Source organism: Carya illinoinensis, chromosome 15 (genome assembly GCF_018687715.1).
Source record: "Carya illinoinensis cultivar Pawnee chromosome 15, C.illinoinensisPawnee_v1, whole genome shotgun sequence".
NCBI lineage: Eukaryota > Viridiplantae > Streptophyta > Magnoliopsida > Fagales > Juglandaceae > Carya > Carya illinoinensis.
The window spans coordinates 12,266,929-12,339,017 of NC_056766.1; the positions used below are offsets into that span (position 1 = coordinate 12,266,929).

At 36.6% G+C, this 72,089-nt stretch overlaps 2 protein-coding genes, 1 long non-coding RNA gene and 1 pseudogene across 3 annotated transcripts in view; 3 read left to right on the forward strand and 1 right to left on the reverse strand.

Moving 5' to 3' along the window:
* Positions 1 to 563, forward strand: part of LOC122296201 (glutamate receptor 2.8-like) — a 7,111-nt gene extending 6,548 nt beyond the window's left edge. Inside the window, exon 5 of the mRNA XM_043105691.1 lies at positions 1 to 563. This exon is cut by the window's left edge and continues 196 nt beyond it. Coding sequence (XP_042961625.1) covers positions 1 to 464 — 464 coding nt within the window. The 3' untranslated portion in view covers positions 465 to 563.
* Positions 564 to 21,011: 20,448 nt separating this feature from the next.
* Positions 21,012 to 32,765, forward strand: LOC122296674 (annotated as a pseudogene).
* A 25,657-nt stretch (positions 32,766 to 58,422) lies between these two features.
* On the forward strand, positions 58,423 to 59,328 carry LOC122296675. The gene has a single exon (XM_043106479.1). It carries the CDS (start codon positions 58,423 to 58,425, stop codon positions 59,326 to 59,328), a length of 906 nt encoding a protein of 301 aa, XP_042962413.1.
* Positions 59,329 to 61,791: 2,463 nt separating this feature from the next.
* Positions 61,792 to 63,727, reverse strand: LOC122296202. The gene is made up of 2 exons (XR_006238425.1): positions 62,641 to 63,727; positions 61,792 to 62,179 (listed from the first exon to the last, which is right to left on the reverse strand). It is a non-coding gene; the product is annotated as an uncharacterized LOC122296202 (long non-coding RNA).
* Between the last annotated feature and the right edge of the window lie 8,362 nt (positions 63,728 to 72,089).

A 72,089-nucleotide genomic window follows, 5' to 3' on the forward strand; every position in this document is an offset into this window, starting at 1 on the left:
CTTCCTTGTTAGCTCTCATTTTCTCCATATCTATGTTCCTTTATAAGGAAAAGCAGCACATCTTCATGCCCTCTAATCCAAATCAAGCTGACTCGATTTGGAGAAGAATTCTTCATATGTTTAGAAGGTTTGATAAAAAGGACCTCAGCTCGCATACGTTTAGAAAGAAAACAATGTCTTTTAGAGACATTGAAAGTAGTACTCATGGTATTCATGCAAATGATGTCTCGACAAGGATCCAATGTTCGCCAAGTCCATCAAACATCATAGAACTGACAGAAACCCATTCTAGATCCTTGGAATTTCATGATTCAGGTATGTCTTTTAGAGAATATTCTGATTCCAAAACAAACGTCGGTCAGACATCTCAACTAGTAGTACCACCAATACCTAGTGAGCTCATCAGGTATCAAAATCAAGATCAAGGACTAAGAACCTCAGAAATAGAGCATGAAAACACCTAAACATTATGCATTTTGCAATCTTATTTGATTTTGTCCTTAGGTTTTTCAAGGATCTTGTGATAGCTTCCTCATGTGATTTATCATACATATTGGAGACATATATGGTCGATGTAATTAAATAAGTAAAGTAAATGTCTACTGCTAGAAGGGCCCATTGCAGTTTTTAAATACTTATCTAAGCAAACCACTATCATTGCATGACGTTGGATAATAGAATCAAAGTCCTAAACTAAAAAGTTTATTCTCTTCCATTTTTATTTGATTTTGGCTAGCTAGCATAGTTATGGATCCACTTCCTACTAATTATTTTATTCTCAAACCAGTATGCAAATCGAGCATACCATTCACATAACTTAAATGGTTAAATTTAATTTGTAAGATTCCAATTTTAAAATTTATCATCTAAACCAAATTATGACACACGAGCGCGCACTTTATTAGGTATATAGTACTCTACACATGACAGCCTTGAGAATAGAATATTTCAAGATCCAAATTTTAAAATTTCTCTTCCAATCAAATTATGACATGTATTTTATTATATAGATGTATTATTCTATGTCAGAATCCTTGCATTCAAGACAAGTGAAGAACACATTGCCAAAACCCCATGTAATACCCTATTCATCATATAATTGTGAACGATATATATTTCATGAAGTAGTTTTTTATGCATTAGTGGAAGACCAATATAAAAATTTTAGCCCCATTTCCATATAGTACCCAAGATTGCATTGCTAATCCCCAACAGATCAAGTACTTTAACATGAACTTCAAGGATCAGAAATTAACCACCTTTCCGTCTATTTAAAAGAGAAATAATTTGTACAACTTCTAAATAGACAAGCCCCATACAAGCCCTTGTAAAAAAGTGGACCACTACAACATAAATGTTTTTTAGTGACGTTTAGGAAATTGTGACAGTCCTCAAATCGTCACAAAAAGGCTTTTTCTGTGACAATTTCTGAAAACCCTCACTCAAGACATATGAGAATTTTTTGACGTTCAAACAAAAAAAAAATTACGTTCGAACATCACATATATAGAAAGTAGAAGAGTGACAAAATTAGTGCATGGTGAGCCGTATGAACAATTAACCGAGGTTTTGTTCTGTCATGGTATCGATATTTGACACATGGATGAGGATACTAAGCAGGATGAAATAGATGAGATGTTGGGTGACATTGGAGTTGAAATGTTTATGGATGAAGTTGACAAGGATGCTTCAAGCCAAGGGACTGAATTGGAGAATTTCTCTACAATGTGGGAAGATGCGAAGCGTGAGCTTTATCCAGGCTGTACAAAACACAGCAAAATGTCATTCATTGTGTGGTTGTTTTACATTAAGTCTATATGTGAGATGTCAACGAAAACAATAAACATGGTATTGAACTTATTTAATGAGATACTTCCCGAAGGTTCTGCATTGTTGAATAATTTTTATGAAGTGAAACAATTGAGAAAAGGTCTAGAGTTTGAATACAAGTCTATACATGCATGCAAGAATGATTTTGTTTTGTTTTGGAATGAGAACGAGGAAAAACAAGTTTTTCCCATAGGCGGAGAGTCGAGGTGGAAGGCTAAGAAAAATATACGAGTTAAGATATTGTTTTTTTTTTTTTCCCTTGAAACCTCAGTTGCAAAGGGGCTATGTGAAAAAAATAACTCAAGATATGAGGTCGCACAAGGAGAAAAGAGTTAAGGATAACACATATATGAGGTACATAGCTAACTCACTTGCGTGATAATCTTTTGATGATCAATACCCAGAGTTTGGCAACGACACTCGTAATGTGCATTTAGGACTCACAACCAATGGATTCAATCATTTTGGCAATATGAGTACAAGTTACAGCATTTGGACCATAGTGTTGATTCCGTATAATCTTCCACCTTGGAAGTGCATGAAGGCCCCAAATGTTTTGTTAACTTTACTTATCCTTGGCCCAAGATAACCTGGGAATGATATTGATATATTGATGCAGCCATTAATTGAAGAGATGAAAAATTTATATAGGAAATTGGAGTCAGAACTTTTGATGCATCTATGTCAACATCTTTTCAAATGCATGCTACGGTCATGTGGACGATAAATGATTTTCCTACATATAGAAATCTTTTTGGTTGGAGTACTAAAGGGAAGTTAGCGTGTTTCATGCTTAATAAAGAAATTGTTAGTGAATGGCTAAAATATTCTTAGAAGATGTGTTTCATGGGCCATCGACAATATCTATCAACAAATCATGCAAAGCGAAGGGAAGGCGCTAAACTTGATGGGAGAGTTGAGGACAGAACTGTATCGAAAGAGTTTTCTAGGGACAAGATAGTGGAACAACTAATGGAAGTTAGAGCAAAAAATTTTGGCAAGGGTCGGGGAAAGAACAAGAGGAAATGAGGCTTAACAGAATTGAATTGGACAAAGCGCAGTATTTTTCTTTTACTTATTGTATTGGTCGTCCTGCATCTTGTGACATAGTTCGGATGTACTACACATTGAAAAAAATATTTGTGCTAAAATATTGGGAACATTGATGAGCATTAACAAAATGAAGAAAAACACAATCAAGACGAGGTGAGATCTTAAGAGAATGGAAATTAAACATAATCTTTATTCGCAGATGGAAAGCAACAGGGTAGTTATGTTGCATGCATATTTTACGATGACAAAAGATGAGAGGATAGACTTTTGCAAATGGTTGCAATGTGTGAAATTGTCAAATGGTTATGCTTCAAATATCGGTAGATATGTGAGCTCTGATGACTGAAAATTACTAGATTGAAAAGTCATGACATCACATATTCTTGTAGAAATTGCTAACTTCTAATGTACATATCGCCATAACCAAACTCTATATGTTTTTGAAGGATTTGTGCTCTCAGGTTGTAAATCGAGAAATGTTGCCAAAGATAGAAGATGACATTACTACTATACTTTATAATTTCGAACAGATATTTCCGCCATTATTTTTTGATGTAATTGTTCATTTAGTAATTCATTTATCTCATGAGGTACTATTAGGTGGACCGGTGCAATTTCGTTGGATGTATCCAGGTAAAAGATATCTAGGTAGATTGAAGAGCACTATTGGGAATAAAGCCCGACCTGAGGGTTCAATAGCAGAAGCTTATATACATGATGAATAGTTGTCATTTTGCTCTCTATATCTTCGTGGTATTGAGACACGATTTAATTATGAAAAGTGAAATGTTGATCTTGCTGGTCCTCCCCCTCATGAGCTATTTGTGTTTTCCCATAATGTAAGATCTTTGGGTGCACAAACGAGGTATGACTTAATTGGTGGCGAGTTAGGAAAAGCTCGGTGGTATGTGTTAAATAATTGTTGGAAGATTAATGACTACCTAAGATATGTCGCCACATACTTAGAATAATTTTAAATTAAAAAATTTAATTACAATGAATGTTTTCAAATATTGTATTCTTTTGCACTTATATAAAGCAAGCACATGGACAAACTTAGGACAAAAGGCATAGATAATATAAGGTGAAACACGAAGAAGAATTTTCCAGATGGTTTGAATAACGCGTATGCATTTAAATGTCAAATGACGTAAATGTTTTATAAAGCATTTGAATTCTAAAGAACTAAATAATATTTTGTTGATACTTCAACTGTTAAATTCTGGAACAATGTGCTCATGATCTTGCATTAGTTTCTTTTGAATTTTTTGCATTGGCACGTGGTCCATCACACATAACACTTTGATATACTACATGTACATTTCAAGATTACAGTTTCCATACTATGGGCCGTGAAAGTAATTGAAAGACGCAAAACTGTGGAGTGTTGGTCGAGGGAAGTAATGGAACATATGATATTGACTACTATGATGTTATACGTGACATTATCGGATTGAAATACTTGGGTGAAAATGTGACATGTGTATTTAAATGTGATTGGTGTGATTTAGGCAGTTGTCGGGTTTCGATACATAGGAATAGTCACTATACGAGTGTCAATACTGCATCTAAATGGTACAAAAATAATCCACTCGTATTGGCTTGTCAAGCTGGTCAAGTCTATTACTTGATTGATCCAATGAAAGGGGCCGATGAAGATAGTGGAGAGATATCTTGGCGAGTCGTACAAAAATTTGTTTCTTGAAATATCTATAATGCAGGATTGGTAGCAAATCACAAGAATAGTGAAGATAAAGTTGACACTTCGATTGTAGATGCCTACTATGAAGATGGAGAGGGTATTAATTTATTTGTTAACTTCAGTGCGCTCGAGCTAATTCCCTTATGTAGAGATGACGTCTCACTCGTGCATCTAAAACCATCCATATTAAATGATCATTCAATTGAAGTAAGTGAAGCAAAGGAAGAAGCAGAGTTTGATGATGAAGAAGAAGAAGAATCCAAAGAGGAAGTCATTGAAGAAGACGAAGAAGAGGTTGATAATGAAGATGTTATTGAATGCGATTCTGAAACAAGTATGATCTAAAAAAATCTAAAGATCAAGAATAAAAGTGTTAACTATTTTATTTACATAGGTTACGGTACAATATCACTTTTTATAATTTATTCTAATCTAATTCTTTTATCATGTAGTCTCAAACAACGAAGAAATGTTCTAATTTATTCTAATAATTATTCTAATTTATTCTTTTATCCAAAAAGAACAACGAAGAAATGTGCCTCTCCCAAAGTCTCGAACCCGTTGACGATTCCCCAAATGAGGAATCCACTCCTCAACAAGTTGATACACAAGGGACAGACAACCAATCAACACCTACCAGTAAGAAAATGTTTTGATAATTAATTATATTTTAATACTCTAAAGACTACATTTAATAATTTTAAATATATTTACCGATGCCTTGTCACATCGTGGTTGTGACTTAACACGTGGCCTTGTGCTTGAGCAAAATAGAAGGTACAGAAAATCAAGATCACCATTCCTGTTAACTCCACTAGGGAAGTGGATGATGGTGCAACTTCGCTTTCCTCCTATGTTGGCACACTTGTCCGAGCTTATGCCTCATTTTATGTGCGCTCATGGAGAGATGTTCCGAATGAGATTAAAGATCACATTTAGAGTCGTGTACTGGTGAGTTTATGTGCCATAGTAAATTTTTTAAGAGATGTTGATTAAATATAGTTTTGACGGAATTGACCTCTTAGGATGAATTCAACCCCAATTTTGGCCATAGTGAAGATGTGTGAATTGTGAATGAGTTGATGACTACATTCTTTCGGCGTCACAATGGACGATGTCATGACCACTTCAACAAATTTGAGACGTTGGAAGAGACCACTCAGTCCCCTTTTAGAAAATGAAATTAGACGATTAAAAAAAGTGTTGTAATTTTTCACAAGTCTAGATTATTAGATATTCTAGATTTATACCCTATAACTTATTTACATTTATATTAGTTAATTAACATAGTATATAATTTTGTAGCACTTAAGTTCTATAAATGCAAAAAATAGAATGGTTTTGACTATCCACCATCGCCCTAGTTCAAGGTCATTCTAGTGTCTTGCTGATAACTAATAACTTATAGAAATTCACTAATTTTTATCATATTCTTTTATTTAAGTACTAACATTATTTTTTAAAATAACCTATGTGGCTTTGTTAAAAATTTGATGATCCTAAAAATTTCTCCCCCATTCATGTCTATCTTGCTACTCACACCGATGAACATAGTGAGTGGCTTGATTCTGTGGCTAAAAATAATTATGTAAATGATGTTATTTTCTGTGAATAAATATTATGTTTCATTTGTATTTCTTTTAATAAGTTAGTTATTGTGTGTTTTCTTTATAATTACTGGAAAAAATGATTGAGATGTAGTTAGCTTATGAGAAATCATCTCCTAGTGACATGGACATATTCATACAAGTGCTCAGGACCAAATCTGATTTTGTAAGAGATTTGGGATGTTCTTTCAAGCGTGTCAGTTTATCATCCACGACCTTGACTTCAGAAGTTAATAATCTTACTAACGATTTAGATGCAGAACATTTAGAAATTGAGTAGATGAAGTTGAGACAGCAAAAGTTGGAGTCTCTATTATCGCGATAGTATGATTTAGAGTCACGTTTGTAGAAGCAACAAAGAGACCATAAGAAAAGAATACACATTGAAATCCAAGAACAAATACAGACGGAGATGATAGTCTAGATAGAGCATGTTATGTTACTGCAGCAGAACGTAGTAGGCGAGGAAAGAAGAAATCAATTTTATCAATGTTTATAACTTTTAATCTCTAATTTTGCAACTCTATAAAACATTATTAGTTGTTAAATTTATGGTATAATATGATACAATTTGTATGTTTTTTAATTGTATAAAATTAATATTTCTAATTTTCATATTCGAATGTAAATAAAAAAACATTCAAACATTGCTTCACATTCAAACCAAAGTTCGAATATAACACCACCAAATTATAACAAATTATTTGAACGTAACGCACTTTGTTCGAACGTACCCATCCTCATACAATCTAACCATTCGAATGTTAAATCACAAAACATTCAAACGTTGACTAAAAATCCAAACGTTATGCGATTCATGTTCGAATGGTTCTCCGTTGACATTCGAATGCGACATTCAAACATCAATGGCGCAGCAAGCGTTCAAACGTAGGAGCATTCGAACATAAATATTAAATATTCTAAATGAAAACAACGCACGTCAATTTCTACCGTTCGAATGTCAATCGATCAGGTTTACATTTGAACATTTATATATACATTCAAATGTTAGTTTCTATGACAGATTTTAACTATTACAAAAAATATTACGTTCGAACGCTACATCTTACGAAAGACTTATAGCTGTCACATAAAAAAAAAATCGTGATTATTTAACAGTAAACCGTCACAAATTAGTTTCTGTGATGCTTTTTACATGATGATTGTGGTGACAATTTCAAATTGTTACAAAATAGTTTGTGACAATTGTCTTTTTCAGTGATGCTTTCTTCTGTCACAAAATCTAAATTTTGTTGTAGTGGACCCCACTTAAAAAAGTGTAAACAAAACTATTTTTTTAATAATGAGACCCACTTTTTTACAAAAAAAAAAAAAAAAGAATGATTCTTACCTATTTGAGAGTTATATATATCTAATATTATTCTTTTTTAAAAAGCACTAGAAAGCTGAGGGGCTAATGAACTCTCAAAAAGTAGAGAAATAAATAAGATCAAATGCAGTAGGAAATGTTCATTTCCTCTCCTAGGTTTCCTTCGTAGAGGTTTCCTTACTGCCCTAGTGCAGTTCAAAAAGTAGAGAAATAAATAAGATCAAATGCAGTAGGAAATGTTCATTTCCTCCCCTAGGTTTCCTTCGTAGAGGTTTCCTTACTGCCCTAGTGCAGTTTGTCCTATTTTCGTAGAGAATGATTATAGAAGATGATCTTCCAATTCTTTATACCAAGCTTTCTTTAACTGAGAAGGAAAGCAAAGATGTGGTAATAGAACCAGAAAAATTGCAGGATGTGTTGCCTCAGGGGGGAAAGTGCTTGTTTATGAAGTTGTTCACGGAAAAATATTTTAATCGGGATGCTTTTAAGGGTACGATGCGGAAAGTATGGCGGCCAGTCATGGAGATAACTTCATTCCGTCTTTTAGCTTGCTGCATTTTTTTTTTTTAATTTTCTTTTTTCTTTTTTTTTTAGTATTGAGCTTTTCTCTACCTTACATGCACATGTATAGAGATGCCTTGGGTCGGTTTGCTTGTAGACTTGTGCGAGAGTCAGAGTCAGAGTCTAATTTTTCTAATCATTTATTTGCTAATTGTTCTAATACTGGGAAAATGAGTGAACATATATATCAACCTACTAGGACACTTCAGGATTACCTCCACCCTACACGCATAGCCACACCATCATGTATCATGTTTCCAGCTAATACTTGCCAAATGGATTTTAAAATAGGGATGATATAGTTACTCCCTATTTTTCATGGTTTGAAAAATGAAAATCCATATGTGCAGATTAGGGTGTTTGAGGATGTAGTTGTAGCTTTTCATATTCAAAATGCAACTGATGACGTTGTGAGACTTAAGTTTTTTCTTTTTTTTTTGAAAGATAGAGCTAAGAGTTGGCTATACTCGCTGAGACCATGACTCATGTCTTCTTTAATAAATACTTTCCCCAACATAAGACCAACATTAAGTAAGTTGCTATAAAAACAACATCACCCCAAAATTTGAGGGGCAAATGAGATTGGAACAATAAAACCTGAGCACCAATGAGGATGTGTTGATGTTTCCTCTCTACAACAGAGTTTTGTTGTGGAGTTTTAATACAACTATGTTGATGAATGACTTCTTTAGAGATAAGATATGATGATAAAAAAAAAAAAAATTCAGTACCATGACTAGTACTTTTGTTTTTTAATCTTAATTCCAAATTGAGTTTTGATCATCTTGAATAATTGTTGAATTAGAAGTGAAACTTCAAACTTATTCTTGAAAAGGTAAACCCAAGTAGCCCGAGTGCAATCATCAACAATTGTTCAAAGAAATTTGTAACCTTCAACAGTAGGGACTGAAAAAGGACCCCAAACATCATAATGAAGAAGGTCAAAATGTAATTTAGAAAGGTTATTATTATTTGGGAAATGCAACTTTCCTTGTTTGGCTAGTGGGAAAACAATACATGGATCATTAGACACAACCAAATTAGGCACAAATTTGTTCAAGAAAGACATTCTTGAAATAGATGGATCTCATAATTGATTATGTTAAAGGTGAAACAATGAGCATTTAGAGGAAGTAAAACATGCATTTGGTAACACAATATTATTGTCATTACAATGTTTATTGGGAAAAAGTAATGGCAATTTAGGGGAAAGAAAAGTCCTTGGTTGTTGCAAGATATAAAGTCCTCCTTGTTGTCTACCCACTCCAATCAGCCTCGAGGTGGTTAGGTCCTGAATGAGACAAAGGTTAGAGGAAAAAAGGCAACAAGTGAGAGATTTGGTGAGTTTACTAACTGAAATCAATTGAAAGGTACAAGTAGGTATGCAAAGAACATCTCTAAGAATAAGATGTTCAGAAAGATTAATAGTGCCAATATGTGTAACAGGAACACATTTGCCATTTGGTAATCTGACAAAGTATTTTGAATAGGGGTGACAAATGTAAAGGAACAAATAGAGGAGATCATATGGTCTGTGGCCCCCATATCAATTATCCAACTAGAACTATAAGAACTAAATGAAATATGGCTTAGAATTAAAAAGAGAATGTTTAGAAGAAACAATACCAAATAAGGAATGATAGGAAGAAGTTACAGCATTGACCACATGGTTGGAATCATCAGACTTAGCTAAGGATTAAGAGTGAGCATAGACAACAATTGTTGATATTGAGCCTCAATCAAGGAGAATGGAGATGTTGCTGAAGAGTTATTATTGAGGATAGCTTGGTTGGCCATGGACTGCTGCTACGGCTTTTGCTTATACCTCGGAGGAAAACCATGGAGTTTGTAGCATTTCTCAACAACATGACTAGTTATTCTACAATACTTACAAGCTGGTCGATCTTTTTTAGAAAAATATTTTACATATCTCTAAGAATTAGAGTTAGCAATAAAAGGATGAGCATCAGCAAGAGTAGGAGTAACAGAGATTTCTCTTCCTGAAGAACAAGAGAAAAGACCTTGTTAAGTGGTGGTAAGGGCTCCATCAACAAAATCTGAGCCCTAGCTGAAAAAAACGATTCATTAAGTCCATAAGGAACTGTAAAATACCTTCCTGTTGAACATAAGAATTCAACATATTCATAGCACCACAAGAACACACAAGAATTTGCTTGTAATTAACCAATTCATCCCAAAGAGCCTTCAATCGAGTGATATAAGCACTAACAGAAAGTTGTCCTTGAGATAAGAACAAAATTGATTTCTGGATTTGAAAAATCCTAGGGCCATTCTTTTAAGAGAAATGTTATTTTAAATCGGTCCAAATCTCAAAAGCAGTGGTAACATACAACACACTATCAGCAATTTCAGGAGAAAGAAAGTTAAGTATCCAAGAAATCACCATGTTATTACATCATAACCATGAAGAGAAAAGTGAATCGGTGGAGTGTGTTTTAAGAGTTGTACCATCCACGAACCCTAACTTATTTTTCACAGAGAGAGCCATGGCCATCGAATGAGACCAAGTGTGATAGTTGTCTCCAAGCAAGAGTTGCATGACCAAAACAATACCAGGGTTATCACTGGGATGAAGGAAGAAGGGGCTTGCTGCATCTGGAGAGGAAGAAGAGGGATTCTAAACAGTCGGTGCCATGAGAAGAGAAGAGGAATTTCAAGAGACTTCTGATACCATATCAAGAATGAAAACCCTAGAAGGTTCTTGGATTCAAGAATACTGAAACTACCCAAAAGTATTAAAGTATGTAAAATAAAACTATTACAAGTATTTATACTGAGGGCTAAAATAAAATAGCCTAAAGAAAACAAACAAATATAAAATACAAAATAAAACACATGTACACGTGTAAAAGGACTATTTTACAACTTAATACAACTTAGCTAGTTACACACCATAGAAGCCTACAAACTCCAAAGCCTTAAACCCAAGTAGTGTTTCTTGAACCAAACAGGCAATCGAAGCAGGCAAAATAAATTGGTGTTCGTTCTGGAAAATGGTTTGTTCAATAAATCAACATATTTTTTTTTCACTTGCATGTATGCTACTTATTATTATATTAAAAATCCTAAACAGTTTCATACCACGATCAAAACAAAAACATTGAGATGGTACATGTTTTGGGGGCCAAGTTCACTTAGACAAAATAAAGAAAAGCAGTTGCATAATAATCCAGAATTTGGTAGCTTAGAAAACTTAGTAAAGGAAACAACCAATGAGTGGATCCTACATATGGTTTGCAGAAAATGAAATGGTGACCTAATCTTCCCTCGATTTTTCTAAGGGGAGTAGAGTTCTTCAATTTCTCAATTCTTAAACAACGAGATATCGATGAATAAAGAATAATAATTTATTTCCTTTTTCTACAAATTCTCAGCAGAAAAAACAAGGAATTTATCTTCTCAGAAAGTAAAAACTTTAGATAGAACATACATCACTGACTAGCATATATATGTATGTGTGTATATATATATATATATATATATAGAGAGAGAGAGAGAGAGAGAGAGAGAGAGAGAGAGAGAGAGAGAGAGAGAGAGAGAGAGAACAAAAATGAAGCTAACCTCATAAACACACATTGATGTTACGCGTGTAAAAGGAAAAAACCATTTCTTAGAATCTGATTATGGCAATCAAGAAGCCATTAAAATCGCTAGAAACAACTGGGTTTGTTCCGATGAACGGTTTCAGAGTGAAGTAATTGATGCCAAAAAGCGGTGGAAGCTATTGTCTACACCAAAATTGCAGAAGACCCATATCAGCAAAAGATGTGATTTTGGAAAAATGTTCACGCAAAAGATTGAGGCTTGAAGAGGATCCTCATATCCATATAGGATGGAGAGAATCATAGAGATGAAGACCGATCTGGTGTAGAGGAAAGAGAATGAGAGAGGGGAAGGCCACCCGTAAAGGGAAGAGTGATAGGGAGAGGGAAGAGAAAAACAGAGAGAGAAAAAGGAAAGGGATTCGGTGAAGGGAGAAAGGGATAGAAGGTGGGTGTCAAGTAGAATGGAGGGAAGAAAATAGACAAGGAATTGTTTCTAATAAAATAATACTTCGGCCTATGAACAATAACTTGCCAAAGATGACTTTATCTTTGGCTTTACTGTAGTTCAAAGCTTCAACTCTTTTATTTTAACTATTTAAATGCCAGATGATTTAAGTGATAGCTAGTCTAATATTGCATTGGCCAGCTGATGCCACTGCTCTTAGTTTTTGCTATATGAGGTCGATCAAACTAATAGATTCCTAAGCAATAATTAAAAAAGGTTTAAATTACAAATAGAAACGTTAGAGCATTGGCAATGGACTAGCCATTGCCAAGTGTAAAATTTAACTAGAATGTTCTCTTTTGGCCATAACATGAACTTCTAGCTAGAATAGTCTACATTGGACTAGCTATCTTAAAGTCTAAATAATAATAAAATATTATATATTTTAATAATATTTGATAATATTTTTTAATATTTTACAAATACACTTCATATATTAATTAATAACTTTATTAAAAAATAAAATTCTTATTTTTCAACTATAATAAACCAAAACCTCTCTGCATCAAATGGGAATGGACATTCAATTTCTCAAGATGGTGTGCCTGGAAGTATATCATGAAGTTCATTAATACTAAAATACAGGGGCATAAATCCACAGACGAAAATTAATACTAGTGGAGTTTTACACATCTAGCACCCTTTTCAATTTTCCCACGACCCAAACAATAGAAAAGATCACAAAATTAGATTAGATGGTGTCCATAGAGAATGCTGAAAATTTCAGCTAAATATGAGTAAAAATGTCAACTTTTAGCAAGCATAACACCTAAAACCCCACCAATAAATTAAGTTTAGTTTCCCTGGAATTTAAATAATTCAAGCACAAAGATGCATGTAGACTCGACCATATGATGTAGAAGATGTATCATTGGAAGATTGATAGTCAGCCATCTAACTCAATCTATCATTTTCCTTCACCCAAGTAAAGGTAAATTGACCAAGACGAATTAGAAAATTTAAGGGAAAAAATAAGAAGTAAGAATAGATACAAAAGACTCGAGGACCACCAAAAAGAAGTAAAGAATCAGTCAACGAGCAACCAATTAGATATCCAATTTCTGAAAACATTTTATGCAAAAACTCAAATAGATAAACCTATTGCAGTCAACTACAAGAGCATGATGAAACTCCTATTACACCAAAACCCGGATCTCCCTCACAAAGCGATAGACATAAAGGAAAACCCAGCACATATCCATAGCCACAGAACGACCCAGGAGCAAAATCAAGTTTAGAAGATATAGTAATGGAATTCCGTCAATAAGAATGCAGTGAGGCTAAAAGGGTAGGAGAGAGAAGGCCCGAAAAAAAGGAGTACCTGATTGCAAGGCTCACACACTTCAGTGGCTTTGTTGTGGCAGTAAAAACAAAAGAGAAGAGCACTGTCCAAAAGGGGAAAGGGAGTTGTCCTGAGAGCTTAAAGCTAGTGTAGACTAGAAAGAGAAGCTGAAGAGACCAGAGAGAGAAGCTGAAGATTAGACAAAAACCACAAAAAAATGGAACTTGAAAAACCTAAGCAAAGAAAGCCAAGAGGCAGAGCTGAGAGAAAGAGAGAGGAACTTCAAACGAAGCACAGAGAAGAGGGAGAGAAAAAGGATCCCTAACGACGACACATGAAGAGGGAGAGAAGAGCGAGGAAGAGAGACTTACGTTAATGGGAACGAAGATGACGGCAACCGTTGGAGAAGGCTACTGCTGTAGAGAAATATCCTGTTTGTGGGCTGGGGAAGAATGGGGTGGAAGAAGAATACAGCTTGTTGAAGAAGAAAAGGGTGACGGAGAGAAGGGGATGAAAGAAGGGAGTTTCGGGAGAAAGAAAGAAAAAAAAATGAAATAGATGGTTTTGGGTATGAAGACAGAGAAAAACGAGGTAAAGAGTGAAGCGGTTGAAGAAAAAGAATAAAATAAGATTTTGGTCTTTGAACAGCACCTCGCCAGACATGGAGAGGAGCTAAGATTTACTATAGCGTAAATCTTAAACTTCATAGGTTTAGCTAAGCCAATGTGGATAGTTTTTCTCATTTTTAGTTTTATCTTGGACTTGCATTGGCAAATGGCTAGCCCATTGCCAATGCTCTTAGCTTTGACAAACTACCATCCAAATCTTCGCATGAGATTGAACCTGATCACACTACAAGAAAAAGGGTCTTTTGCAGCGATTTTAATATTGTTAGAAATAAAATCGCTGCAATAGGTTATCAATTGCGGTGATTTTAATGTTGCCGCCACGTTTTAGCATCAAGTTTTGAAATTGGTTTTTTGCAGTGACTTTTTTTATTTTTTGTGATGAAAAAATTCACCACATTACCTAGAATGGACTTTTGCATCCATTTTTCACTTTTTACAACAGAAAAAATGGCTGCAAATGGTATATATTGTATTACAGCAAAACTTAAATTGTTGGGAATGTCTTTTAAAAGTGACAGGCACCAATTTTAATTTCTCTCCCCCTCTCCCCTTCGATTTTCCCTCGTACACTCAGATATCCCGATTCCCCTTTCTTCCAAATTCGTCTTCTCCATTTTCATTCTTACTGCAACTGACCATTTCGATTTTTCCTCCAATTTTCATTCTTACATTTTTTTCTTATTCCTCATTTCCGTGCGACAAACCCTCAGGTGGACGTGGACTCTCGCCGTCGACCACCTCCTCTCGGTGAGCCATTCTCTCTTTCACTCTCTCTTCCTCTCTCTACCGTTTTTGTGATCAAATTGAACCCTATTTCTAATTTTGTGATTGTGCGATTTGAACCCTAGAACCATCTTGTTCATCTTCATTGATTGAATCCCTGTAGTGTCGTCTCCAGTAGTTCTCTTCATGCTGGTAAGCTTTTTCTCAACCTTCCCACACTCTGATCTCACCCTCCTTGTTCTAGTTTACTCAAGTGCACATAGACTCTACCCTCTTTGTTTTTACCTTTACGCACACATCTTTTAATCACCTTTGAATTTGTTGTTGGTGTTGAATGCTAAATAATTCTATTTTATTTTCAACAAGATATGTTTGAGCTTGTAGGGGGTCTTGTTGAAAATCGTTTGGTTGGATTCAATAGTTTTGTATTTGTGTATGGACAGGTATTTTTCAGTTTTAGTTGTTTCTTTTCTGATTTTATTACTATTTTTCAAATATAATGATCCTATTAATGTTCTCCATGTATCTAAAAATTTGCTTATTTCTACATGTTCTGAATGAACATGTTCTGCATTGTATCATGTTTGGATACATTTTATCTTATGGCCTCCTTCTAGTAGCCCCATGTTATACCCCAAAGCCAATAATAGCTAAGTATCTTGGTATTTGATTCCATTTGAATGGTATTTACCTATGCTTTATGTTTTTTTTTTTTTTTGGCTTGCATGTGCATGCAAAAATCTGTTCTCAAAGTTAACATCCATTGTGATGGATGTAAGCATAAAGTCATGAAGAAAATCTACCAAAAAATTGATGGTACGAAATTCTGAATATAGTGGTACCAAAATTGGCAGGAATTTAATAGAACTTATTGCCTTTTTCTGATTTTTATTTATTTAATAGCCCCAAGATTAATGAATCTGTGTTGATAATAATAGAAGGAAAACAGAGTCAGTTTTGAGAGAAACTTCAATCTACAACATGAAGATTGATTCAAAGTGTTCTGGCTCTTCATTTCTCAATAATCTGATATATATACTTACATCGAGACTCACAACATCTTTAAATTAGAAAGACAATATCCAGGATTAGCTAAAAATAGTAAAGACTAAACATAGTAAACTTAGACATAATATTAATTGATTTCTGAAAAATAACATCACATTAAACTAACTTCAATAATATGCAAATACTTCTTGTTTGTCTCGCTTCTCTGTGTTGGGTGGGTGCAATGACCATGAAAGTAGCAAACCTGGGATGTCACTTTTGTGCAAATGACAAAACTGTTTGGGGCAAATATGTTGTTGGGATACCAGATATAGAAGTCAATTCAACAATTTATATATATATATATATATATATATATATATATAAAATTGATATAATGGCTAAGGAAGATGATGTTATCTTTGGATTTAAATTGTTGTGATTTCAAATGTCTCCTTTTCTACTACCCTAATTTTCAAAGAGCAATTAACTCATTAATTCATGTAATCATAGGTTTAAAACATTCTATTTATATGTCTTTTCTATTGATGTCTGTTAGGAGGGAGCAATTTTTAATGTTTTTAGTCAAACCTTGTGCTACATGCATGATCTAGCTAGCAAGCATTCGATCCTATAAATAATTTTGTCGTAGAAATATTTATATGTTCCTTGGAGTACTTGGATTATAAAATTAATGTTAAAACCAATGATCTTCTTTTTGCTTATATATGTTGAGCACATGATAAAGATGAAGACAGGAAACCTTTTCATCAAATCTTCCCATACAAGGTACCGAACAAACAAGAAATGAATTATAATTAAAAAAGATGTCACATCCCAATTACTTATTAAAAAAAAAAGATGTCACATCCCAATTAGTTGTTTATTGCTTAAGATGGATCATCTTATTATAGTATCTTTTTAAAACATAAGATTGATGCCTTACAAGTTGTATATATACAAAGTACCTTCAATTACTTCCGGATTACCAGGAATTTGTTTATTCATGCCAGTTGAAATGCTCATTTGTTAATTCATGCCCATTGAAATGCTTAACCAAATGACACAAACATTTATTTCAAGAGTGTAGTGTTGAAATCTCATAAATATCTGTTATTAATCCAAGTTTTGCTGTTTCCTCTTACGGCATGCCACGTTTTCAAGTATTAAAGTAATTAATTACATCTATTTCAGCTGCTCTATGTGTAAGTGATGGGTGGTGACTTTATTTTCTGACTTGAGGTAAAATGTGAATGAATTTCAAAAGTTTGAGATGGAGAGCAAGGTATTTTTGAGATGCTTGTGTTGGGTTAGTATGTTTGGTTTAAGTGGGGTCATTGTATTGGCAAGTGGAGTATAAATAAGACTAAACCAACTTCTATAATATATTTGCTCAAATATGTTCATGTACATATTTAGTTCCTGATGTGTGTTCCAGATTTTTATTATTTTTTGGGTGTACTTGTAATGCCTGACTAAATTTATTATTTATTTATTGATCATATATGGTTCTATAAATCCCAACAAAATCTCCTCATAGCTTCCAACGTTCCAATTTTGACCCGTTTTATTCTCCAAATACAAACAAGCAAATTAGCGCAAGAAATACCAACAGCCCTTGTTGTCTATAGTTAACAAACTATGAAAAGAGCAAAAGATTCACACCCAGAAAGACAAATTATGATAAAAAAAAGTATTAATAAGATAAATAATATATTTCAGATCAAGTGTGAAAATGACACACTTATATATATGTATATATATATATAACCAACGTCTCTGGCGAGAGCTGGGAAAAAAAATGCACCAAAAAGGCAAATGCAGCGATTTTTATAGTAATCACAGCGATATTAAATGCTGCAATTAAATTTTAGCAATGATTTTTCCTTCAATGGATGACTCCATTTGCAGTAGTTTGTGATTATTTGCAGGGCTTTTGGTTCTAGTTGCAGCGTCACAATTACGCTGCAAAAGATTGTTTGCAACAATTTTTTTACTTTATGCTGGAAATACATCAGATCTATTGCAATGATTTTTATAGTAATTGCAGCGATATGAAATGCTGCAATTAAATTTTAATAACGATTTTTCCTTCAATGCATGACCCCATTTGCAGCAGTTTGTGATTATTTGCAACGCTTTTGGTTCTAGCTGCAGCGTCACAATTATGCTGCAAAAGATTGTTTGCAACAATTTTTTCATTTTTCGTTGGAAATACCTCAGATCTATTGCAACGATTTAGAGAGAATTTGCAACGATTTGAAATTCTATAATTAAGATTTCTTAGCGATTTATCTTTAAAGGCATGAGGACAGTTACAGCGATGTTGAGAGTATTAGCAAGGAAAAAAAATCGCTGCTAAAAGTAGTTTTAGCAACGATTTTTTTTTTATTGCTGTTTTGAGCAAAAAAGACGCGATAATTGCGACGAACATGCAAGGAAGTTAAAAGTGCTGAAAATAACCATATGCAGCGGTTTAAATACTTTTTTGCAACGATTGTAAGTGCTGGAAAAGATTGATCTGGGAAATCATTATTTATATAGTTTTAGAGTGTACAAATCTTGCACGTAAATTTCATTTGGAAAAAGTGGACAAATTTGATACCTACATGAAAAAACTCATTTTTAATGGGGGGTTTTTTCTTTCCAAAGAGAGTGCACAAGGGGTTTACATAATCTATGACTCTATCTAATATTAACTCTGAATTTAAGGAAAATAAAGATCATCTAGAGTTGACTAAACCAAATTATTACCTTCAATGTATATACTGTCTAAATTTCTATACACACACATACACACACACACACATATATATATATATAGATATGTATGTATGTATGTATGTATGTATGTATATGTAGTAGCTGATTGAGCTTGACAGGTGAATACACACACACACACACACACACATGTACATATATATAAATATATATGTATGTATGTATGTATATGTAGTAGCTGATTGAGCTTGACTGGTGAATATATACACACACACACACACATATATATATATATGTATGTATGTATGTATGTATGTATGTATGTATATGTAGTAGCTGATTGAGCTTGACTGGTGAATATATATACACACACACATATATATATATATAAATATATATGTATGTATGTATGTATATGTAGTAGCTGATTGAGCTTGACTGGGGAATATATAACCTTCAAGGTTGCCAACCTTTGGTTTTTTAAACTCTCAACTGCCACGCCGTATGTGCTTAATTTCGGAGCAAGTTCAGCTAGCTATAGGCATCCAATATGCATGCAGCATTAATATGAAAGTCTTTTCTGAGGTACTCACCCACATGACGTCCGTACCATTCACTTTTATTTTAATTTGATCAAGTCAATATTCTTTTAGATGACACGACTCAAGTAATTATTATAAGGGGTTGCTTCTCGGTTGAGTTTGCATATCAATTGTCGTGACTGAACAAGACCCAAGTATTTAATTACGAGAAATGACCAAGACTTTCCTCAGCCTTTCTGGTAACTAAAATTAAAATAGAAACATGCACATGAAATCATCCTGTAATTATATATTTATTCACAAAATTATATATCTAAGTTGTCACTTAATTTGTCAATCGGCCACCACATTTTGCTTTTATTTTGCAATAATTTACTACATGTTTTAAAAGCAAAATGTTATGATTATTTCATGTCGCATATTTTTAGTTATAACCACATATCAACAAAAGGATAATTAACCATATATAAAAGGCCTAGTGATTGATCATATTGCAAAAGGAGTACTACTAATTGAAAATTCAAGGATACTAGCACTACAAGAAAATTGTTTATTTGTAATCACTTATTTATTATGAAATTGATTATTTTCTGTCAAAATGAGTCTATCTTCATTATAAATAATTATTCACTTCACAAATAACTCGTCACGAATGCTCTATTATTTTCTTTTAAGAGAACAAATTAAATTTACGAAAGAGAGCTCGAGAACCACGAGAAACAGATATATAATTAAGTAGTACTAAAACTTGAGGGGCTCTGAGGCATGCTGTGCCTTATGTCTCTAATGCTTTTTATTAGCTTCGTGGACGGCTTGCCCTTCTTTCTTTACTTTCTTTATATTTTTAAAAAAGAAGAAAGAAAGAAAGAAAGAAAGAAAGTATCTAACCTTTTTATTGTCTCCCACATGCTTAGAATGATCGTAGGTGGTGATCTATTATGTTGTTTCTAATGATTCATGTGTTTGTGAAATTATCATTTTTCCTCAAAGTTCAAGATTTTGGAATGAGTGGTGATTTTACAAGGTATGTATCGGAGGTTCTGAATTCAAACCCTAACTCTATACTTCATTCATTTAATTAAATATTTTATATGTTGGACCTACTTATTAAGAAAGAGTTTGGCCCACAAGTAAGAGTAAGTGTTAAAACATAAATATAAATAATAACATTCACATCTTCCCATCAGCTTATGTGTGCCATAAAATTATCTCCAGATTATGCTTTGTTTGGGTAACAACTACAAGGTAGTCTCAAATATTCTCAAAACTTCTCATAATTTTCTTCCCAAACATCACTCTAATACACAATACTTTTTATTTTTAAATCTTCAACTTTTTCATCTAGTCATCATCCAAACACAAAACCCATTTCAACTTTCCTAAACTTAAAAACAAAACATACAAAACAATACAACATTTTTAAAATTAAAAAAAAATAATAATTTTAAGAATTATATTCAAATAATTTTTTAAACATAATATTTTTATTAAACTTTTTCTCTCTCATTTCAGAAAATCTAATAAAATATCTTATAACTCAAACTATTTCACTATTATTCACAAAGAATTTAACAATTATTCACAGAATTATGAGATATTCTAAATTGTCCAAATTTAATCGGCTTAGTGTCCAAACGAGTCCTATACTTACCATACATTGAAATATGCATATGCAGCAAAACACATATATTATGGAAATAATATTTAAGTATCAATGATAATATCAATCCAGCCCCAAGATGACCCCTAATTTGAGCCACCACAATTAATTAATTAATTAGTTAATTTGTTGCTTTCATCTTTTAGTAATCTTACGTGTTCGATCATCTTTCTTGTCAATTGAATAAAAAATCCCTATAAATAAGATTCTTCTGCTTGACAAATGAATCGTAAAAGCTAGCTTCTCCCCCATATGATTCCAAACCTAATCAATCATGAGGGAGGCTACCAGAATTGCTTTGTCTCTTTTCTTTTTCATTGTTACTTCTGGAAGGATTTTCATGGGAAAGGCACAAAACAAGACATTCATCCCAGTTAATGTGGGTGTCATTCTGGACTTGCATACATGGAAGGGGAGGATGGGATGGAGTTGCATCAACATGGCTCATTTCTATGCCTCCAACAGTCACTACAAAACCAGGCTGGTTCTTAACACCACGGACTCTAAAAATGATGTTGTTCAAGCACCTGTCGCAGGTTCCTCTCTTTCTCTCTCTCTGTAGAAAAGATGGTTTCACACTACGCACATAAAACCTAAAAGGCAAAAAAGGAAAGTTTCCTCTGCTTTTGATTAAAAGAATTCCGTGTATTACAAAGCTGACCTATGTCCTATTTATACAGAAAACTAATTACAGCACGTGTTATAATTAAAATGAAAACTTGCTAACTAACTCTAACTAACTCATATGTACATATCTCAACACTCCCCCTCAAGATGGAGTATGTATATTTATTACTCCCATCTTGGAAAGGAAAAATGTAAACTGAGGGAAGGCCAAAGCCTTTGTAAAAAAATCTGCCAGCTGATGCTTTGAATTCACATGAAGAGTATGCAGTATTCCAGCTTGAATTTTTTCTCTAACCAAATGGCAATCAATTTCAATGTGTTTCGTTCTCTCATGAAACACTGGGTTGGCTGCTATATGTAGAGCAGCTTTGCTGTCACAGTAAAGTAATGCTGGTGAGTTGTGATTAATCCCAAAGTCTTTAAGCAAGGCAATTAACCAAATTAATTCACATGTTGTGGAACCGAGAGCCCTGTATTCAGCCTCTGCTGATGATCTTGACACAATGTTTTGTTTCTTGGATTTCCAAGAAATAAGAGATTCACCCAAGAAAACACAAAAGCCTGTAATTGACTTTCTTGTTTCAGGACATGTTGCCCAGTCTGAATCCGTGAATGCCTTCAATTGTAAAGATGAAGATGCATGCAAAAATATACCCTGCCCTGGAGTTCCTTTTATATATCTCAAAACCTGATATGCAGCATCAAGATGAACTTGTGCTGGTTTATTCATAAACTGAGCCAAAATGTGAACAGAGAATACCAAGTCTGGTCTTGTAATAGTCAAGTAGAGTAACCTTCCTATTAACCTTCGATAGACAGTGGGATCTTCTAATGAACCACTATCTGTATTGATGAGGCGCAGGTTAGGATCCATAGGTATTTTGGCTGGTTTGCAGCCAATAAAACCTGAATCTGTTAACACTTCAAGAGCATAGTGTCTTTGGCAAACAGAAATGCCTTTAGATGTTCGAGCTACTTCCAATCCTAGGAAGTATTTTAATTCTCCAAGATCTTTAATCTTGAACTCAGCATGAAGAATATTTTTGATGTCTTGCACAGCTTGAATATCATTGCTTGCTACTATGACATCATCCACATAGACAAGCAAGGCAATGAATGAACTTGTAGTGACTTTAGTAAACAGAGAATAGTCACACTTAGATTGTGAAAAACCATGGTTTAAAAGACAGTTTGATAACTTGTGAAACCATTGGCGAGAAGCCTGTTTGAGTCCATACAAGGATTTAGTCAACTTGCATACTCGTGTCTCCCCCTCACTTCCATAACCTTGAGGAAGTGTCATGTAAACCTCTTCATTTAAATCACCATGAAGAAAAGCATTATTTACATCTAACTGATGTAAATACCATCCTTTAGCAGCAGCAATGGCAAGCAAACACCTAACACTGGCGAGCTTGGCAACAGGAGAAAATGTATCAAGAAAGTCCAATCCTTCTTGTTGAGTGTACCCCTTAGCTACAAGCCTAGCTTTGTATCTCTCAATGGTACCATCTGACTTATATTTAATCTTATACACCCATTTGCAACCAATTGGATGTTTATCAGGAGGTAAACTAGTAAGAACCCAAGTATGATTTTCTTCAAGAGCAGTTAACTCAACTGACATGGCATCACGCCAATGTGAAAATTTGACAGCTTGATAATATGATTTGGGTTCAAAATTGGAAGACAAAGAAACTGTGTAGGCTTTGTATGCAGGAGACAATTTAGAATAAGAAAGATAAGTAGACAAAGGGTAGTGAGAACTAACCTTTGAGGATGCTGCAGCAAGTGAACTATGATCTGAGGGAGAACAAGTAAGATGACAATGATATTGCTGTAGATAGTTTGGTGGATGTCTCTGTCTAGTGGATCTTCTAAGAGAAGAAACATTTGTAGAATCAATATTTTGAGTAGGATTTTGAGGTGGCTGTATAGTGGTTGAAAAGAATGTGGAATCTATTGTAGGATCAAAAACTGGAACTGGAAGAACAAAAGACTCCATAGGTATAATAGTTTGTTGTGAGGAAGAATGAACAAGATTTTTCTTGTAGGGAAATATGTGTTCATGGAAAATAACATCCCTAGATAGAAAAACTGTATGAGATTGTAAATCATAGAGTTTATATCCTTTTACACCATAGGGATAACCAAGAAACAAACACTTTCTTGCTCTAGAGTCAAATTTATTTCTATGGGCAGAAAGAGTACTAGCAAAACAAAGGCATCCAAATACCTTGAAATGAGAATATGAAGGCTTTGTAGAGAAAAGCAATTCATAAGGAGACTTATTTGAGAGAAGTGGAGTAGGTAATCTATTGATGATATAAGCAGCTGTTAAGACACAATCACCCCAAAAACATAAAGGAAGATGTGCTTGAAATCTGAGAGCTCTAGCCACTTCTAACAAATGTCTATGCTTACGTTCCACAATTCCATTTTGTTGAGGAGTGGCATTACAACTCCTTTGATGAATGATTCCCTTAGAAGCATAATAATTGGTCATATTGAATTCTAGACCATTATCACTTCTAATGGTTTTAACTTTATGATTGAATTGTGTTTCAGCAAGAGCAAAGAATGAAAGTAACTTAGGTCTAGTTTCAGATTTAGTTTTCATCATATAGACCCAAGTTGCTCGTGAGAAATCATCCACAATTGTAAGAAAGTACTGAAAACCTTCTAAAGTGGAAGTAGAAAAAGGACCCCATATATCAGTATGGATGAGATCAAATGGTTCTGTAGTGACAGAATTGCTCAGAGGAAAAGATAAACGAGCCTGTTTGGAATAATGGCATATATCACAGATGTTTGTACAAGGAGAATTGATAAGAGAATCTTGTTTATGTAACAAACATTGTCTAGCATTGGATGGATGTCCTAAACGATAATGCCATATGTCTAAAGTTTGAGGACTTGAAACAAGAGGTGCAGGAATACTGGAAGCAGAAAATGCATTATTGGAATTAGAAAATACACTAGAAACAGAATCATCAATTACATCAGGGGTTGATGTCTTATATGGCAGCAAGTAATAAAGTCCATCTCGTTGTTCACCCAGACCAATCATCCTCCATGCACACAGGTCCTGAATGATACATGATTTGTTCAAGAAAAACACAGCACAGTTAGTAGAATGAACAAGTTTACTAACTGACAAAAGATTGAAGGAGAAAGATGGAACACATAGAACATTAGTCAATATTAAGGTATCAGAAATTTTGACTATGCCTATGTGTGTGACACTGACTTTGTGACCATTTGGAAGAGTCACAAAGGTAGATTGAACAGAGGAGTATGAATTTAAGAAAGAAACAGAACTGACCATGTGGTCAGTTGCACCAGTATCAATGATCCAAGGTGCATTAGAAGGATGATTTTCAACTTTATGGATGAAGGATGAAAAATGCTGAAAACTAAGAGCAGTAAAAACACTATGTGAGGGAAATGGTAATATACCTGACTGATGAAGGAATGTCTAAGGATTGTGATGAGTACCTACGGGTGAAACCACTGGAGGTTTGGTTGAAGATTTGTGTAAATCAAGCATAGAAAGCAGTTGTTGACACTGCTCTTGAGTAAAAGGTAATGAAGATCCTTCAAAAGTGTGTGCCTCCTGTGAAACATTATTAGAAGGGTTACCATTGACAGAATTAATCCGAGATTTGGTGAATTTGTATCCAGGAGGATACCCGTGGAGTTTATAGCATTTCTCCTTGGTATGGCCCACTATTTCACAGTGGCTGCACATTGGTTTAGGTTTCGAAGAAAATTTATTCCTTGGAGTGAATTTCTGGGGATGTTGTTGCTGAGTAGTGGAAACCAAAGCAGCAGAATCATTATTCACAAATTTAACAATGGAATGAATACCACGCTGTCTTTCTTCTTGCAAGATCAGAGAGAACACTCTGTTGATATCAGGAAATGGATCTATCAACAAAATTTGTGATCTAACACTTGCAAAAGTGTCATTAAGTCCCATCAGAAAACGCATTGCATATTCTCGTTGCCGGTGGTCAAGAACAGCTTTTAAAACTTCACAATTACAATTTCTTGAAGAGATACAAGAAGGTAAAGACATGTAATTCATCAATTCATCCCAAAGAGTCTTCAATCGAGTAAAATATGCACTTACAGATAGATCATCTTGCATCAGATCTCCAATTTCCTTCTGGAGCTGAAAAATCCTAGGCGCATTAGTTTGCAAATAGCGTTGCTGTAAATCACACCAAAGTTCTCGTGCTGTGTTGATGTAGATACAACTGGCTGCGATCTCTTTTGATACAGAATTGAGTAACCACGAGAAAACCATGTCATTACAACGTAACCAAGCAGTATGCGCTGGATCAGAAACATTAGATGGCAAGGTAATACTTCCATCAATGAAACCAAGCTTGTGCTTAGATCGTAAAGCAATTTGCATGGATCGAGACCAAGCATGGTAATTATCTCCAGTTAATGGCTGCGTAACCAGCACAATGCCAGGATTATCGGCATTGTTGAGATGATAAGGACTGGATGAATTATCCGTAAGATTGATAGGAGATTCAGAGGAAGAAGACTCCATTTAATGCAGAATTGTAATTTTCTCTTTCACTGATACCATGTAGAAAAGATGGTTTCACACTACGCACATAAAACCTAAAAGGCAAAAAAGGAAAGTTTCCTCTGCTTTTGATTAAAAGAATTCCGTGTATTACAAAGCTGACCTATGTCCTATTTATACAGAAAACTAATTACAGCACGTGTTATAATTAAAATGAAAACTTGCTAACTAACTCTAACTAACTCATATGTACATATCTCAACACTCTCTCTCTAAAACACACACATACACACACTTATCTCTGCACTGATTTTAGGATTGCATTAATACTAGATGATGTTATAAATCATCAGCTTCTTATATATATATATGTGTGTGCGTGTGTGTGTTCTTATATTCTTTCATTCTCTCCAAGTTTTCCTTCCAAGCTGCCAGGGGATGTGTAACCCCTGGTCCTTTGCGAGTTTAAATTATCATTTGAGTGTATTCTATAATGGGAATTCAGAACTTTGGCGATTTAAATATTATATATACATATATATATATATATATATTTATATATTTATCATCAAAATCAATAATATCATAGCAGTAGATGGTTTTAGTTGATATTTTGATATTTAAGAATTTATGATAAGAATTCCCAACAATTTAAGGAAATTAATTGGAACTAATAAGATCAAGTACTGCACGCTCATGTGGTTCATTAATTAAGACCTCAGTTGGTTATACAGATGAGATGAGATAAAAATCGAAAGTTGAATAAAATATTATTAAAATATTATTTTTATTTTAGGATTTGAAAAAGTTGAATTATTTTTTATATTTTGTTTGAGAGTTTGGAAAAATTATAAGGTTGAGATAAGATGAAATGAGATGATATGGTTTGTGAAAATAAACCATGCCTAAGTTTTAAATTGATGAGAAATTAGGAGCGCCTCACTCTCTTAATTTGAAAACATATAGCTCAAGGTGTTAGAGAATCTCTACATATCTATGCTCTGGCTACCACTTTAGTGAATGTTCTAATTTCATGCACGGATAAATTAATTAACAGATTTCGCATATCATCCATGTCACGCTTTAAAATTAGATAAATAAAGAAACATAGTATGTTATTTAGATGTACTTTTAACATATAATTTTAAGTATTAGCACCCTTACCACATGACTTGCCTTTGTCAAACAATATCATGATCATTGTGTGTAAAAAGCAAAGTTAAAAATTAATTAAAATACCCCTGCTAATAATTAAAAATCATTATGATCATTCTCTGTACTAAAATACCCCTGCTCTATATGGCATTGGCTAGTCTCATTTGGTTACACATATAAGATGGAATAAAATTTGAAAGTTGAATAAAATATTATTAGAATATAATATTTTAATATATTTTTTTTTAAGATTTGAAAGGTTTGAATTATATTTTATGTTGGAGTTTGAAAAAGTTAGAATGATTATATAAGATAAATGAGTCATCTCTCAAACTAAACTAAACGAAGTCAATAGGGCTTGTTTGAATAGTGAAATGAGATAATATAGTTTTAAATAAAAATTGAAAACTGTTGAATAAAATATTTTTAGATTATTATTTTTTAATATTATTATTGTTTTAGAAATTAAAAAAGTTGAAAATGTTTATTATATTTTATATGTGAATTTAAAAAAACTGTAATGATAAGATGAGAAGATATTGTTTTTGAATCTAAAAAGACTACCTACCTTGCTACATATCTAGAGTTGGATTAAAATACCTCTACAACAAACATCGGTTGACTAAAATGCCCCTTCATACCCTTGCTACAGATTAAACTGAGCTAAAATATTCATACTACAAATAAGAGTTGACTAGAATGCCCATCCTCCAAGTCAAACAAACCAGACAATCCAAATCAAACTAAGCATCCACAAATCAAGCCAACCAACAAATCAAAGAAACAAAACCAAACGCTTGGCAGCATGAGAAGAGATCGACGGTAGTAGATCTATCATTAGACTTTAATTATATTAGTATAATCTTATTATTCAAGTTTATTAATCTCACTAATAAATTAGACACTACTTATACTATACTAGCATAATTGAATATTACTGAATTTGTATATTATTGTTAATAATAAATACTAAATTCTACCAATTAAGTTTAGTATTGAAAAAATTATAATATTAAACTTATATAGTGCCACATGTATAAACAGTAAACCAGAAAATGGACCAGCTGGACTGGATCGAAATTAGAAAAATTGAAAGTTTTAATTTCAGTAATAAATTAATTCATATCAGTTCTTACATTTTCAAAATCGGTATACACCGATTCGGTTTTAAAATTTGCTTAAAATTAAATCGAATCGAACCAATTACACCATAGAGCTAGAGTTCTTGAGTTTAGACTTTTTTGTTAGTTGGAAAGGATGGCATATAAACATGTCACTTGTGAAAATTAGTCATGAAATGACTTCAGGAGAGTAAAGATTTAAATATTCTTCCAAAATTATATATATATTGCAATAGAAATATGTATTTGAGGGTTTCCAAATTTACCTTGAAATCCATTAAAAAATCATTTTTCCTTTTGTTTTTGAATCACAGCTCTAGACTTGATAAAAAATACAGAGGTGCAAGCCATCATAGGGCCACAAAACTCAATGCAGGCAAACTTTGTCATCAATCTCGGGAAGAAAGCTCAGGTGCCAACTATCTCATTTTCAGCAACAAGCCCTTCTCTTACTTCACTTAGGAGTAAATACTTTTTTCGAGTCGCTCAAAATGACTCAGCTCAAGTGAAAGCATTAAGTGCAATTGTTAAAGCCTTTGGATGGAAACAAGTCGTGCCCATCTACATAAACAATGAGTATAGGGAAGGTATCATACCCTTCTTGATTGATGCCTTGCAAGATGTTGATGCTTGTGTTCCCTATCAGAGTGCCATTGCTCCATTGGCCACGGATGATGCAATTAGTAAAGAACTTTACAAGTTAATGACAATGCAAACTAGAGTCTTCATTGTGCATATGACAAGGAATCTCAGTTCTCGGCTTTTTACTAAGGCAAGAGAGGTTGGAATGATGAGGGAAGGTTATGTTTGGATCGTTACCAGTGGGATAGCCAATTCCTTTAGCTCGATAGAACCTTCAGTACTTGACTCAATGCAAGGAGTATTGGGTGTAAAGACTTACATCCCCAAGACAAAAGAGCTTAAAAATTTTGCAATTAGATGGAAAAGGACATTCCAACAAGAAAATCCCAATATTACCAATTTTGACTTGAATGTCTTTGGCCTTTGGGCTTTTGATGCTACTTCAGCACTAGCCACAGCAGTTGAGAAGCTGGTTGGGTATGCAAATCTTGGTTCTGAACAACCAAATCCTTCGAGCAACTTAATTGATCTTGAAACTATTAGGGTCTCAAAAAATGGTCCAAAACTTCGCGAAGTATTATTGGGTGTTAGATTTAAAGGCCTTTCTGGTGAATTCAATTTTCTTAATGGACAAATAAAATCGTCAACCTTTCAGATAACTAATGTGATTGATGATATTGGAAGAGTGGTTGCATTTTGGACCCCAGAAAATGGACTTAGAAGGGAACTCATGAATTCAGTGAACAAAAATGTATATTCCACTTCCAAGAACAACCTAAGACTTATTACATGGCCAGGTGATGTAGAAATTGTGCCTAAAGGTTGGGAGATTCCAACAAATGGGAAGAAGCTGCGAATAGGAGTTCCAGTGAAGGGTGGTTTTGCTGAATTTGTTCAAGTCCCACATCATGGCACTAACACAACACAGGTCAAATGATATTCTATAGATGTCTTCGATGCTGTGATGAAATCATTACCGTATGCTGTTAGATATGAGTTCATTCCCTTTGCAAAGCCGGATGGTGAAAGCGCCGGTACTTATAATGATTTGGTCTATCAAGTATATCAAGGGGTCGGTAAAAATATTCATGCATTCTTCTTATTTAGTATAATACTAGATATAGTTAGGGTGTGCAAGTCATATACACTCTTTTGAAAAAGAAGTGGGGTCACCATTAAAAAATAACTTTTTTCATATGGGTGGCTGGTCTCATATTTACTTACTTTTTTCGAATAGAGTGAGTAAGAGTTGCACACCTTAAAACTGCATATATCATTTCTCTATTATTTTTCATAACTTACAAAACATTCGACCTTGCAAGCATTCATTCAGATTGAGACTGACTCTCCATGCATTCAAACCCTATGGTATATATATATATGCATTATTTAATTCCACTTACAATCTAGACATAGAAATTGGCATTTTTAATGGAAATGACTGATTTTGGCAAAATTTTGATGTTGTGGTAGGAGATACGACAATTATAGAAAACAGGTCCAAATATGTGGACTTTACACTACCATACACGGAATCTGGAGTGTCAATGGTCGTGCCACTCCGAGATAGGAAAAAAAATGCCTGGGTGTTCTTGAAGCCTTTAAGTTTGGACCTTTGGATCACAACCGCTTGTTTCTTTGTGTTCATTGGGTTTGTGGTATGGGTTCTTGAACACCAAGTAAATGAGAATTTCCGTGGGCTTCCTTCACCCCAGGTTGGGACAAGCTTATGGTATGCCTTCTCCACCATAGTTTCGCACAACGTAAGTTCCCTTCACTCATTGTTAATGCCTACAATGAGAAATAATTCAAATACTAACTATCAGCATGCACGATACAAAAGCTACATGCTTGCATGCACACACCTTTTGTAGGATATGGTTATGATTGTTTAAGAGCTTGCTTAAGTTCTCTCTATGTCATCATGTGTCAAAATGTCCTTACATGTGAATCCCCATGTTACCGAGGTATATGAGATTTATTAATTAGTAGTCGAATTCAAGAGGGTTGTATGCAATAGAATATGATTAGTCACGTGATTAAAGGTGATATAACTACTTATAAGAGGCAACATATCATGAAGGGTTAAATTTGTGATCTTAAGGTATGCAAATCTCATGCACTCTCTTTGAAAGAAGTAGGCAAATCTGGGATTCACATAAAAAATTATTTTTTTAATAATAGACCCTTTTTTTTTTTTAACAAAAAGAATGCATAGAACTTATACGCACTATTTAAACTATATACAACGTTACTCAATATATTCAATTATACACTAAAATTATATGAATTGAGGAGCCAAGGAATTGAGGAGAGAAAAGGTGAAAAGGTTGGGTTAGAAGCGGCACCTAACGTACCCCACCATTCTTGAAAGACATAACTCAAACTCTATATTCTTGAATATATTCTTGAAGATTAGACTCCTGATTAGGTAGCAAAGAACTCGTTCAAACTTCCTAGCTGATTGACTTAAGAGTCCAGGAAAAATAGAAACCTAAGATTACTATGAATTGATAAATGATTATGATGATACAGATACAATTGTGTGTGTGTGTGTGTTTTGTGTAATGATTTAGTAATGAGTTGAACTATAACTAGCCATTCAGAAGTCTTGTTGAGCGGAACTAAAAGGGTCAATATTGAAGCAACATTTTGCCAAGATTAGAGATGTGCTCATGATCATTGATCTAAATTTCATGTAAAAGAAATAGTTTACATGGAAAGTGAACGATACCCTATTATTGACAATTATTGATCTTTTCAATATTAGTGTATTCCTAATTGCTTCTCAAATATCATATGAACTTCATAGATATTTACCATAAACTATGTACATTCCTTTCTAAAACTCTTTTGAATTGAATTTACAGGGGAGATAGTGATAAGCAATTGTGCTAGGTTTGTGGTGATCATATGGGTTTTTGTGGTGCTCATACTTATTCAATGCTACACTGCAAGTTTGACGTCCCTCTTAACAGTTCAACAGTTGCAACCAACAATTACTGATCTCAAGCAGCTTATTAAGAATGGGGAGAAGGTTGGCTACCAAAAAGATTCTTTTGTTCTAGGAATATTAAAAGAAATGAATTTTAAGGATTTTCAACTAAAGCAATATAATTCTACAGATGAATGTCATGAACTTTTGTCTAAAGGAAGCGCAAATGGTGGTATAGCTGCTACTTTTGATGAAGTCCCCTACATGAAGTTATTTCTAGGAACATATTGCTCAAAGTACACCATGGTTTCATCAGTATACAAAACTGATGGGTTTGGCTTTGTAAGATCATATCTCATTTGTTATTATATGCTTGTTTTAATTTGTAGGTCATGTAGTTTCTCAAGTAGATTTCCTTTGTTATTTTGTCATGACTTGTAGGTATTCCCAATGGGTTCCCCGCTTATTGCTGATATTTCAAGGCAAATCTTAAATGTGACTGAAGGGGAGAAAATGAAAGAGATTGAAAGTGCATGGTTCAGGGAAAACACCACTTGTCTAGACCCCAACACCCCGCCTTCTTCCCCCAGTCTCGATGTTGCTAGCTTTTGGGGCCTATTCCTCATTGCTAGGGTTGCTTCCTTGTTAGCTCTCATTTTCTCCATATCTATGTTCCTTTACAAGGAAAAGCAGCACATCTTCATGCCCTCTAATCCAAATCAAGCTGACTCGATTTGGAGAAGAATTCTTCATATGTTTAGAAGGTTTGATAAAAAGGACCTCAGCTCGCATACGTTTAGAAAGAAAACAATGTCTTTTAGAGACATTGAAAGTAGTACTAATGGTATTCATGCAAATGATGTCTCGACAAGGATCAAATGTTTGCCAAGTCCATCAAACAGCATAGAACTGACAGAAACCCATTCTAGATCCTTGGAATTTCATGATTTAGGTATGTCTTTTAGAGAATATTCTGATTCCAAAACAAACGTCGGTCAAACATCTCAACTAGCAGTACCACCAATACCTAGTGAGCTCATCAAGTATCAAAATCAAGATCAAGGACTAGGAACCTCAGAAATAGAGCATGAAAACACCTAAACATTATGCATTTTGCAATCTTATTTGATTTTGTCCTTAGGTTTTTCAAGGATCTTGTGATAGCTTCCTCATGTGATTTACCATACATATTGGAGACATATATGGTCGATGTAATTAAATAAGTAAAGTAAATGACAACTGCTAGAAGGGCCCATCGCAGTTTTTAAATACTTATCTAAGCAAACCACTTTCATTGCATGACGTTGGATAATAGAATCAAAGTCCTAAACTAAAAAGTTGCATCTCTTCCATTTTTATTTGATTTTGGCTAGCTAGCATAGTTATGGATCCGCTTCCTACTAATTATTTTATTCTCCAACTAGTATGCAAATCGAGCATACCATTCAGATAACTTAAATGGTTAAATTTAATTTGTAAGATTCAAATTTTAAAATTTATCATTTAAACCAAATTATGACACACGAGCGTGCACTTTATTAGGTATACTAGTACTCTACACATGACAGCCTTGAGAATAGCATATTTCAAGATCCAAATTTTAAAATCTCTCTTCCAATCAAATTATGACATGTATTTTATTATATAGATGTATTATTCTATGACAGAATCCTTGCACTCAAGACAAGTGAAGAACACATTGCCAAAACCCCATGTAATCCCCTATTCATCATATAATTGTGAACGATATATATTTCATGAAGTAGTTTTTTGTGCATTAGTGGAAGACCAATATAAGAATTTTAGCCCCATTTCCATATAGTACCCAAGATTGCATTGCTAATCCCCAACAGATCAAGTACTTTAACATGAACTTCAAGGATCAGGAATTAACCATCTTTCTGTATTTTTAAAAGAGAAATAATTTGTACAACTTCTAAATAGACAAGCCCCATACAAGCCCTTGTAAAAAAGGGGACCACTACAACATAAATGTTTTTTAGTGACGGTTAGGAAATTGTGACAATCCCCAAACCATCACAAAAAGGCTTTTTCTATGACGATTTCTAAAAAACCCTCACTAAAGACATGATAATTTTTTGACGTTCAAACAAAAAAAAAAATTTACGTTCGAACATCACATAGAAAGTAGAAGAGTGACAAAATTAGTGCATGGTGAGCCGTATGAACAATTAACCGAGGTTTTGTTTCGTCATGGTATCAATATTCGACACATGGATGAAGATACTAAGCGGGATAAAATAGATGAGATGTTGGGTGACATTGGAGTTGAAATATTTATGGATGAAGTTGACAAGGATGCTTCAAGCCGAGGGACTGAATTGGAGAATTTCTCTACAATGTGGGAAGATGCGAAGCGTGAGCTTTATCCAGGCTGTACAAAACACAACAAAATGTCATTCATTGTGTGGCTGCTTTACATTAAGTCTATATGTGATATGTCAACGAAAACAATAAACATGGTATTGAACTTATTTAATGAGATACTCCCCAAAGGTTCTGCATTGCCGAATAATTTTTATGAAGTGAAACAATTGAGAAAAGGTCTAGAGTTTGAATACAAGTCTATACATGCATGCAAGATGATTGTGTTTTGCTTTGGAATGAGAACGAGGAAAAACAAGTTTGTCCCATAGGTGGAGAGTCGAGGTTGAAGGGTAAGAAAAATATACAGGTTAAGATATTGTTTTTTTTTCTCTTGAAACCTCAGTTGCAAAGGGGCTATGTGAAAACAATAACTCAAGATATGAGATCGCACAAGGAGAAAAGAGTTAAGGATAACGCATATATGAGGTACATAGCTAACTCACTTGCATGATAATCTTTCGATGATCAATACCCAGAGTTTGGCAATTGAAAAAGCAGTGGTTCTACACAACACTACACCTAGAGGGGGGGTGAATAGGTGTAATCTAATTTTTATGGCCTTTTGAAAATTAATCAAACAAGCAGATAATAAATGAAACAAATAACACAAATAATCAACACATGATTTTGTTCACGGAGTGGAAACTCATTTGAAGAACCTCTTCAAAATCTAAAACCACTCCGGGTGTAAGACACCACCTCAAATCCACTATAGAAACTTTAGTTTGTTACAACCAATTTAGAACACTCACAAAACCTTTGTAGTAGCTAAACTTGGCTTGCAACACCACGAGTGACCCACTCGATCTCTACACGCATGTAGTGTCGGAACTCCGACCTTCCTATAGCTTCCCACGAGAACCTCTCGATCTCTGCATCAACGGCAGCTCCGGACTCTTCCGGCCAACAAAAATGTCCACTTCAATGGACTCAAGTAGAAGCTGATTTTTGTGTATGTTGTGGTGGAGAAATGTTTTTCAAGAAAGAATCAATCAAATGGGGGAGAGATTGCTCTAAGATGTTCTTGGAGGCCCTTAGGGTTTTTGCTCTGATTCTCCACACATAGAACAGAAGCTAACATGTTCTATTTATAGTTCCCATCAAATGAGGCGTTCAAAACCCTACATTGTAAGTGATCTGGAACATTGGCTCGAGCGAAGTGTCGAGCGAAGGTCGAGCGCCGAAATCTGCCTGAGTTCGCTCGAGCGCCATGTCGAGCGAGTATCGAGCGGTCGACTCTGCCCGAGTTCGCTCGAGCTCAGTGTCGAGCGAGGGTCGAGCGACACACTCTGCCTGGGTTCGCTCGAGCTCAGTGTCGAGCGAGGGTCGAGCGACACACTTTGCCTGGGTTCGCTTGAGCTCAGTGTCGAGCGAGGGTCGAGCAGTTGAATCTGCCTGAGTTCGCTCGAGCGCTCTGTCGAGCGAGGGTCGAGCAAAGTCGCTTCTTTTGACCAATAATGAGCACACTTCAAGCCCACTTCAATCCTTCCGCAACAACACTTGTTACAACACCATTTTACACAGGTTTTCACAAGAATATGCCAACATGCTCATTTTTCCCTCAACAATCTCCCCCTTTGGCATTTCTGTGACAAAACCTCTAACCTATACATATGACCTAATCCTAGCACACCCAATTAGATCCATATTCTTGAACATGTTGAAAAATTTCTGCACACGCTTAGCCAACGGTTAAACATACCCATTCACATATGCACAAAAACGTATTTGCAATTCTAAAATCATACTTCTCAAATCAAATCATAATTAGAAAAGAAATACTTCATTAAGCAACAAATCAGGAGTTCAAGAAACATTTGTCAGACAATCAGCAGCTAACAAGAAATATAAATCAACAGAAATAACCAAAAGTTGCTGTTCCCCCAAAACAAAAAAAATGTTAGTACAAGTAACACTCCCCCTGAGTTAATACTGTACTACTCCCCCTCAACAATATCTCCCCCTCAACAATCAATCTCCCCCTTTTTGTCACAAGAAGCCAAGGGTCTCAATCATCACCATCGGCATCCTCATCATCCTCATTGAGCTGCCTCTCGATGTCATTGAAGCGTTGAGTCACAAGTTGTTGCAGGTTGTCAACTTTCACCTCAAGGCTGTCGAACCGGGCATCAAGACGAGCTAGATACTCAAGTACCTGCTGAAGACTGGGCTCCGACGAACCGGGGGCTGAGGAAGATGGCTGAGAGCCAGATGGGGCCGAGGTAGACGGCTGAGAACTAGATGGACGAGAGCTCGAAGGCTGAGAGGAGGGAGCGGGAGGATGCTCAACACGGATAGGCTGTGGAGTTGTATGAGCACGACTCAACTGGACCGTCCTACGACCAATAGGAGCCTTAAGAGCAACTCTAGGCTCCTGAGGATGGAAAGCAACAGATTGGGAGAGAGCTATTCGGGTGATCAAACACGGTAAGGGCAAACCAGTCCGTGTTTTGGAGGACCGATACGCCTCAACAATAACCCGACACAAAAGACTTCCTAGATCAATGGAGACACCATTGATCAAGGCATACAGCAGACGGGCACGGTCAAGACCCACATCACTATTATGACCAGTAGGATCTAAGTTCGTAAGAACAATCCTACTAAGAATGAGGTGATCGGGGGTAAAACGAGCAGTGGAAATAGGGGTTGTCCCTTCCCAACTACTAGGTCGGCCACAAAGACAAGTAGCAATGACTTGTGGACTTGGAGGAGATGTCCGTGAGTAGGGAAACTTAGGATAGAGCTCACGAGGGGCATTTAGCAGAGTCGCTATCATGCCCGGAGTGACTCGGAAAACAACATTCCTGAGACTGACTTCAAATGAGTCATCAACAGATATGTCATGAATATTGGAGTAAAACTCCCTAACCAACTCCACAGAAGGAGTGGGATGACCAGTGGTCAATGCCTGCCACTGACGAGACTCAAAAATACGGGGAATTATAGTCTCGGTAAGCTCACCTAATGTCACTTCACGCTCGACTATGGGAGTACGATGCGAGAAGTTCTGAGAGTATAACTCTTGGGCTCGGGCACTATGGAATTGGGCTTGAACGGGTGCAGGAGGGTTTTGGCGAGGACGAACACGTCGAGACATGGTGTCGGCTGTAGACAGAGTCAAAGACGTTAGACAAGGCTAAGGCAATGCAAAGACGTGATGGATGCATGCATGCTGACGCAACAATGCCAATTAACAATGCAAGACTCGGTGCATGCCCGATGTCACTCCTCATTTTTCAAAACAATAACAAATGCCTAGGTCAAAGTGTCCCATATGCATGCTAATGCCTACTCATGTGAAAGACCAACATGCATGCTAATGCCAACCCATGTGCATGACTCTTATGCAATGACAATGCCAAGCCATTTACAAGCCAATTCCAACCCATTGGCAAGCGAAAGCCAAACCTCATGCATGACCCATGTGCAAACCAATGCCAATTCTAAACCAAAACACCTTCAAAACACAATGCAATCCTAGTTAAACGATGTCTCAAACCTAGGATAGACATGAAATAGATATGGGAACAATACTAAGCCAATGCATGATGAAAAAGAGAAAAGACACTTCATTGAGGCATTTTACCGAACACTTGGAGTGCATCCAAGTGTGAAACTCGGGTATAGACCCATGGGAGTTTCACAAGCCTCCTAATTACAACCAAAAACCCAACAATGGCTACACAATAGCCTCAATAAACCAAAATAAACGGAACAATTTCAAGAAACAAACTTCAAAAACCCCAATCCGAAACCCATATGCAAAACAAACGGAAATACCCAAAATAAATCACCAAAACACGAAAATACACAAGAGAAAGGGATTTACCTTGGTTTGGAGATGATTTCGGAAGGAAAGAACTCGATTAAACGAGGAATTTTGAGAAAAGAAGGAGGAAAATCGCACGGAGGGGAGAAACGCACGAAACAGGGCAGTCTGCTCGAGCGGCTCGAGCGGCGCTCGAGTTTTATATCAGTTTTTCGCTCGAGCGAACTTAAAACCCTCGAGCGGCTGTCGAGCGGGTTTCGCTCGAGCGGTGTCGAGCGAGGGTCGAGCGAGACCTCCAGAAAAACACATTTTGCCCATTTTTGAAGCACACAACACTCACATGACATGGACAAATACTGGGAATGTCAATTTTCACACCAAGAGTACATATCAAATGTAGAGAAGCATCATATTCCCATACAATACGCAGTTTAAAACCAAGTATCACAAGTAATATAGACGTGCGTGTTTAAAGCGGTCCTTGCTCAATCAAGAAATTTCAACCGTAAGGCGTGAGTGGGGCTGGGCTGAACATGAAATCATAGGTGCTTGGGAAGCTCATTCAAGACACAGAAAGTCAAACCTAATGCTGCTAGGACCTGAATCTTTCTGTTTAAATACTTGTCTCAGTATGTTCAAGAAAACAGAAAACTTATTCTGTTTTTCACCCTCCTTTTTCTTTTCCCTTTTTTTTTTTTTTTTTTTTTTTTTATTTCAACTTCACTTTTTCTTTTCCTTTTGAGATACATATTTTTGCACAAATGAACCATGATGAGGTCATCTAGCCCGTGGTCAATTCTGTATGAAGATAGAGCTTCCTACCACTTTTGATTGCCTCCCCAATAAACTCACAAGTGGTGAAATGTCAATTGACCGAGTTTGGAGTGAAGTGTGTGTGCTACCAGTCACAGATTACATGAGATACTCATGTTCCAAACCTTTGTAAAACATAGATATATGATACAAATCTCAAAAGATACATGCACCAAGATTTTAGAATTAACAACCCCACTATTATATAGCGCAATCATGGAGTGCATGTAGGGGCAGCAATCAAAGACAATAAAACTAAACAGCTAACAAATGCAACCCAAACATCAACAACAATAAAATAAAATAAAATAAAAAAAATGAAAGTGCATGAAAAACATGTAATGCACGTTATGCATGTTTCAGGCTTATGTCAAAGCACAAACCCCAATAGCCTTTCTAAGAAGTTCAAACCGAAGCTTATCCAAGGGTTTTGTAAAAAGGTCGGCTAGTTGATGTTCGGTGGGAACATACTCAAGGGTCACAACCTTCGTTTCCACAAGCTCCCGAATGAGATGGTGCCTAATGTCAACGTGCTTGGTCCTGGAGTGTTGGACAGGATTTTTTGAAATGTTAATAGCACTGGTATTGTCACAATAGACACTCATCACTCCTTGGGCAATGCCATAGTCACATAGCATTTGTTTCATTCACAACAATTGCGTGCAACAGCTCCCTGCAGCAATGTATTCAGCTTCAGCCGTAGACATGGAAATTGAGTTTTGTTTCTTACTCATCCAGGCTACCAAATTCGTCCCCACATAGAAACACCCACCAGAGGTGCTTTTCCTATCATCTGCATTACCTGCCCAATCAGCATCTGAATAGCCTGCAAGTTCAGTGTTAGAGTCTCTAGAATACCAAATCCCATAGTTAATCGTCTCATTCACATAACGAAGTATGCGTTTGACAGCTATTAAATGAGATTCTTTTGGATTGGCTTGAAATCTAGCACACACCCCAACACTAAAAGCAATGTCAGGTCTACTTGCAGTGAGATACAGCAAACTCCCAATCATGCTCCTATACAAGGATTGCTCAACATTCTTGCCTGACAGATCAGCGCTTAGCTTAACACTGGTGCTCATGGGAGTTCTAGCATGGCTCTTGCCATCTAATCCAAATTTTGTTATAAGATCTTTTGCATATTTGGATTGAGATATGAATAACCCATCATTCAACTGTTTTACTTGGAGTCCCAAGAAAAAGGTTAATTCACCTACCATGCTCATCTCAAATTCATTCTTCATCTCATCAGCAAACTCAAGAGCCAAAGTGTCAATAGAAGATCCAAAAACAATATCATCCACATAGATTTGAGCAATTGTTATGTCTTCTCCAGCTTTTCTGATGAATAATGTCCTATCAACACTTCCTCTCAAAAACTTGTGGGTCTCCAAATAGGAAGTTAGTCTTTCATACCAAGCTCTGGGAGCCTGTTTTAGGCCATAAAGAGCTTTCTTCAGCCTGTAGACATGACTAGGATATTTTGGATCCTTGAAACCCTTTGGTTGTTCAACATATACTTCTTCTTGGAGAACTCCATTCAGAAAAGCACTCTTGACGTCCATTTGATAGAGCTTGAAGCACATATGACAAGCGATGCTCAACAAAATTCGAATTGACTCAAGTCTGGCAACCGGAGCGAAAGTCTCATCGAAGTCTATACCCTCCATCTGGGCATACCCTTGAGCAACTAGTCTTGCTTTATTTCGCACAATGATTCCATTCTCATCAGACTTGTTCTTGAAAATCCATTTTGTGCCTACCACATTGTGACTTTCTGGTCTTGGCACCAAATACCACACATCGTTCCTCACAAATTGATTTATTTCATCATGCATAGCACTTAACCAATTCTCGTCACTCAAAGCTTCTTCGACCCTTTTTGGCTCAATTTGTGAGATGTAACTTGAGTGAGCCAATTGATTTACCACTTTCCTTCTTAGTCTCATCCCTTCATCTATGTTTCCTATAATATTTTCTTGGGGATGATTCAACTTTACTCTTGAAGAAGGTTCCTTTTGGCTTCTTATCTTTTCATTTGATGCGAACTCCAAGTTTTCCCTTACTGCATCACTATCTTCTCTTTCAGCTCCACTTGGTAAGTGAGATGGCTCATCTTTATTCAATTTCTCTTCAGGAGCATCATTCACTACCACATTTATGGATTCTATTACAGTTCTGGTGTGCAGATTGTAGCATCTATACGCACGACTGTTTCTAGAGTATCCAAGAAAAATCCCTTCATCACTTTTGGGGTCAAACTTAGCTAAGTTTTCCCTGTCTCTCAAAATGTAGCATTGACTTCCAAACACCTTGAAGTACTTCACATTTGGTTTCTTTCCTTTCCACAGTTCATATGGTGTTTTGGAAGTGTTTGGTCTCGGATAGACTCTATTCACAATATGACATGCCGTGTTCACAGCTTCTCCCCAGAAATGGGTAGGAACATTCTTGCTGTGTATCATGACTCGAGCCATTTCTTGAATCACCCGGTTCTTTCTTTCAACCACTCCATTTTGCTGTGGAGTGATAGGGGCAGAAAATTCTTGACTGATGCCCTCTTCATCACAGAAACTCTCAAGATTTGAATTGTCAAATTCTCTTCCATGATCGCTCCTAATTCTAACTATTACCTTTCCTTGCTCATTTTGAAGCTTCTTGCACAAGATTTTAATCACATTAGGAGCTTCAGCTTTCTCTCTCAGAAATTCCACCCATGAATATCTGGTGAAGTCATCCACCATTACTAGTATGTATCTCTTTCCCCCCAGGCTTTCAGTTCTAGAGGGTCCCATAAGATCTATGTGCAATAACTCCAAAGGTTGTTCAGTTAGGATAGCCGTAGTTTTCTTGTGAGCTGTTCTGACTTGTTTTCCCAATTGACATGACCCACATACAGGAGTCTCCACTTTACCCAGCTCAGGCAATCCTATTACCATATCTTTCTTGGCAATCTTGGACAGATTTTTATGATTCACGTGTCCAAGTCTTTGGTGCCACAGGTCTGTTGCCTCACTCTTAGCACTGTTGCAACTATGTTGAAAATTAGGAGTGATGCCATAACAATTGTCAGATGTCCTCGTTCCCTGCATCATGCAGTTTCCATCATTATCTGAAACAATGCATTTTTCTTTTGAAAAGCGAACCTCAGCACCATTGTCACACATTTGACTTATGCTGAGAAGATTTGCTTTTAATCCATCAACAAACAGTACTTCCCTCAAGACGGGTAGTCCAGGTATATCAATTTCACCTTTTCCAACTATATCAGCTTTTCCACCATCTCCAAAAGTTACTGTTCCACACTTGTATTCCTCAACAGTTTTAAACAAACTCCTATCACCTGACATGTGACGCGAGCATCCACTATCAAGGTACCACACATATGTGTCTCTAGTCTTTAGAGCAATGTGTGCCACATGACATGTGTTTCTTTCTCCAGTTCTGACCCACATCTTTCTAACTTTTGGAGACCCACCCTTTTTGGTAGTTGACAGTTGGTCTAACTTGACATTCAGCATCTCATTTTGCCTAGTTAAGGCCATCACTTGACTCCAAAGATTCAGATGCCCTCTTCTTGGTTGTCTATCTCCATTTTTCATGTGATTCTTCCTAAGCTCATAGCAATTTGGTCGGATGTGGCCAGCCCTACCACAATTATGACACACACAGTTTTCTTTGCTATCTCTTTGTCTCCTGAATGAAGAGGTATACTTAGGAGCAGTTATGAGACGTTTACCCATGTTTGGAGGGTGCACACTTTTGCTTTGAGAAGGTGTATGTTCATACGTGATGTATCTTTTCAGCTTAAAACACTCCGTTACAACATGACCTGTTTTACCACAGTGGTGACAAATAGGTCTTGCATTTCTAGTTCTTGGTTTCACATGAGACAGAACACCCATTTGGACATGAGATTTTCCCTTGTCAGATGGGTTAGTCTTTCCATTGACAGCTGATTCACGAACAAACACAGTCTTCTTCTCATTTTTGTGGGAGACCTTTGAGGTGGTTGCAGTCTCAGATTTTACTGCACCATATCCCAGACCACTCTTGTCACTATGGGGCTTTCCAAAGCTTAGAATTTCATCCAACTTTTGTTTCCCGCTGGAGAAGGATTTCAGCTTTTCCTTCAACAAGCTTATTTCACTTTCATGAGCTTTTAACTCATCTTCCAAGCAAACCTTCTTCATTTTAAAGTGATCAGCTAGAACAATGGCATCAGTTAATTTGCCTTGAAGCTCTTCATTTTCTCTTTTAATGAAGTCTATCTCTTCAATGTGCACTTTGTTGAGGTTCCTCAATTTAACACATTCCTTGTATAACTTCTCATAAACTTCTTGCAGCTCATCTTCATATTCAGATTCATTTCCAGACTTGCTCTCATCATCCGACACATTTTCACTGTGTTGACTTTTGCTATCTACCGAGACAGTGAATGCCATGTAATTCAGATTTCTTTTTGGGGAAGAGTTCCCTGATGAATCACTTGACTCCGATTCACTCTCACTTAGGGATGCAATTTTTGCTCTTTCTTTTGCCTTTTTGTAGTTTGGACATTCCAGGCGAATGTGTCCAAAACCACGGCATTCATGACACTGCACACTTGACTGACCCTTGTCTCTATTTGTTCTAGTGTGCTTTTCAAAGTTTCTATCCTTGTTCCCTGAACTTGAGCCTCTGTTGTATCTTTCAAACTTTTTCTTATCTAGGCTCTGATTCTTTTTATTTCTAGCCACAAACATTTTCCTGAATTTCTTAGCATAGAATGCTATTTCTTTGTCACTCATAGCCAAATCATCGGAAGACTCATCTGACTCCTCTCTAACAGTATTGAGGGCTATGGACTTGTGCTTTCTGTCCATTGGAAGAGTATGTTCATATGTTTGGAGGGAGCCCACCAATTCTTCAATTCTCATAGTATCCACATCTTTGCTTTCCTCAATAGCCGTAACCTTAGGACGAAATCTCTCAGGAAGAGATCTGAGAACTTTTCTCACAACTCTATTCTCAGGAATTCTGTCCCCTAGATTAAAGCGAGAGTTGACGATATCATTTAGTTTTGCATAGAAAGCATCAAATGTCTCATCATCCTTCATTCTCAACTCCTCAAAACTGGTGGTCAGCATTTGAAGTTTAGAGTTCTTTACCGCCTTGGTACCTTCATGGGTAACCTCAAGAATGTCCCATGCCTCTTTGCAATTTTCACACATGGAGATTCTCTTGAACTCCTCCTGGGACACGGCCATGAACATTGCATTCAAGCCTTTGCTATTCCAACTACACTCATTGACTTCATCCCTAGAGTAATTTTCCACACTCTTGGGGGTTTGGACTCCTTCAATGACTACAACCGGTTCCTTCCATCCATTTGTTATGGAAGCCTACACTCGTTCATCCACAGACTTAAGGAAAGCTCTCATTCGAACTTTCCAATACGCATAGTTGCTTCCATCAAAAAATGGTGGAGATGTGAGTGATTGAGACCTATCCATTTAAACCACTACAGCAGGATCACACTCAGGAACTAAATCCTAGCGGAGTGAACCCGCTCTGATACCAATTGAAAAAGCAGTGGTTCTACACAACACTACACCTAGAGGGGGGGTGAATAGGTGTAATCTAATTTTTATGGCCTTTTGAAAATTAATCAAACAAGCAGATAATAAATGAAACAAATAACACAAATAATCAACACATGATTTCGTTCACGGAGTGGAAACTCATTTGAAGAACCTCTTCAAAATCTAAAACCACTCCGGGTGTAAGACACCACCTCAAATCCACTATAGAAACTTTAGTTTGTTACAACCAATTTAGAACACTCACAAAACCTTTGTAGTAGCTAAACTTGGCTTGCAACACCACGAGTGACCCACTCGATCTCTACACGCATGTAGTGTCGGAACTCCGACCTTCCTATAGCTTCCCACGAGAACCTCTCGATCTCTGCATCAACGGCAGCTCCGGACTCTTCCGGCCAACAAAAATGTCCACTTCAATGGACTCAAGTAGAAGCTGATTTTTGTGTATGTTGTGGTGGAGAAATGTTTTTCAAGAAAGAATCAATCAAATGGGGGAGAGATTGCTCTAAGATGTTCTTGGAGGCCCTTAGGGTTTTTGCTCTGATTCTCCACACATAGAACAGAAGCTAACATGTTCTATTTATAGTTCCCATCAAATGAGGCGTTCAAAACCCTACATTGTAAGTGATCTGGAACATTGGCTCGAGCGAAGTGTCGAGCGAAGGTCGAGCGCCGAAATCTGCCTGAGTTCGCTCGAGCGCCATGTCGAGCGAGTATCGAGCGGTCGACTCTGCCTGAGTTCGCTCGAGCTCAGTGTCGAGCGAGGGTCGAGCGACACACTCTGCCTGGGTTCGCTCGAGCTCAGTGTCGAGCGAGGGTCGAGCGACACACTCTGCCTGGGTTCGCTCGAGCTCAGTGTCGAGCGAGGGTCGAGCGGTTGAATCTGCCTGAGTTCGCTCGAGCGCTCTGTCGAGCGAGGGTCGAGCGAAGTCGCTTCTTTTGACCAATAATGAGCACACTTCAAGCCCACTTCAATCCTTCCGCAACAACACTTGTTACAACACCATTTTACACAGGTTTTCACAAGAATATGCCAACATGCTCATTTTTCCCTCAACAGCAATGACACTCGTAATGTGCATTTAGGACTCACAACCAATGGATTCAATCATTTTGGCAATATGAGTACAAGTTACAGCATTTGGACCATAGTGTTGATTTCGTATAATCTTTCACCTTGGAAGTGCATGAAGGCCCCAAATTTTTTGTTAACTTTACTTATTCTTGGCCCAAGATAACCTGAGAATGATATTGATATATTCATGCAATCGTTAATTGAAGAGCTAAAAAATTTATATGGGAAATTGGAGTCAGAACTTTTGATGCATCTATGTCAACATCTTTTCAAATGCATGCTACGGTCATGTGGACGATAAATGATTTTCCTGCATATAGAAATCTTTTTGGTTGGAGTACCAAAGGGAAGTTAGCGTGTTTCATGCTTAATAAAGAAATTGCTAGTGAATGGCTAAAATATTCTTAGAAGATGTGTTTCATGGGCCATCGACAATATCTATCAACAAATCATACAAGGCGAAGGGAAGGCACTAAATTTGATGGGAGAGTCGAGGACAGAACTATATCGAAAGAGTTGTCTGGAGACAAGATAGTGGAACAACTAATGGAAGTTAGAGCAAAAAATTTTGGCAAGGGTCGGGGAAAGAACAAGAGGAAACGAGGCTTAATAGAATTAAATTGGACAAAGCGCAGTATTTTTCTTTTACTTATTGTATTGGTCGTCCTGCATCTTGTGACATAGTTTAGATGTACTGCACATTGAAAAAAATATTTGTGCTAAAATGTTGGGAACATTGATGAGCATTAACAAAATGACGAAAGACACAATCAAGACGAGGTAAGATCTTAAGAGAATGGAAATTAAACATAATCTTTATTCCCAGATGGAAGGCAACAGGGTAGTTATATTGCATGCATATTTTATGATGACAAAAGATGAGAGGATAGACTTTTGCAAACGGTTGCAATGTGTGAAATTGTCAAATAGTTATGCTTCAAATATCGGTAGATATATGAGCTCTGATGACTGAAAATTAGTAGATTGAAAATTCATAACATCACATATTCTTGCAGAAATTGTTGACTTCTAATGTACATATCGCCATAACCGAACTCTGTATATTTTTCAAGGATTTGTGCCCTCAGGTTGTAAATCGAGAAATGTTGCCGAAGATAGAAGATGACATTGCTACTATACTTTATAAATTTGAACAGATATTTCCACCATTATTTTTTGATGTAATTGTTCATTTAGTAATTCATTTATCTCATGAGGTACTGTTAGGTGGACCGGTGCAATTTCGTTGGATGTATCCAGGTGAAAGATATCTAGGTAGATTGAAGAGCACTATTGGGAATAAAGCCCAACCTGAGGGTTCAATAGCAGAAGCTTATATACATGATGAATAGTTGTCATTTTGCTCTCTATATCTTTGTGGTGTTGAGACACGATTTAATCATGAAAAGCGAAATGTTGATCTTGTTGCTTCTCCCCCTCATGAGCTATCTGTGTTTTCCCATAATGTAAGATCTTTGGGTGCAAAAACGAGGTATGACTTAATTGGTGGCGAGTTGGGAAAAGCTCGGTGGTATGTGTTAAATAATTGTTGGGAGATTAATGACTACCAAAGATATGTCGCCACATACTTAGAATAATTTTAAATTAAAAAATTTAATTACAATGAATGTTTTCAAATATTGTATTCTTTTGCACTTATATAAAGCAAGCACATGGACAAACTTAGGACAAAAGGCATAGATAATATAAAGGCGAAACATGAAGAAGAATTTTCCAGATGGTTTGAATAACGCGTATGTATTTAAATGTCAAATGACGTAAATGTTTTATAAAGCATTTGAATTCTAAATAACTAAATAATATTTTGTTAATACGTCAAGTGTTAAATTCTGGAACAACGTGCTCATGATCTTGCATTAGTTTCTTTTGAATTTTTTGCATTGGCACGTGGTCCATCACACATAACACTTTGATATACTGCATGTACAGTTCAAGATTACAGTTTCCATACTATGGGCCGTGAAAGTAATCGAAAGATGCAAAACTGTGTAGTGTTGGTCGAGGGAAGTCATGGAACATATGATATTGACTACTATGGTATTATACGTGACATTATCGGATTGAAATACTTGGGTGAAAATGTGACATGTGTATTTAAATATGATTGGTGTGATTTAGGCAGTTGTCGGGTTTCGATACATAGGAATAGTCACTATACGAGTGTCAATACTGCATCTAAATGGTACAAAAATGATCCACTCGTATTGGCTTGTCAAGCTGCTCAAGTCTATTACTTGAGTGATCCAATGAAAGGGGCCGATGAAGATAGTGGAGAGATATCTTGGTGAGTCGTACAAAAATTTGTTTCTCGAAATATCTAAAATGCAGGATTGGTAGCAGATCACAAGAATAGTGGAGATAAAGTTAACACTTCGATTGTAGATGCCTACTATAAAGATAGAGAGGGTATTAATTTATTTGTTGACTTCAGTGCGCTCGAGCTAATTCCCTTATGTAGAGATGACATCTCACTCGTGCATCTAAAACCATCCATATTAAATGATCATTCAATTGAAGTAAGTGAAGCAAAGGAAGAAGCAGAGTTTGATGATGAAGAAGAAGAAGAATCCAAAGAGGAAGTCATTGAAGAAGACGAAGAAGAGGTTGATAATGAAGATGTTATTGAATGCGATTTTGAAACAAGTATGATCTAAAAAAATCTAAAGATCAAGAATAAAAGTGTTAACTATTTTATTTACATAGGTTACGGTACAATATCACTTTTTATAATTTATTCTAATCTAATTCTTTTATCATATAGTCTCGAACAACGAAGAAATGTTCTAATTTATTCTAATAATTATTCTAATTTATTCTTTTATCCAAAAAGAACAACGAAGAAATGTGCCTCTCCCAAAATCTCGAACCCCGTTGACGATTTCCCAAATGAGGAATCCACTCCTCAACAAATTGATACACAAGAGACAGACAGCCAATCAACACCTACCAGTAAAAAAATGTTTTGATAATTAATTATATTTTAATACTCTAAAGACTACATTTAATAATTTTAAATATATTTACTGATGCCTTGTCACGTTGTGGTTGTGACTTAACACGTGGCCTTGTGCTTGAGCAAAATAGAAGGTACAGAAAGATCAAGATCACCATTCCTATTAACTCCACTAAGGAAGTGGATGATGGTGCAACTTTGCGTTCCTCCTATGTTGGCACACTTGTCCGAGTTTATGCCTCATTTTATGTGCGCTCATGGAGAGATGTTTCGAATGAGATTAAAGATCACATTCAGAGTCGTGTACTGGTGTGTTTATGTGCCATAGTAAATTTTTTAAGAGATGTTGATTAAATATAGTTTTGACGGAATTGACCTCTTAGGATGAATTCAACCTCAATTTTGTCCATAGTGAAGATGTGCGAATTGTGAATGAGTTGATTACTACATTATTTTGGCGTTACAATGGACGATGTCATGACCACTTCAACAAATTTGAGACGTTGGAAGAAACTGCTCAGTCCCCTTTTAGAAAATGAAGTTAGACGATTAAAAAAAGTGTTGTAATTTTTTTACAAGTCTAGATTATTAGATATTCTAGATTTATACCCTATAACTTATTTACATTTATATTAGTTAATTAACATAGTATATAGTTTTGTAGCACTTAAGTTCTATAAATACAGAAAATAGAATGGTTTTGACTATCCACCATCGCCCTAGTTCAAGGTCATTCTAGTGTCTTGCCGATAAAATGGTAACTAATAACTTATAGAAACTCACTAATTGTTATCATATTCTTTTATTTAAGTACTAACATTATTTTTAAAATTACCTATGTGGCTTCGTTAAAAATTTGATGATCCTAAAAATTTCTCCCCCATTCATATCTATCTTGCTACTCACACCGATGAACATAGTGAGTGGATTGATTGTGGCTAAAAATAATTATGTAAATGATGTTATTTTCTATGAATAAATATTATGTTTCATTTGTATTTCTCTAATAAGTTAGTTATTGTGTGTTTTCTTTATAATTACAGGAAAAAATGATTGAGATGTAGTTAGCTTCTGAGAAATCATCTCCTAGTGACATGGACATATTCATACAAGTGCTCAGGACCAAATCTGATTTTATAAGAGATTTGGGATGTTCTTTCAAGCATGTCGGTTTATCATCCACGACCTTGACTTAGATGCAGAACATTTAGAAATTGAGTAGATGAAGTTGAGATAGCAAGAGTTGGAGTCTCTATTATCGCAACAGTATGATTTAGAGTTGCATTTGTAGAAGCAACAAAGAGACCATAAGAAAAGAATACACATTGAAATCCAAGGACAAGTACAGGCAGAGATGATAGTCCAGATGGAGCATGTTATGTTACTGTAGCAGAACGTAGTAGGCGAGGAAAGAAGAAATCAATTTTATCAATGTTTATAACTTTTAATCTCTAATTTTGCAACTCTATAAAACATTATTAGTTGTTAAATTTATGGTATAATATGATACAATTTGTATGTTTTTTAATTGTATAAAATTAATATTTCTAATTTTCATATTCGAATGTAAATAAAAAAACGCTCAAACATTGCTTCACATTCAAACCAAAGTTCGAATATAACACCACCAAATTATAACAAATCATTTGAAGGTAACGCACTTTGTTCAAACGTACCCATCCTCATACAATCTAATCATTTGAATGTTAAATCACAAAACATTCAAATGTTGACTAAAAATCCAAACATTATGCGATTCATGTTCGAATGGTTCTCCGTTGACATTCGAATGCGACATTCAAACGTCAATGGCAGCAAACGTTCAAACGTAGGAGCATTCGAACATAAATATTAAATATTCTAAATGAAAACAACGCACATCAATTTCTACCGTTCGAATGTCAATCGATCAGGTTTACATTTGAATGTTTATATATACGTTCAAATGTTAGTTTCTATGACAGATTTTAACTATTACAAAAAATATTACGTTCGAACGTTACATCTTACAAAAGACTTACAGCTGTCAGATAAAAAAAAATCGTGATTATTTAACAGTAAACTGTCACAAATTAGTTTTTGTGATGCTTCTTACATGATGATTGTGGTGACAATTTCAAATTGTTACAAAATAGTTTGTGACAATTGTCTTTTTCAGTGATGCTTTCTTATGTTACAAAATCTAAATTCTGTTGTAGTGGACCCCACTTAAAAAAGTGTAAACAAAACTATTTTTTTAATAATGAGACCCACTTTTTTACAACAAAAAAAAAAATGAATGATTCTTATCTATTTGAGAGTTATATATATCTAATATTATTCTTTTTTAAAAAGCACTAGAAAGCTGAGGGGCTAATGAACTCTCAAAAAGTAGAGAAATAAAAAAGATCAAATGCAGTAGGAAATGTTCATTTCCTCTCCTAGGTTTCCTTTGTAGAGGTTTCTTTACTACCCTAGTGCAGTTTGTCCTATTTTCGTCTGAGAAAATGATTACAAAAGATGATCTTCCAGTTCTTTATACAAAGCTTTCTTTAACTAAGAAGGAAAGCGAAGATGTGGTAATAGAACCAAAAAAATTGGAGGATATGTTGCCTCAGGTGGGAAAGTGCTTGTTTATGAAGTTGTTCACGGAAAAATATTTTAATCGGGAAGCTTTTAAGGGTACGATGCGGAAACTATGGCGGCCAGTCATGGGTGTTCATTTCTGGGATCTTTCGACAATGTTGTTTCGTGTTGATTTTGAGGATATCAGAGAAAGAGAAGGTTATGCGGGAGGGGCCATGGACATTTGATAAAAATCTGGTATTGGTCGCAAAGGCGGATGGACGACTTCAAGTACAACAGATCAATCTAGAGACTGCTTCATTCTGGGTCAGACTTCATGACCTTTCGATTATGGCTCAAAATGTGCATGTCAATTAGAAACTTGAGGAGAAGATTGGGCTTGTTGAAGAAGTGGATTTGGAGAATGGTGAAGTGGAATGGGGAGAGTATTTGAGAGTTAAGGTAAAGCTTAATATTCATGAGCCTCTTTTACGTGGTTCTAAGTTATCGGTAGGAGGGGATAATTCTGTTTGGATTCGCTTCTCTTATGAGCGATTGCCAAACTTTTGCTATTGGTGCGGGAGAATGGGCCATATCGACAAAGATTGCAAGAACAGGAAGGGCGTATCCAAAATGGCAAATATGGAGGATACTCAACCATACGGGGTGTGGTTACGTGTGGGTAGTTTTAGTGAAAAGAAACCTTTAGTGCGAGGCCGATACTCAGGGGATCCAAAGATGGATACTGTAACAAGAACCTTAGTCCCGCCTAGTTCATTCAAAGAGTCTAGTCCAACGCCAGAGAAAGAATCAACTATGGCAGTCAGTCAATGTTAGGACGGTGGTCCTAGCGACGGGGACAATGAAACGGTTACAGTTTTCATGGAAGGGAGTGAAGCGGAGAAGAGAGCTGATTTTCAGGAATGTACGTTACCCATTAACATGATACATGAGAGCAAAACGGCTACGTTATCCCCGGTAAGATGTTAATGGGGTTAGAAAAGATGGAATTAATGGGATAATGAAGGATGTGGATGGGCTTTCTGGAGAGACATTTGATGCTAGGCTTTTTGAGGTCCCGGTTAAATTAGGGCCGAATGTGATGACCCGTTTTTACGTGTATTTTCATTGAAAATGTTTTTTAATTTATTTAATATAATAGTTCTTTTATTTTAAATTATTGTATTTTAAATTGATTTTAATTTATTTGATGTTGTGTTTAATTTATTTAGTCGTTTTACGGTTTTTAATATCGTTTTTGGCGGATTTGTTTTTGATTTCCGGAGTGAGGATTGGACCTCATTTCTTTTCTTTTCTCTTTTTCTTTTTCCCTTTTTCCTTTTCCTTTTCTTCTTTTCTTTCCTTTCTTTCTTTTTCTTCTTCTATCTTCCCCATTTCCTCTCTCCCGCGCGTTGCCCCTTCTTTTTCCCCTTACCGTCGTTGCCACTTCGGCTGCCCATTGCGCCGCCATCCGGCGGCTATGTTGTAGACTACCCCCACCATTCTCTTTCCCTCCCACCAGAGTTCATCCCCACCAATTTTCAGAACCATCGGACCAGCCATTAGCCGCCATGAGCCCCTGGAAGTCACTGCACCTGCTCTATTTTTCTCCTTGTCGCTAGTTGCGTTGACGCCGGACAGAATAGCGATTATCCTGCAGGCTAGTCCCAACAGATGATTCACAGGAGAAAAATCGGCCAAAACCAGAGAGAAAAGTCTCTAGGGTTTAAAGGAATATTATAAAATCAAGCAATGATCAAAATCAGTCCACAAGCTGGACTGTTATAGCCAAAAATCGTGTTTTTCTGAATTTTGCCAAAAATAGCAAAATCTCAAAAATCACTCTAAATTGAAATTCGAAATAAAATAAGCAATCTGCAAAAAATCCAGCCCAAATCGGGTTTAAAATGACTTCCTAACCGACAAGCGAAATATTACCATAAATAGTAAAAAATAACTAAAACTAGTGATTCGGAGGGGAAAACAGCAGAATTTGAGGTCGAAAAAAAGGCACATGAAGCCATGCTCGATGTGGACACCGTACGCGCCGAAAAGAGCTTTCTGAATTGGGGTCTTATGTGCGATTCTGACACCCGTAGCCAAAGTTATGGCCAAAAGACTGAAACGCACTCAAAACGGCCCCAATGAGGAACACATCACAATCAATTCCCGCCTTTGCGCTGATCTGCCAACTCATGGTATCTCAGCGCCATCAAGGTGCAATCTGACAGCTCAGCATCATCTGTCTCGGATCCCCCTACATCAGGCGTGGCCTACACCACCTACCCAGTTTTCTTCCCCTCTCACCGGTGAACATCCCCACCAAGTTTCACCTCCACCCGAGCCACCGTTAGTCACCATGAGCTCCTCCAAGCCATAAGGTTTTTCACCGATTTCGGTGCCGTCGCACCACCTCCGGCCACCATATCTTCACAGCTTCTTTCCCTACCTTTTGCCGACCTAAACCACCCATTTCCGGCCTCGATCCGTTACCGGAGCAGCTCCCACGAGCTCAACTCCGTTCAACCCCTTTTTGGCCTTCGATCGCCATTTCCACCACCACCCACGGCCAAAACTCATTTCCTTTAGCTTCATAAATATCTCAAAACCTTTCCCTATCAAATTCGTGCCTTGGTTTGTTCTCGTTCGAAAGTGGGTAATTTATTACCCACGACAACAGTGTAAATTACACTGTTACGTTGCCTTTCCTCCGCCGTTTGCAACGCCACGAGCTTTCAAAAAATACCATATAGTGCTGTAAGTATTTTCCAAGCTCTACTTTTAGATTTAAATATATTTTGCTCATTCAATAAATTATTATCTGTTAGTTAGCTGATTCCGGACTGAGTTCGAGGAGTTCAGGGGTCGGATGGATGGAGGACGAAGTTGCTTGATTTATTGATTTATGGTTGGTTGATTGTTTTGCGCATTGAAATTGCATTTACATAGTGCATGCACGTGCGTTTTATTTAAATTGAGAAAATCCTGTTTTATTGGCGAAAGTGGATTTTCGGGTGCGTGTGTCTCACGAGCCTAAGCCGGGATGGGTTATTATCTCGGTGGAGCTCCTCTGGTCACTTGGGAGCGTAATATACTAAGTGATGTCCCCTGAGTTGTCGCTGGACTACGACGGGAGCGGGGGCTAGAGGATGCTTGGCTACGAACGCGCCGGGCGCAGAACCGGGCATCGCTCTACGCACCGACTTCGTGGCCCTTCGCTGGCGAGGGTTAGAGGATGCTTGGCTACGAACGCGCGGGGCGCGGAACTGGGCATCGCTCGTTTAGGTGTCACATGCGTGGTCGTTACCTATGGTGTGGCACTGGAGTCAGGGTGTGCGGATGACCCCTAGGGGAGGTCATGATGCATACGGATTAATTGGTTAATGGTTTGAGTTTGATATGGGCCAAATGTGACTTTTGGTGTGATATTTGGAAAGGTTATGTTTTTGGGCCAAATGAGATTTTTGACGTGTGTGGAAAAATATGATTTTATGGGTTTTGAGCATTGTCATCCTTTCATGCATATTGTTTGAGTTTTATATGTTTTTATCTAGTGGTGTTTGGATTTTACTTACCTGCGGCACCATTTTTTATACCGTAGATTTTGGTGTAGAGATCGAGGAAGAGGATGAGGAGGCTGAGCCCGAGGATGTGGCTCCGCCGGGGTGCTGAAGTTAAAGTTTAAGTTTTGTTGTTGGTTTAAATATATATTTGTGCGTGGTAATATTTTATCATGTATGTTTTAAATAGATTTGTATTATATTAAGAAAAATTCTGGTACTTAGTTATATGACTTTACTATCCGCTGCTTGTTTCTTCGTGCACATTTGTTACTTTTACACACACTTGGCACTCGCCAATAGGGTGGTGACCCGCGATGTCACCATCCGGACTTCTCAATTTCCCCGTGTCCGGGTGTGGGGATTTGGGGGCATCACACTGAAGTCAATGAAGACCCATGAATTGCTGAGGAAGCCTGATCCATCAAGTGCACGCAGATGGAGTCGCAAGGTGTCATTTAACTCTGAAACGACCAGCCCTAATTATTCGTGTGAAGTTGTGAATCTGGAAGGCAGTAAGAAGCAAAAATAAAGGAATGCTAAGGCAAAAGCTATTCCGAAGGTATGAACGAAGCATGAACCAGAGAGAAGTGATGATGCTTTCGATTCTAATAAGGCAAAGCTGGTAGAAAATCCTGAGCTATTGGCAGTGGCTGTTAAACAGCACCGCCGGCAGCCATGAAAATCTTAGCTTGGAATGCCCGTAGCCTTGGGAACCCACGGAGCATTCGTCACCTCTGTGATTTAATGAAGAGGGAAGCACCCGATGTATTGTTTCTTCAAGAAACCAGACTCAGTGTTCGAGATGCCGAAAATTGTAAGTATAAATTTGGTTTTCAGAATTGTTTAGCAGTATCGGGTAATGGTAGAAAAGGGAAAATTGCGTTATATTGGGGAAGGGATGTAGTTCTTTCAATTGTTAATTACTCTTCATTTCATATTGATGCTGTTGTTAGTGATGATACGGTAGTTGGGGGACATTGGTTTTGAACGACAATTTATGGGGTTCCTGAAACTCATCTATGATATAGGACTTGGTCCCTCCTTAGGAGCCTAAGACGTTTAAATGGGGAGGCTTAGTTAGTTATGGGAGATTTGAATGAAACATTGTTCCACCATGAAAAACAGGGAGGGAATCCGAAACCGGAAAGTCAAATTGCCGCTTTTCGAGATGTAGTTGAGGAGTGTGAGTTACGCGACTTGGGGTATAATAGTTATAAATTTACGTGGTCTAATAGAAGAGAAGGTCATTCCTATGTCAATGAACGACTAGACAGTTTCCTTGCCAACTCAACTTGGTGGAATTTTTATCCGAATGCAAAGGTTATTCATGGCCTTGTGGCTTACTCAGATCATTTACCAATATGGATAGAACTGGAGGGTGAAGCCGAAATTGCTCATAAAAAGAAAAAACTCTTTCAGTTTTAGGAAATGTGGATTGGAAATATAGAATGTGAAGCCATCATTAAAGACCAATGGAGGATGGGTAACGCTCAATCAAGAATGGAGGATGTAGAGGGGATGATTAGGGAGAGTGGAGTAAAGTTACAGCTATGGAATAGAAATAGCTTTGGGAATGTACAGAAGAAGCTACAACAAGCTAACTTGCAATTGAAACATGTTTATGAGGATGTTTGTGGGCTTGATATTTCAGCTTTAAATGTTGCTAGAAAGGAGGTTCAGATCTGGCTGGAGAGAGATGAAGTGATGTGGAGACAACGTTCAAAGGTTTTACGGTTAAAAGAAGGGGATCATAATTCATGATACTTCCATATGAAAGCATCTCAAAGGAGGAAAAAGAATCGATTGAAAAGAATTTAGGATGAGTGGGGGCAGTGACATGAGAGGACTAATATGGATAACATCATTCTGGATTACTTTAGAGATTTGTTCACTTCTTCAAGTCCGAATGATGCTTTAGAGTTTCTGAATGGTTTAAGGGGAAGAGTTACTTATAATATGAATGAAGATCTAAGTAGAGTATATACTAAAGAGGAGGTTAAGGAAGCACTGCAACAGATGAATGCTTCAGAGGCTCCAGGCCCGGATGGCATGTCGCCAATCTTTTTCCAAAAATATTGGCATGTGGTGGGCAACTCAATGACTGCGACAACCTTGGATGCTCTCAATTCAGGTTCTTTTCCATCTTCTCTTAATCATACCTTTATTTCTTTGATTCCAAAGACAAAGTCTCCAACTAGAGTTACGGATTATAGGCCGATCAGTTTATGTAATGTGGTCTATAAATTGATTGCTAAAGTCATTGCAAATAGGCTGAAATTGGTGTTAACAAGTATCATTGGGGAATATCAAAGTGCATTTGTATTGGGGCGCTTAATAACTGATAATGTTCACATAGCTTATGAATTAATTCATTATTTGAGACTTAAGAGGACAGGGAAGAAGGGCTTTATGTCTTTGAAATTGGATATGAGTAAAGCGTACGATTGGGTGGAATGGGGCTTTTTGAAATCTATTATGGAGGTATTGGGCTTCAATGAGGAGTTTGTAAAGCTGATTATGGTGTGTGTTAGCTCAGTTTCCTTCTCTGTGCTTATTAATGGAGAACCTAAGGGGCCTATTATCCCTTCTAGAGGACATAGATGGGGGGATCCATTGTCCCCCTATCTTTTTCTTTTATGCTCTGAGGGGTTAACCATGTTATTAAAAGAAGCCGGACTGAGGAAGCATCTTTCAAGGGTCAAGATTTGTATGGGGGCCCCAAATATCACTCACTTACTGTTTGCAGATGATAGCTTGATTTTTTGTAAGGCTGATTTAGAAGAAAATAGAAGGATTCAATCAATTCTTGAAAAGTATGAGACAGTTTCTAGTTAGCAGATAAATCAAGAGAAAACAGCAAGGGTTTTCTGTGGAAATGTGCCAATTAGAACTCGAGAAGAATTAAAAACTTATGGGATAATTCTGAAATTCAGTAGTACGAGAAGTATCTTGGGTTACCACCATTAGTTGGAAGATCCAGAAACCGAGCTTTTCAAGATATTAAACAAAGAGTCTGGCAGAAGTTGCAAATTTGGAAAGAAAAGTTACTTTCTCAAAGGGGTAAGGAAATTTTACTAAAAGCAGTGATGCTCTCTATTCTTACTCTATGAGTTGTTTTCTTCTTCCATCTAGCTTGTGTGATGATTTGGAGGCCATGATGGCTCGTTTTTGGTGGGGTCAAAAAAAGAATGAAAAGAAAATATATTGGTTGAGTTAGAATAAAATGTGTACTACTAAATCCTGGGGTGGTTTGGGTTTTAAGAAGCTCAGAATTCATAATTTAGCTATGTTAGCTAAACAAGGGTGGAGGTTGCTTCAAGATGAGAATTCTTTACTTCATAGGCTGCTCAAGGCTAAGTATTTTCCTTCATCGAATTTTTTGATAGCTGGTTTGGGTAGATCTCCTTCTTATTCTTGGAGAGGGATTTGGGAAGCTAGAAAGTGGGTAGCGGATGGATGCAGGTGGAGGATTGGAGATGAAAATTTTGTTAATGTCTGGCTAGATAAATGGATTCCAGGTCATAATTCTTTGGTAAAGGAAGGGGTTGAGATAAGAGAAGGAATTGAATGGGATTGTGTGAATACTTTGTTTCCTGAAAACTCTAGATCATGGGACATGGAAAAACTTAGAGCTCTCTTTAATCCAAGAACAGTAATGGATATTTTGAAAATGCCTTTTGGAGCTGTGAATAGTGGAGATAAAAGGGTTTGGAAATTTGAAAGAAGTGGTTTATTTAGTGTTAGTGTTAAGGTTCTGCTTGGTAAGTGAGATGAAAATTTTGAGTTTAAGATGAAATATTAAAATATTATATTTTAATATTATTATTGTTTTAGAATTTGAAAAAGTTAAGAAAAAGTTAAATTATTTAGTATATTTTATATGGAGATTTGGAAAAGTTGTAATGATGAGATGAGAATTTTGAGTTTAAGATGAAAATTTTTGTTTACCAAACCGAACTCTGCTACCGTTTCATAGCCCCTCATGAAGCTGAATCCTGGAATGCTAGCAACCACAGAATGACTTGGAAACATTTATGGAAGATGCCGGTTCCTAACAAGATTAAAATATTTGATTGGCGTGCTTGCAAAGATGGACTGCCAACTAAGACAAATTTATTATCAAAACATGTTCCTATTGATGGAACTTGTAGTTTTTGCAACGAAAAAGAAGAAGGAGCTTGTCATGCTTTGGTGGGCTGTAAGTTCTTAGGAGAAACTTGGCTGAAAGTTTTACCTAGACTGGATATTGGAGCTTCTTCAAATGTTTTTTATATGGCTCTTAAGTTTTGCATGGCCAAACTTTGGGATAATTTATCTATCTTCTTCACTGTGGCGTGGGGAATTTGGTACAAGAGAAATAAATTTTTTCATGATCAAATTGTTGTTTCTCCTCACAATGCAACTGAACATGCTTTATCTTTACTGAAGAATTATAAAGTTGTGTATAAGAAGAATAGACGGCAAGTGCAAGACTTCTATCAATGGAAGGTACCTCAAGAAGACTTTCTAAAGCTGAACGTGGATGGATCATTATGTGTAGAAGCTCGAAAAGCAGGAGCTAGAGCCATATTGCGAGATAGAACGAGAAGAACATTGCTGGCAGCATCTATACTAGAATCGGATGTTGAAGAAGTTGAGCACATTGAATTATTAGTTATTTTTCGTGGACTGCAACTATGTGCAGGTATGAGAATTCATCATATTCAAGTGGAAAGTGACTGTCTCATGGTGATTGAAGCTTTAAATCAAGAAAGTATGTCCAATTCATTGTATGGTGAGATTTATCATGAGATTAAACAGTTGTCTTCTTTATTTGGAGAATGCTTGTTTACACATGTTTATAGGGAAGCTAATATGACTGCTCATTTATTAGCTCAATGTGGTAGACAGGTTGAAAGTATCACCACGTGGTGGGATTGTATTCCAGATTTTTTATCTCAAATCTAATGATTTGATTTATGTCTGTAATCTTCTTTTTATTTTAATGAAGTTTGAAGTTTGAATATACAAAAAAAAAAAAAAAAACATAATTTTTACTAGATAGGTCATACATAATTGTTACTAGATAGGTCAAACGTACACCACGCGAGAAGATTATGTCCCTACTGATACCAAGACAGGGCACAACTCATAGTTTTTCAAGTCAATGTGATGTGATGGTTCGCTTGCCGACGCCTATTATTTCAATACCGTATATAACTTCAAAAGAGTATAAATCTTTTAATTTTCTTTATTATCTTCTCTTCTGATTTCAACTGCCATCTATGGGAATTAAACACACATTGTTAATGGATCAATATGGACTTTCAAAAAAAAAAAAGGAAGGCTCAATATGGAGAAGAATTTGTCAACACATACAGAAACCCGAGTATTTTCAAGCACATCTTCTGGAGAATGTTCTAAATATTTCAGTGCAAACAGTCAAACATCTCAAGCAGCACCTAGTGATGAGCAAGAACCTTAGAAATCGATCATTTCAAAAAACAAACAAAAACAAAAAGAAGAAGAAGAACTTAATCGAACATGCATTTTGCAGTCTTATGTGACTGTAATTTATTTTTTTACGCATGTGAGAATTACATGATGAGACTTATACATCATGCATATTGGAGTTATGAATGGATCTAAATTGTGAATAAGTGAAGTCATGAATGTGGACAGCTAGGAGGGAAAGTCTTCTAAGGTTGCATATATTTTATTAATTCCTACATTATTATAGGGTGTATGAAATCTCCAATTACAAGATTGATCTAATGCATAGGATACCCAAATAAAGAGGGACAAAAAACATAAAAACTAAACCTTCTTCAATTAGTGACTGTAATAAAATAAATATAGAGGTAAGAAAAACAAGTATTTTCAATGTTCCAACCATTTTGCTTTGGATTGCTTGGAGCATTGGCAATCGGGCATTAGATTAGTCAAATCGTAGTTTTTGGTACGGGCAGGCACATTCCATACCGGTCACTATGCCGGTATATGCATAATACTTGTTTCGTACCGACTAAAATATCAGCTGTACTAGCCGTACCAGCCTGTATTTTGGCCTGTATGGCCAGTATTTCAACCATTATATATATATATTTTTTTAAGTTATAATCTTATTTTTTGACCCCCAATTCATACCAGATTTTTATAATTTATATATATATTGTATTCATGTATAATTTATTCATATATAGACTATTATTTTAAAATATAATTTATATATATTTATATATAATTTATTTATATATCGACTATCCCGAAACGATGTTGGTACCGAAATATTTCGTTCTAGTGTCTTAACGGGTACGACATCCTGTACGATATTCAAAACGTTAAGTTAAATGCCTCTTCATCTTCAAATTTAGTAAATATCATCCACATTTACTCCACATTGAATTAGCCAAACTGTTTTCATATAATGAAAATATAAGTTACAATAATTTTATTCTTCTTTTCAAATATGAATGAAATGTACTGTAGCAAGTCTAAATATATATATTTTTTATTGTAATTATGAGAATTTGCTTCAATCGTTTGATACCCGGTAAAACAGCCAAGAAAGAAAAAACCACCTTCACTTGGCTGAAGCAAATTCGAGTCCGAATCTTGAGCTTTGATTTTCGTTCCAATTTTACACTTTTTCTTTTGGTTTAATAATTGCCGTGCGTTTCCTCTGTAATTAAAAATAAAATAAAAAAGTAATTAAAAAATAAAATTAATTAAAAAAAATATAAATAATAATATTTTATTATTATAACAAATGTACTAGCTAATTCAATGTAAATTTTAAGTATTGACTGATTACTTAAAAGTTAAAAAGTCACACCCTTTATATTTTGAAGATTAGGATAATCAATCCAATATCAATGCTCAAAGAAGTTCATAATTTCCTATTGACATTTGGGTTAATATGACTGGGCACAACAAGTAACCAGATTCTCAAAAATCTCTCAAGATTTTAGATTTAAGAGCGGTTATAGTGATAGATACGAATCAAATCTTATAATAGATATAGTTTGGATAGTGAGATGAGATGATTTTAGATAAAAATTAAAAATTAAATAAAATATTATTAAAATATTATTTTTTAATATTATTATTGTTTTAAAATTTAAAAAAATTAAATTATTTATTATATTTTACATGAAAATCTAATAAAGTTATAGTGATGAGATTAAACCGTTTTTGTATTTAAACAGGCGTTATTGTCTTCCGAGTTAATTTCTTGAATCCATTTATCATACAAAAATGTGACAACATTATCCCAACTTTTCCTTCCTACGTTTTCCATCTGTTTGAGATCATTTCCATTATCTAGAAGTACGAGCTCGTATGTTACTTCAAGCCCCAAGCTTTAGTAAAGAATCTAAGATGACAAGCCTTCAACTGTGCCGGCCAACTAGACTTCTTGGTACCCCCTTGTAACTTTGAAAGAGATAGCAAAGATTCATATATATGATAAATTCGAAACACTTTTGAGACCAAGGTACAAAACAACCATACATGCAAAAGACCACAATATCCATTTTCTAACGTTCTTTTTCCATAAAAACACATTTCACCAGAACCACACATGCCAAAAATCTCATTGGCCCAACCACAACCACTTATTACATGTACACCATGGTCTCCCATCAGCACATTCACACATCCTGACTAGCTTCATCAAACCACGAGTAACGACCGTATTTGTGACTTTGTAACGAACGATAGTTTCACGCCTAACGTGTATCGTGACTAGGCATCCTCTAGCTCCTGCCAGCAGAGGGGCTACAGAGATGACTCGAGAGCGTTACCGTTTTCTTCGATTCTGTTATCGCTTGGCAGGCGACAAATTAGAGGACGTCACTCAGTTTTATACACTCCCGAGTGATCAGAAAAACTCTACCGAGATAATATTTCATTTCAGCTTGGAGTCATGTTACACACGCACTCACATGTTATCACCAATACATGAAAACCTAGTTTCACAATCTCATACAACATAGTATAACACAGCACAGTAACATAATCAAGACACATAATAATAACGGTAAATATGCATATACATGACATGCAGTATATTAGATGATATGACATAACACACGTCAAATAATAGAACAGCAAACACAAGATTACAGTTTCACAAACCAACTACAATTCCCAAACAATTATTGCCATTCCAATTCAAACACTTTGTAGCGCCCAAGGCCTTTCTCTCGACCAGACTGCAAACAGTATTAGTGAATAAATCATGTCATAATCTCAAGCTTGCGTCAGAGAGTTACTTACTATGCTGAAAGGAATATCTGGATGATCAAGCGAGCGACGAAACTAAGAGCTCCGCACTTCCGGAACTCTTTGCGAGAAAGCGCGACGAGTGGCGGCGTCAAAAGGGGCAGGGCACGGTGGCAGCAGCTGCTATGCACAGACATAGGCGGATCTGGTCTGTACGGCGAGGTTTACAACCGGAGAAATTAGGGGAAAGCCAGAATGTGGTGGCAGTGGGTGGAGGAGGGGTTCTTCACGGCCGGGCACGGCAGAGCATGGCGGGCCAGTGGCTACATGTGAGCCTAGCTCACGGGTTGGGCCGTTTCGTGGGAAGAGGGTGTTGGGAATGGGAAGGGGAAGGTGAGCATGTGGTTGAGCAGCGACTGGAACACGGCTGGGAGGGGAGGTGCGCGGCGGTGCACGGTGGCGCTGGACGGGAAACTTCCTAAATGTCACGGGAAGGGGGTTTTGAGGCTGGGGAACACGATAGAGTAGATAATAAGAGGAGAAAATGTGATTTTTGAGGTGAAAACAAAAGGGGAGGAGCTCGGCCCCTTATAGGCCGAGAGACCCATAACGACGAGACCCACCCACGGCGGCCATCCGGCACGCCTGGTGGAGCGCAGGTCACGGGGGAGGGACGCGAGGCCGTAACGTGTGAGTGTAGCTCGCGGTGGCCATCGGTGCTCACGAGTTGAGAGGAAGCTCGCGAAGGGTACAGCAGACTCGCAGCGACAGGGGCAACTGGTGGTGGCTCAGACGGTGGCAGGGAGACGGGAACCATGCCGACTAGTGGAGTCAGCGTGGTGGTGGACTGAAAAAAAAAAGAAAGAAGAAGTTGGAGTGGAGCCTTCGTGCGGCGCATCTGGAACGGGAGGGAGGAATAGGGTTGATTCACTTCCATTCCTCAAAACGACGAAGTTTTTGGGTGGGTTTTCAGGGGATGGGCTTTCTATGGGTTGGGCCTGAAATCCACCGAACTTTACTCTCTTAAAAGCACAGCAAAAGCCCACTCTAAATAAACACTCGCATTGAAGAATCTAAGCCCTCACAATATCATCAATAAAATTCTGCTTTGCTGATAAAAAAATAAAAAATAAAAAAAAATTAAGATGATTGTCGCGCTTTTTCTTTTTTTTTTTTCAAATATGAAACAAAGCTTTTGACTTTTAATTTCTTTTACAAGTACTAAGAGAATTTTGTTGACAAATAAATATTTATAGTCTAACTACAGAGGAAATATATAAAAGAAAATACTTAAATACAAGATAAGAAGGAGAAAAGGCTAAAAACAAATAATGAATATTTCCAATCAATACAAGAGCCTTAGCCCATAAATATTAAGTACTAATTGAGGGGATACTTGGAGAATAAAATTAGATGAGATGTGATTTTATAAATAGTAAGTAATAAGATAATTTAGTAATAAGATAGTTTGAGTTAAGTATTTATTAGGTTTTGAAAAAAGAGAGAGAAAAAGTTAAATATATATATTTTTTCAGATTTGAAAAAGTTTAAATTATTGTTTATTTTTTATTTGAAAGTTGAGAAAGTTATAATGATTAGTTTAAAAGTGTTTTGATTTAAATGATGTTCGGGAAAGAAATGAGATTGGATAATATGAGATAAGATGTGATGAAAATTTTTTCTAAACATCTCCTAAGTTTTCGCATCAAGCATTCTCTATCTTCAAAACACTGCTCGTTCCTTTCCAACAATAAGCACTGTTATATTTATTATAGATTGTGATACTAAATATGTGAATTTATTGAATGTGTGTTCTTATACATTTTAGTGAACCATTATCTCATAGATATGTATTGGTTCATGCAATAATAGTGATGTGTTATTTTAAATGAAAGTGTATGATTTTGAAACACCACAAGTACACTTAGATTTATTTTATGGAATAAGTGAAGTGTTGGACTTGGATAGACACAATGCTTGGGATAAACAAGTTGGGCCTAAAAGACATGATATTTGGGCCGAAGAGGCACCACGCATTAGCTAAACCTGTTGGACCAAAGAGACATGATGGTTGGGTCAAAAGGGCACCACGCATGAGCCAAACTGTAAAGATCCACTTGGATGAGTGTACTGCTTTAAAATACTAAATATGTGAATTTATTGAATGTGTGTTCTTATACATTTTAGTGAACCATTATCTCATAGAGATGTATTGGTTCATGCAGTAACAGTGATGTGTTATTTTAAATGAAAGTGTATGATTTTGAAACACCACAAGTGCACTTAGATTTATTTTGTGGAATAAGTGAAGTGTTGGACTTAGATAGACACAATGCTTGGGATAAACAAGTTGGGCCAAAAAGACATGATATTTGGGCCAAAGAGGCACCACGCATTGGCTAAACCTGTTGGACCAAAGAGACATGATGATTGGGTCGAAAGGGCACCACGCATGAGCCAAATTGTAAAGATCCACTTGGATGAGTATACTGCTTTAAAATAATTTCAATAGAAATGTTGAATAAGTGTGGTTTGAACTAATGACCATCCTTTAGGGAGAGAGGTATCCAACCACTTGACCAATCATATTCTTTGGTCTTTAGATGAAATAACATGTGATGACCCGCTTTTGAGTGTTTTTTTTCGCTGAAATAGTTGTCTTTATTTTAATTAATATTTTAGTTATTTATTTTAATTTATTTGCGTTTTAAAATTATTTTTAATTTATTTGATGTTGTGTTTTATTTCTTTTAGTTGTTTACAGTTTTTAATATCTTCGCGGCGGTTTAGTGTTGTTTTTCCCGGGCTGAGGATTAGACCTCGTCTTTTCCCTACATCTCTTTCCCTTTTTCCTTTTCTTTTTCCTTTTTCTCTTTTTCCTTCTTTCTTTTTCCTTTCTTTTTCTTTTTTTTTTCTTTCTTTCTTTTTCCCTCTCTCTCCCCGCGTCGAACCCCCCGGCCTCTCTCTCTCTCTCTCTCTCTCTCTCTCTCTCTCTCTCTCTCTCTCTCTCTCTCTCTCTCTCTCTCTCTCTCTCACGCCGGAAGCCTCTCACCCCCGTTATACCGCCGTCCGGCCACCGTGCGGCTCACCGTCGGTACCATTCGGTTCGTCTCCCTCCGGTGCATCTCCCCACCGAAGCTCACCCCTAACCGGCCGGCCGTTTGGCCGGAAAATCCCTTTGAAGCCCGCACTGCTTTGGCTCCGATCCGCCGCCGTCGCTCCACCTTTGGCCACCATTTCTTCACCACTTCATCACCGGTCCCTTGCCGTCCTAACCCACCTATTTCCGGCCTCCAACGACCACCGGAACAGCTCCTACGAGCTAGCTTTCCTTTTTGGGAAATCCGGCCTCTTTCCGGCGATTTCGCCGCCACCCACAGCCAACCACCACTTCCAATAGCTTCACAATCATCCCTGGACCATTCCCTATCAATCCCAAGCCCTAGTTTGTCCCCGTTCAAAAGTGAGTTTTTCACAAGCCATGGCCACAGTGAATTTTCACTGTGACGTTGCTTTTTCGCCGCGGTTTGCAACGCCTCGTGTTTTCTAAAATTGCCATATAGCGCTGTAAGTATTTTCCAAACCCTATTTTCAGATTTAAATATATATTGCTCTTTCAAATAATTTATCTGCTGGTTGGTTGATTCCGGACTGAGTCTGAGGAGTTCGGGGGTTGGATGGATGGAGGACGGAGTTACTTGTTTTATTGATTTATGTTGGTTGGTTATTTTTGTGCATTGATATGGCATTACATGGTGCATGCACGTGTGTTTTTGTTTAAGTGTGAAAAGCCTGTTTATTGGCGTAAGTGGTCTTACGGGTGCGTGTGTATCACGACCCCAAGCCGGGATGGGGTATTATCCCGGTGGAGCTCCTCTGGTCACTCGGGAGCGGAATAAACTGAGTGATGTCCCCTGAGTTGTCGCTAGACGATGGGAGCGGGGGCTAGGGGTTGCTTGGCTACGAACGCACCGGGAGCGGAACCGGGCATCGACCTACGCACCGACTCCGTGGCCCTTCGCTAGTGAGGGCTAGAGGATGCTTGGCTACGAATGCGCGGGGCGCGGAACTGGGCATCGCTCGTTAGGTGTTACATGCGTGGTGATACTCTGCGGTGTGGCACTGAAACCGGGGTGTGCGGATGACCCCTAGGGGAGGTCATGGTGCATACGGATAAAAATGGATTGTGGTTTGAGATGAGTAAAGGCCAAATGTGACTTTTGGCGTGGTTTTTAGAAAAGAAGTGTTTTTTGGGCCAAATGGGATTTTTGGCGTGTGTGGAAAATTATGTTTTTGGGTTTTGTGCATCGGGCATGCTTCATGCATTTTGTTTGAATTCTATGTGTTTTTATCTGGTAGTGTTTGGGTTTTACTTACCTGCGGTACCATTTTTTGTTCCGTAACTTTTGGTGCAGAGTTGGAGGACGAAGAGGAGGAGACTGAACCCGAGGATGCGGCTCCGCCGGGTTACTGATGCTATGCTTTATATTTGGTTTAAAACTGTATTTGTGTTTTTGTAATATTTTATTTATGTATGTTTTAAACAGCTTGTATTACGTTAAGAACAATTCTGGTACTTAGTTATGACTGTCGTTATCCGCTGCGTGTTTCTTTGTGCACATCTGTTGCCTTTGCACACACTTGGCACCCGTCGATAGGATGGTGACCCGGGTTGTCACCATCCGGACGTCTCGATTTCCCCGTGTTCGGGCGTGGGGATTTGGGGGCGTCACATAACATGACCTTTAAACTATAACTATCAGTTGAAAAATTACAAGTTAAGAGTTGTAATTTTTCACATGGTGTCATTTCACCTTCTATAAATAGAGGATGAGACCCACGAATTTATTTATTATATTCTCTCATTTTTTCAGTCACTTACACACTTTTGTAGATAAAATCTGAAAGAAAGACTTCAGAATTGCTACATGCAGTCACTTACACAATTTTGTATCCAAGATGTGAATTGCTTGTAACCCGATAGCAAATTTTTTCGAGTGAGGGCAATTATCATCTTAAAAATAGTGTTCTATACGTCTCAAAATCATATTTATTTTTTCAGATTATTGTATTCACACAACTTTCTTCAACAAGCACCACATCAAATACGAAGGGATCATCTTCCACATAGCAACAATGCAATGACTTCCCTTAAAACCTTGGCAACAAGCATAAACTTTTTATGAACTAGAATGATTAATACTATCGTGATTAAGCACTCAGAAATATATGAACTAGAATTATTAAATATTACTCCATTAATCGACCATGGATTTGTTTTTGGTTTTTGGAGAATTTTTAAAGTGGACTTAATGCATAATGTTTCGGAGTTCATCATTTCTCTAATTCTTCAACTTAGTAGAGCATACAAGCTATCACACTATAATAGAAATGGGTTTTTACAACGACTATTTGCAATATTCCTTACTAATAATACTATTTTTGCAATGATAAAATTTATCTTTGCAAATAGCTACAATTGCAATGAAATATTTTTGTTGCAGTTAGGCATATGAACTAAGTTTTCAACTATCTTAATTGCAATACCGATTACCAACGAATATATTCGTCGCGAAAAGTATCCCTCAATTAGCAACGATTTCTCCCATTGGAAAAAATAGTTCCTCAATTAGCAACTCGTTGCAAAAGATGCAAAAAATAAAAAATAAAAAATCTTGGCCATAGCAACAACAACAACATTCCATTGCAAAAAGGATAGATACAATTACCAACGACAAGTTTTCGTTGCAAAAATTGTGATGACCCATTTTTACGTGTATTTTTGCTAAAAGAGTTGTTTTTAATTTAATTATATAGTAGTTCTTTTATTTTAAATTATTGTATTTAAATTGATTTTTATTTTATTTGATGTGGTGTTTAATTTATTTTAGTCGTTTTATGTTTTTAAAATCGTTTTCGGCGGATCAGTTTTTAGTTTCTGGAGTGAGGATTGGACCTCATTTCTTTTCTTTTCTCTTTTTTTTTTCTTTTTCCCTTTTTCCTTTTTCCTTTTCCCTTTTCTTTCCTTCTTCTTTCTTTCTTTTTTTCTTCTTCTTTTTCTCTTCTCTCCCGCGCACGCCCAGCTGCCTCTTTCTCCTTCCCGTCGCCGACCCTTTGACCACCCAGACCTGCCGCCGCTGGCTAGCTTGGTAGACGCCACTCTTGCCGTTCGACTCCCCTTCGGCCGGTGATCTAGTGTTTTTAGTACCGTACCGATCACCAGGCCGGTACAGGTAAGGTACCTGTTTCGTACCAGCTGAAATACCGGCCGTACCGGCCTGTATTTTGGCCTGTACAGGCCTGTGTACCAGCCTGTACCGGCCGGTATTTCGGTATTTCGGCCTTTATGTTTTTTTTTTTTTTTTAAGTTATAATCTCATTTTTTGACCCCAATTCATATCAAACTATTTATAATTTATATGTACATATGTATTCATGTATAATTTATTCATATAGATTATTATTTTGAAATATAATTTATATATATTTATATATATAATTTATTTATATATCGACTATCCCGAAACGGTATCGGTACCGAAATATTTCGTTCCAGTGCCTTGACCGGTACGCCATCTGGTACGGTATTCAAAACATTGCGGTGATCACCCCCACCAATTTTCAGGGCCATCCGTATAGCCGTTAGCCGACACGCACGGCTAGAAGTTACGGCACCAGCTTTCCCTTCTCTCTCTGTAGTCGCTCGCCGGCGACGTGGCCCACACCACCCACCCAGTTTTCTTTCCCTCCCACCGGTGAACATCCTCGCCAAGTTTTACCTCCATCCGAGCGACCGTTGGCCGCCACGATCTCCTCCAAGCCACACGGTTTTTTAGCTTTTCCTGCGCTGTCACTCCACCTCCGGCCACCACCTTTTTACAGCTTCTTCCTCTACCTCTTGCCGACCTAACCCACCCATTTCCGGCCTCGATCCGTTGCCGGAGCAGCTCCCACGAGTTCAACTCCGTTCAGCCCCTTTTTGGCCTTTTTCCGCTTCCACCGCCGTTTCCACCGCTACCCATGGCCAAAACTCACTTCCTTTAATTTCATAAACATCTCAAGGCCATTCCCTATCAATTTCATGTCTTGGTTTGTCCCCGTTCAAAATTGAGTAATTTATTACCCACGGCCACAGTGTAAAATACACTGTTACGTCACTTTTTCTCAGCCGTTTGCAACGCCGCGAGCTTTCAAAAAATACCGTATAGCGCTGTAAGTATTTTTTAAACTCTATTTTTAGATTTAAATATATTTTTCTCTTACAATAATTATTTATCTACTGGTTGGTTAATTTCAGACTGAGTCTGAGGAGTTTAAGGGTCGGACGGATTGAGGAGGGAGTTGATTGGGTTTGTTGATTTGTGATTGGTTGATTATTTGTACCTTGAGGCATGCATTACATGGAACATACATGTGCATTTTATTTAATTGAAAAAATCATATTTTGTTGGCGTAAATGGATTTTTGGGTGCGTGTGTATCACGACCCCAAGCCGAGATGGGGTATTATCTCGGTGGAACTCTTCTGTTCATTCGGGAGCGCAATATACTGAGTGATGTCCCCTGAGTTGTTGCTGGGCGACAACGGGAGCGGTCGGGATAGTAACACTCTCGTACTAACTCTGTGGCCCTTCGTTGGCGAGGGCTAGAGGATGTTTGGTTACGAACGTGCGGGGCGCGGAACTGGGCATTGCTCGTTTAGGTGTCACATGCGTGGTCGTTATGCGCGGTGTGGCACAGGAGCCAGGGTGTGCGGATAACCCCTAGGAGAGGTCATGGTGCATACGGATTAATTGGTTATTGGTATGAGTTGGATATGAGCCAAATGAGACTTTTGGCATGAGTTGGAAAGTAATGCGTTTTTGGGGCCAAATGGGATTTTGGCGTGCGTGGAAAAATGTGCTTTTATGGGTTATGTACATTGCATTTTTTCATGCATGTTGTTTGAGTTAATATGCTTTTATCTAGTGGTGTTTAGATTTTACTTACCTGCGATACCATTTTTAGTACCGTAGATTTTGGTGCAGAGTTCGAGGAAAAGGAGGAGGCTGAGCCCAAGGATGCGACTCTGCCAGAGTTCTGAGTTGGAGTTTCTGCTTTGTATTTGGCTTTGGAACGATATTTGTAGTTTGTAATATTTTATTATATATGTTTTGAACAGCTTTGTATTAAACTAAGAAAAATTATGGTACTTAGTTACGACTTTCGTTATCCGCTGCGTGTTTCTTTTTGCACATTTGTTGCTTTTACACACACTTGGCACTCGTCGATAGGGTGGTGACCCATGTTGTCATCATCCGGACGTCTCGATTTTCCTGCATCCGTATGTGGAGATTTGGGGCCATTACAAAAATTAATTCATCAAATAGCAATAGCAGATAAGTCTGTTACAAAACAGGTCAAAACATACAATGGTATTAGCAATGACAATCTTCCATCGCAAAACATAATTCTGAAATATTTATACAAATTAGCAACTATTTTATAACTAAATTTGTATAATAGATCAGTCGTTGCCCTGAGAAATAACATTTGGAATTTTTGTTAGCCTTATATGTGTTTAAATTCCCTTAAGAGCGTTAGCAATAGTTAATCATTGTCAACTCTAAAATAGAATTCCAATGTGGCCTTTTGGCTATAATATGAACTTTTAGCTAGACTAGTCCACATTAGACTAGCTATCTTAAATTCTAAATAATAATATAATATCCTATATTTTAATAATATTTGATAATTTTTTCTAATATTTTATAAATACATTTCATATATTAATTAATAACTTTATTAAAAAATAAAATTATTATTTTGGAAATATATTTTCATAGAATATCCAAGTTTTCACAATAAATATATCTCTACTATATTAGAAAATTGTAAAACATAGTAGACATTTTTACAATAAATATATCCTTGCGATATTAGAAAATTGTAAAAAATAAAAAATAAAAATAGAAATTTCCTTGCATGTGATTGTAAACTAGCGAAGGAAACTTTTTATGTAGTTTTGATCTTTGTACAGGAGGGAAGCGTGAGTGTTGAGCGCAAGACATAAAGATAAAATAATAAAATATGGTTTTTATCTTTGCACATGAGCTCACTAGTTATGATGAGAGGCTGAAATTTACTGTAGATAAAATGTCAAACTTTTTATGTATAGCCAGTCCAATGCAGAGAGAAATAAGCTTTAACTTCAAAATTTTAGACTTGCATTAAGCAATGACTAGTCCATTGCCAATGTTATAAAACAGTACATTTGTCCAAGCTGGCACCTAATAAAATGGGAACCCAATCTCATAGCATTGGCAATGGCTGCCAAATCTAAATTTTGATTAAAATTAGAGCTTTCAGCTAAAGTCTAAACCAATGCAGATAGTGATTCACATTAGACTAGTCATTCCAAAGTCAAAATAATAATATACTATTATATATTCAAACAATAAGTTTTTTCATTTTTTTTATTTTTTACAAATACACTATATATTAATTAATAATTTAATTTTTACT

Bases quoted from the DNA above. Each gene is read 5' to 3' on its own strand.
- LOC122296675 (XM_043106479.1), top strand. From the start codon at position 58,423: ATGCCGGTTCCTAACAAGATTAAAATATTTGATTGGCGTGCTTGCAAA.